This window comes from Dromiciops gliroides, chromosome 2, assembly GCF_019393635.1.
Source record: "Dromiciops gliroides isolate mDroGli1 chromosome 2, mDroGli1.pri, whole genome shotgun sequence".
Taxonomy (NCBI): domain Eukaryota; kingdom Metazoa; phylum Chordata; class Mammalia; order Microbiotheria; family Microbiotheriidae; genus Dromiciops; species Dromiciops gliroides.
In genome coordinates, this window is record NC_057862.1 from 562,755,479 (window position 1) to 562,827,567 (window position 72,089).

The 72,089-nt window shown below is 39.2% G+C and overlaps 2 protein-coding genes across 2 annotated transcripts; both read right to left on the minus strand.

The window, feature by feature from the left end:
* Positions 1–11,470: 11,470 nt before the first annotated feature.
* OTOR (otoraplin) lies at positions 11,471–16,900 on the minus strand. Its single transcript, XM_043990066.1, has 4 exons — positions 16,384–16,900; positions 15,891–16,030; positions 13,912–14,022; positions 11,471–11,494 (listed from the first exon to the last, which is right to left on the minus strand). The coding sequence occupies exons 1-4, from the start codon at positions 16,508–16,510 to the stop codon at positions 11,471–11,473; spliced, it is 402 nt and encodes a 133-aa protein (XP_043846001.1). The 5' UTR covers positions 16,511–16,900.
* A 9,168-nt stretch (positions 16,901–26,068) lies between these two features.
* SNRPB2 (small nuclear ribonucleoprotein polypeptide B2) lies at positions 26,069–40,210 on the minus strand. Its single transcript, XM_043980863.1, has 7 exons — positions 40,075–40,210; positions 38,200–38,288; positions 37,069–37,241; positions 31,321–31,461; positions 29,810–29,860; positions 27,167–27,255; positions 26,069–26,653 (listed from the first exon to the last, which is right to left on the minus strand). The coding sequence occupies exons 2-7, from the start codon at positions 38,261–38,263 to the stop codon at positions 26,494–26,496; spliced, it is 678 nt and encodes a 225-aa protein (XP_043836798.1). The 5' UTR covers positions 38,264–38,288; positions 40,075–40,210; the 3' UTR covers positions 26,069–26,493.
* Between the last annotated feature and the right edge of the window lie 31,879 nt (positions 40,211–72,089).

The window sequence follows — 72,089 nt, forward strand, 5'->3', positions numbered from 1 at the left end:
AATCCATAAAATCAGGTGGTTGGCCCAGATTGCCAAAGGACCTTCCAAATTTAACATTTGATAGGTTTTATGCTGTTTCTACTTTTGGGCTGTTTTTCTTTTCTTTTTTTTGAGGTTTTTCCCTTTTGCTCTGCTGCTTCTTTTACAATATGCCTAATGAAGAAATATGTTTAATGTGATTGTACACATATAACCTATATCAGATTGCTTTCTGTCTTGGGGAGAGGGGAGGGAAGGGAGGGTGGGAGAAAAATTTGGAACTAAAGATCCTATGAAAACAAATGTTGAAAACTATCTTTACATGTAACTGGAAAATAATAAAATACTTTTATGATAAAAAAAAAACAAATTTGATAGGGTTTTTGAGCCCAAAGATCCAATAACTCAGTTCTCTTTCTTACTTTTTATTAGCAGATAGTCAGGCTTTCTTGACCAGCTCTCATTTAGAGAAATGGGATGAGATGTGTGAATGAACTATGAGATTTCTCTGATGTCCAGAACAGGAAACCTGCCTCACAAAAAAACCAAAAAACCAAAAAAAGTAACAAAACAACAACAAAAAAACCATGCACCCAGCTGTTGTACAACATGGGCTTTTAGCAATATGAAGAAATCAGTCTAGTTTTGCACAGAACCATCTGGATACCCATTTGGAGCCCAAAGAACATGCCACATCTTCCATGTGGCCCACCTGATCTCCCCAAGCAGAATTGATCCCCCTTACTTGTGGACTCTGTTAGCTCTTTGTATCTTGCCTCCACTTTTACACTCCATTCTATATTATAGTTATACAAGGTATCCCAAAAGTCTTAGTGCTGTTTTAAACTTTAATTGCTTTAATAACTTTAAGCTGCTCTAAGACTTTGGGGATATCCTATATTTATATATGTTCAAGTCTTATATCTCCCCTAAACAATTTGAGGGCAGGGACCCGTTTCATTTCAATTGTATTCAACAGGATTTTAAGTAGCACCTATTTTATATTTATATATATATATACACATACATATATACATACTGTGCTATGTTTTGAGGATACAAAAAGGCCACAATAAACATTATCTCATGAGGTTTTTAACTGTCTCATATTGCAATGCTTATGAGTATATGCAAAAAGACTGCTATAAAAATACTTGAAGGTGATGAATCAAAAATCAGTTGCAGAGGATGAAGAGATCAAGAAATTCTATAAACTTGGGTTGGATTGCCTTTGGGAAATTACAAAGTTCTTCTAATGACTCCAAGCTTTACCCTGAACAATGGCCCATTTTAAAAAATATCCATATTTTCCTAGTGTCCACATGTGGATTGATGTCAGAGAACACTAGCACCTTCAAAGAACTGAATTTAAAGATTATCCAAAGGACAATAGAAAGGCACATGGGAGACATGAGCAGATGGTAACACATTTCAAGCAAGGAATTATGAAAGAGAAAGAGTGTAAAGGATGTCATCGAAGAAATGTTAAAGCCAAGAAGATGGTCTGGTATTAAGGCAAAAGCAAGAGAAGACTGATGGATAATCTGCCGGCTTCAGTGTTATCCTTACAATGTCAAAAGAAATTGAGGAAGGTAGACCTCTTGTGACAATGTCATGAGAGGACGTGAACAAGAGTGGCACTGGATGAGCAGGCATGAATAGGTTTCAATCTTCATGGTTGGAAGGAATGTCCGCAGAATCATTTGAGCATGTCACTTTCATTATGGGATTATTGATATAATATTAAAATACTAGTCTGTGAAAGAGGAAGCAGTGTTGCACTATAGGCCTATATTTCACGAAATATATATTTTCAAGGATAAGATATGATCTATTATGAGCTTGATAGTATTTTTGCAGAATCTAATAACACCAAGCTGTATTTTGAAGAAATAACAAGATTATATTCAGTCCTAACAATGCATTCTTTTTTTTTTTTTTTTTTTTTTTTTAGTGAGGCAATTGGGGTTAAGTGACTTGCCCAGGGTCACACAGCTAGTAAGTGTTAAGTGTCTGAGGCCAGATTTGAACTCAGGTACTCCTGACTCCAGGGCCGGTGCTCTATCCACTGCGCCATCTAGCTGCCCCACCTAACAATGCATTCTTGTCCCTCCCTACATACATAGCTATAATGATCCAAACTGGAGATATTTTTTCTAGGTGCTACATGAATGAACTTAATATTCCTTTGTATTGGGGGCAGCTAGGCGGCACAGTGGATAAAGCACCGGCCCTGGATTCAGGAGGACCTGAGTTCAAATCTGGCCTCAGACACTTGACATTTACTAGTTGTGTGACCCTGGGCAAGTCACTTAACCCTCATTGCCCTGCCCCCCCCAAAAAAAAGTCCTTTGTATTAAATCTGATTCATGAAGAAGATAACATATATACTCAAAAAGATAGAGTTATTATTGTATCTTCCCTTTCCATCTATTTTTCTATAATCAGTGCCTCCACCACCCTTCCTCACTCTTGTCTTAACTCTCTGCAGTCTGACTTCCTGCTTCATCATTTGACTGAAAGATATTCCTGAATTGCCAAATCTAATGGCATTTTCTCAGTCCTCATCTCTCTTGACCTCTCTGCAGCTTTTAACACTGTCAAGCACCTTCTTCTTGATACTCCTCTCCTGGTTTTACTCTTTCCTGCCTGTTTGCTCCTTCTTAATCTTCTTTGCTGGATCTTCATCCAGCTCATGATCAATAATCACTTAGCGTCCCCCTAAGACTTTGTCCTGAACCCTCTTCTCTTCCTCCTCTATACTATTTCATTTGGTGATCTCATTCATTTCCTTGGACTCAGCTATTGTCTCTCTTCAGATAGTTCTCAGATCTATTTGTCCAGCCCTAATCTCTCTCCTGAGATCTCACATCTCCAACTGCCTATTGGACATCTAGAACTATAGGTTCTACAGACATTTTACAATCAATATATCCAAAACTGAATTAATTATATTTTCCCTCAAACCTTCCCTTCTTCCAAACTTTCCTTTTATTGTGGGGTTTTGTTTTGGTTGTTTTTTTTTTGTGAGTCAATTGGGGTTAAGTTACTTGCCCAGGGTCACATAGCTATTATTGTTAAAGGAGCCACCATCCTCCCAGGTACACAACCCAAGTATCATCCTTGATTCTTCACCTTCCCTCACCCCCCCCATCAATTTCCTAGTCTTTTGTAACATCTCTTATATGTTCCCTTCTCTCTTCTGACACTAATACCATCCTGGGGCACAACTTCATCACCATTCCTTGGATGATTACAATAACTTCTAGTTTGTACCCTCAAATCTTTTCCTAATTCCAGTCCATTCTCCACTGAGCTGTCAAGTTGATATTCCTAAAGCAAATGTCCAACCATTTCATTCCTGTATTCAATCAGCTCCAGTGGCTCTCTAGTCTCCAGGATCAAATACTCTCTTTTAAAGCCATTCATAACCTAGCCCCTTCCTCCTAGTCTTCTTATATTTTCCACCACACTTACTAGCTGTGTGACCCTAGCCAAGTCACTTAGCTCCAATTATAAGAAAGGGAGAGACAGAGAGAGAGGGAGAGACAGAGGGGGGGGGAAGGAAGGAAGGAAGGAAGGAAGAAAGAAAGAAAGAAAGAAAGAAAGAAAGAAAGAAAGAAAGAAAGAAAGAAAGAAAGAAAGAAAGAAAGAAAGAAAGAAAGAAAGAAAGAAAGAAAGAAAGAAACTGAACCCCAAATTATTGCAATGATAAACTTAAGTTTCTGTTAATAGAGCAAACTGAGGACTCTGTCTCCTAACTATTCCTGCCCTCCCTCATCACAGGGGTTTGTGGAATTGATTGAGAACCTACTCCCAAATGTAGAATTAGAAATATGGTGAGGCAAAGAAGGCTTTTTCCCAGGGATTCAAATGTTAAAAAGCGCCTGAGTTTAGAAGGACCTAAAAGCAACTTCAGTCCTTCAACATAAAAACAATGGAACTTAGTACCTAATTAGCAAAAAATAAGTAGTTAAAATAAGAAGCTATAAGATGGCTCCCTTCCCTCCTCTGCATCCTCTGGTACTTCATACCTGAGGCAGTGTCACTAGCAGATGCATTATCTTTGGGTTCTCTGATTCTATATCATAACCTACCCCCTCAACTGAGAGCAGACTTCATGCTGCTTTCCTCAGGTCTGAATATTTCCTGTTTTGGGTATGACCAAATAGTAGATTCTATCACTCCTTTGCATTCTAGAAACTCCATGCAATGCCTAGCCAGACTGCAAAAAGAATAAATGGGTGCAACTGTGCATTTTGATTATATGATTGTCTCTATGCTACAGGATCCCAACCTGTTTTTCCAATGGCTCTATGAATCCATATATTCACCATGCATTGCCATTTTATCATTATATATTTTTTCAATCAACATCTACCAATAATACTATGACTATCATGTGCAGGAGGAGGGGAGCTCTATGAAATTGTTTGACATTTAAATGGGGTTCTTCTGACAAAGGCATATCAGGAGTGATAAAGCTTATAATACTTCTAGCCCAGCCTTTGAAGCCATCATCTAGGGAAGCAACTCCTGCAGAGAAAGGGCCAGCCATTTCCATGAGCTGTCACCTACAGGGCAGAGAGCCAGCCTCACTGAAGCAGCAAGGCACCCTGAAAGAGACATGAGGTAGCACAAGCCAGGAGAGTCAGACCTCTACTATCACCTTCTTTAAGAGATAGCCCAAGACCCTAAACCCAAGTGTCTTGGGAATTAGCAGTGCCTCCCAGATGACTGGCTCAGATTCTATCCCAGTCCCTACTGCCATCATCCCAGGAAGCAACCTCTGTGAAGATGTGACCTGGAAACTGCTTCTAAGGGGAATGTACCCTGCCTCCTCAGAGGCACGGCTACTGAAGACCTAGAAAAGAAAGTTCCTTCCACCAATATCCTTGGCAATGTCAAGTGGTTCAACATCAAAGACAGATGTGATTTTATCAGCAGAAAATGACATTAAAATAATATGCATTACCATCTGTTTTGCTTCTGTAGTCTAAAGACCATGGGATCTTTCTATCTCACTTGCAGTTGTACCTCTTATATGTGTTCTTTCCCTCATTAGAAGCTAAGCTCCTTGGGAGAAAGAACTATTGCTTTTCTATCTATATATCCAGCACTTAGCACAGTTTTTGCATATAATAAGTATTTATTTTTTATTCATTAATATTTTATTCATTCAAGTTTTCAAGGAAATCCAAGATAAAGAGGCAGAGGTTTTTTTTTCAAGATTTCAAGATTGGAGATAGGGGCAGCTAGGTGGCACAGTGGATAAAGCACCAGCTCTGAATTCAGGAGGACTTGAGTTCAAATCCGGCCTCAGACACTTGACACTTACTAGCTGTGTGATCCTGGGCAAGTTACTTAACCCTTATTGCCCCACAAACACAAAAACAAGATATATTGGAGAAAAGGAGGCTCAACATTAAGGCTAGGACCATTGCTCAGGGTGGATGGGATAATGGTAACTAAAAAGGAAGACAGCTACTCAGTCATTTTGTTTCTGTTCTCCCTCCCCAAAAGAATTATCTTTGGGGTGGAAAGGATAGAACAAAAATTGCTGAGAAGACATTCAAGAGCTCCTAGTTAACTATGATGAATTCAAATTATGGGGCCCAGGTGTACTTTTCCTTTGGTAGCCTAAGAACCAGTTGACATGATTCCTGAGGCTCTATCAGTAATGTCCTAGACATGATGGAGAACAAAGGAAGCACTAGTGGGTATGCTGAGGCCAGCTCTACCTAGCTTTCAAGAGCTATTGTTCAGGTTTCAGGGAGAGCAATAACACCTCAGCAATCAGCAAACATTACATATCAGGGCTTGATTTATTGTTTTGTTTATGTTCTAAACTTAATAAAGCATTAAACATATAGATAATTATGCTATTTAAAAAAGCCTTTGGGGATATATATTTTTTCTCACAGAGCCTTGTTGTTAAACATTTACCAAGACATGCCTGTATTGCTCTATAAACCTTGTTTGAGCTCAGGAGGAGGGCAGTAGGAAGCTCAGGGAATTAAGTCATCATCAGACTGGAGGCCTGATAACTATAAGCTAAGAAAGATGACATCTATGGTGAGTGGTGGTGATGGTGATAGTGATGATAACTGGCATTTTATGTAGCTCTTTAAGGTTTGCAACGTTCTTTACATATATTATCTCATTTGAGCCTCATAAAACACCAGAAATACTACAATATTGCAGGTGGGTGAATGCGGCTCCAATTCTTTAAAAATAAAAAAAAGGAAAGAGAATGAAATCAGAAATCTGTACGTCAGTAAGCTGTCTTGGATTCATGGCAAAATCCTATAATATATTATTAAAGAGATGGTTAGTGAATATCTAGAAAACAAGTCATTCCAGACTGAACTTAATCCCTTTTTGGCTATGTTATTCCACTAGCAGAAACAGTAGAATGCTATAGAGTTTACCTGGATTTTATGCTCTTGTTGTGGAGAACATGGAGAGATGAGAACCAGAAAACAACACAAGAATATATTCAGAATTGGTTGAATGGTAGGACCCAAAAAGTATTCATTGATGATTTGATACCAGCTCAAAAGCAGCTATCCAGTGGAATCTCAGATTCTGTGTTTTGTCATGTATTATTCAACATTTTGATCAATGGGTTAGATCAAGGCACAGGTAGCACGTCTATTGAATATCAGATAGATGTCACAAACTGGAAGGGATAAGCAACATATTGAATGACAGAGGCAGAATTTCAAATATTTTTGACAAGATAGAACATTGGGCTGGATGTAGTAGGATAAATTTTAATAGGAATAAATATGAAATCTTACACTTGGATTTTTAAAGAATGCATAGTCAGAAGCTTGAAAAAAAAATCTGGATACTTTGGTGGAGTACAAGCTCACTATGAATCAACAGTATGACTTGGAAGCCAAAAATGCTAAGCATAGTTTTTAGAGACATGGAGGTGATGGTCTCACTGTACTCTGCCCTGATCAGACAACACCTGGTGAATAGTGTTTTCTTTTGGGGAAAGACATGGATAAGGTAGACAATATCCAGTAGAGGATTATCAAAAAGGAGAAGAGCCTCAAGTCCATGTCACATGAAAATTGGCTAAAAGGGCTGGGAATCTAGCTGGGTGAAAAGAAGACTACAGGGCAAGTTGAAGGTAGGGGAATAATAGATGTCTTCAACTAACTGAAAAGTTGTCATGAGGAAGAGAGCATATATTTGCTCTACTTGACCCCAGAGAGCAGAACTCAATGGAAGTTGCAAAAAAAATCACCCCCAAAACAAAAAGACAAATTTAAACTTGATGTAAGATAAAACCTTCTGACAATTAAAGCTACTCAAAAGCTGAATGGGCTGCCTCAGGAGGTAATGAATTTCCCATTTCTAGTGTAACAATTGGAATGATGCCACCTGCTGGAGACTTACTGTAGGAAAGCTCCACCATGATGAGAAGGCCTCTGAGGGCAAGGCCATGCGGCTTTTCTTTGGCATCAGGAAGTGACGTTTGCTGGTGGGAGGAAGAGGGGTTGAGGCAGATGTTCTGGCTCTTGCTTTTTCATCAGGACTGTGGTGGAGAGTAGAGCTAGAAATGAGCTCTCCCTTTAGTAGATAGATGAATCTAGGCCTTCCTCTCTTTCTTCACCAAATTCTTATTCTCCTTAATAAATGTTTAAAAGTCTAACTCTTGCTAAAACTTATAATTTATTGGCGACCATTCATTAGATATTTTAGACCGACTAGCTAGAATTTTAGCCCCTTACACTAGGAGTGTTCAAGCAAAAGCTAGATGACCACTTTTAAGTTGTGATATGGTAGGGATTCTTTTTTAGGTATCAGATGGACTCATTGACCATCAAGTCCCTTTGCAACTCTGAAATTCTGTGATTCCAACCCCAAATGGCTGGGAAACGTTTCTTTATGCCATGATGTTTGGAGGGCTGGCTTCCTAGACTACTTGGGGCCATTCTTGCCTTCACACATTCCTCATGATGCTCTCCTTCCTTAAATGCCCTCTCCCATCTTTTCCACATATCACAAACCTACCATCCTGCAAGGCCAGGTTCAAGGTCCATAAGCTTGACTGATATCCCCTTTCTCCCTTACCACAAATTGTCTTTACTGTCCATTTTGGTGCTGGGATTTATGTTGTCTGTGTATATAAGTCTTGTTTTCCAGGTAAGATAATGGTTTTCTTGACCATAGGGGACCATCTCAACCTTCTATATCTCTAGACAGCATTTACAATAATCCTGGACACATATTAAGTGTTTGCAGTTGAATTGAACTGGCTATCTCACATGACACAAGACATAATAGTGGGTTATTTTTCTTCTTTTTAATGGCATTTAATCAAGGTTCTGTCTTCCAGAATGATCATAGGACCTGCAAGATGCAATACTTGGGTAACCTACAAAGTGGGACTGAAGTCTTTGCCTTGACTTCAACAGGTGGTATTCTCTAGGCATTGTACTGTGCTGTTTCCAAGGCAACAGAGTTCAAACAGACAAAGGAATTGGAAAACCCAGTGTTTTACTGTTAAGGCCTCCTGATACATGCTAGTGCACAGACAGTCTTGGAAAAAGGATGCAAAGATCAGGACTAGAGTTACCAGGGAATTCCAGGCTTTCCTGGTCCTCCCTATTCCTCCCTGCTAGTGACTTCCCTCTGAGATTACCGATTACCATCCATCTATTTGGTGTGTGTGTGTGTGTGTGTGTGTGTGTGTGTATCTTGTATGTACATAGCTGTTTGCATATTGTCTACCCCATTAGAATGTGAAATCCTTGAGAACAGGGACAGTATACATGCTTTTCTTTTGTAGCTTTTTAACCTGACACATAAATAAGTCTTTAATAAATGCTTATTGACTGACTGGTCACTGTGGTCCAGGACTCCTTTAGACTAAAGGTGGACAACATTTCAGTAGTGGTAGCCAAGCTGCTGACACCTCTATGTTCATATTTATCCTCTTTCAGGCAAACTTTAGGGATTGGGGATAGAGGCAGGGGGAGGGAAGGGAGAGAGAAGAACAGAAGAGTAGGATGTTGTTTTAATAACCAAGAAGCATTTTCTGCTTAGAAATAATTTCTGCCACCCCCATTCCTCTCATTAGAGATTCTCTGGATAACAATTTCCTTTTTCAAAGTGCAAATATGCTGAGAGGGTTAAACTTACCAGTCATGTACACTAGAAAGCTGATTGCTTTAATAAGAATTTAATAACAGGTGATAGCCACACAGAGGAAATGAGAATTTTGATTGGGAATTGAATGAGGGAAAGGAAGGAAAGGCTAATTTTGAAATATGATACAGTTTCAAGGGACAACAAGACCAGGATAGCTTGCTGGGGATGGGGAGAGAAGGCAGAGTTTAGGCATTTAGGAAGCCACATAAAGATACTGGATATTTAAGGGATTGAGGGAGAAGGATACCAAAAAGTAGAAGAGAAAGGGGAGAAAAAGGATGCTATAAACAAACTCTTAAGGCTTTGTCCTTTACTTAAAGCCTTGATAGCATCTAGGGGCACCACTAAAAATCATCTCAGCTACTTAGGCATGCTTTAGACTCCAGAAAAATTTAACAGTGCTTCAGTACCTAGAAAAGCAGTGGCAACAACCAGAAAATTATATGATAACAATATACACAGCAGCATGGACCAAATATTCTCCCTTACATGTAGGACACAGAGAAGCAGAAAATTTAACTAAATTTAAGGTTGAACTTGAGGAAGTCCACACAGACAGCATTCAGTAAGAAAAGAGTACTGGACTTGGAGTCCAGAGACCTAACATCAAATCCTGTTTCTGAGACATATTAACTCTCTGACATGCAGTCACAGACTCAATTTCCTCATCTGTGAAATGGGCATAAAAGTACTGGTATGACACTCCTCACAGGATTGTTGTGGAAAAGATCCTTTGAAAACCACAAAGGAACATATATTATTATATTATAACCTTTATTAACTGTTCCATATCTAAAGGTTTAAAAACTGCTTCCAAAGCACAGAAATAATAGAATAAAAAAAACCACAGGCATTTTTTGTTTGTTTGTTTGTTTTTGGTTTTTTTGCAGGGCAATGAGGGTTAAGTGACTTGCCCAGGGTCACACAGCTAGTAAGTGTCAAGTGTCTGAGGCCAGATTTGAACTCAGGTCCTCCTGAATCCAAGGCCAGAGCTCTATCCACTGTGCCACCTAGCTGCCCCGGCATTTTTAATTACATGTAAATAAACAATTAAGTCACAACCATATTATTTAAAAGTTATATTTATGCTACAAGTCAATGAAAGCAACTTAAAAATTCAATATGGAAAGATACGTGTCCTCTACTAGCACCACTGAGGATTTCTGATGTATCATTTTATATTTGTACATGAAAGGGAAATTTCATAAAAATCAAATTACATCAGAATATAAGGCTCTATACATCTAACTCAAGGTAAAGAAATAAAAGTGGAAAGATTGGTGAAAAAAGTTTAACATGCAAAGTGTATGTTCAATAATTCAATTCAATAGGCCGACATGATGACAGAGCATGTTAAGCCCATGCTATGTTCAAAGAAGCCCTGGGTTAGGTGCTGTGAATACAAAGGAAAAAGAGACACAGTTCCCTGCCCTCAAAGAGTTTCCAGTCTAAAGGGGGAAGAGCTATATGACACATATCCAAATAAGTATGATAAAAGGAATAAGACAAAATATTCTAGGGAATTTTGAAGGGAGAAAAAAATACTTCAGCTACATGGGATGAGAGGAAAAATGAAGAGGGCTTCTTAGAAGAGACAAGCTTCTAAGCCTGGTCTTGCTGGAAGAAAAGGATTTCAACAGTCAGAGATGAGGGAATGTTTTCCAGGAATGGGGGAAGGCATGAAAGATTTTGAGCCATTTGAAATAAAACTAATCAGTTAGGTTAGAATTTATATGCTGTGACTTCTTATATAAAGCAGTCTCCTCCAAATTAAGACATCCAATCATAAAATACAACTACAAAATGCTTAAAGGTCTCATTTTCTTAAAAGGACCTACAACTTGGGAGGGAAAAACACAGCAGTTTGAAAGACAGGGCTATTCAAATAAAATTAATTTATAGAAATAGTTTCTAGTCCAAAGAGCAGTTATTAATCATTCTCATTGATGTCAATCCCTTAGCACCTTTAAGAAGAGAGTAGCTACGATATGTTGTCCAACTGAGAGCTTAAAGCTCCATACAGGTATTGTCTTCTTCATCCTCCCACATGACCTCTGAAAGAGCTGAGAGGAGAATATTATTTTATAAACAGAAAAACAAAAATTCAGATCCACCCAAACACAGGAGTCGACAGGAGCTGGGAGCAGAGCCAGGAAGAGTGACCTGGACTTAGAAATAACCATAAATTTACAAACATTTTCACAAATTAATAAGAAATCGAAGATTCTCTGGGTGTGTGGATCTGGTTAATTTTAAGGAGCTTATGGGTGTGTTTTAAATATCCCAGGTTTCCATCAGAAATTTCAATTTCTGTAAATTTCTACTCGCAGAAGAAGTCAATGTCCTGAAAGAGAAAGAGCAAAACTGTAACAGCTAAAAAAAAATAATAAAGTAAAATAAAAAATTAAATTCTTAGAAATTTGTTAAACCAAAAGGAATCATGTCAGGATTCGATCCCTGGTGCCCTGATTCCAGATCTAAAGCATCACAGGTCCCTCTCACATTCAATAATAAAAGTTTTCAAACAAATTTTAAACTCGCTAATAAGTATTAGGTGGTGCAGTGGTTAGAGCCAAGAAGACCTGCATTCAAATAGTTGTGTGACCCTAGGCAAGTCACTTATCCTCTGTTTGCCTCAGTTTCCTTACCTGTAATATGAGGGTAATAAGAGCACCTACCTCCCAGGGTGGTTGTGAGGATCTACAGTGCTTGCACATAGTAAGCATTTAATAAATGTTTGCTTCCTTCCTTCTTATCTATTTGACAGATCTCTGGCACTGGCTCTCTCTCTCTCTCAGCTTAATACCAAAACCAAACAACAGGTGAGAGGGAATCTTGGAATTATTAGAAAATGGTCTTAAGTTACTCTGCCCAGCAAGCAGTAGGCTCCCTCCTGGGGAGCCCATTTCCAGTCTCTGCCTGCAGAATGACTTTCTCCATGTCCAAACAACAACCTTGCTGAGTTAATGAAAAGGATTTTTTATTCCTGCCACCAGGTTACTGGGCTCTGGGACCCTGGAAGGGATACAGCTGTAATTTCATACATAAAGCAGAGTCTGTCTTCTTCAAAATAAGGCATTCACAGATGGTTTCAAAATACTTTAATTTTCTCAAATACAGTATGTGGGTTAATCACTTCTTATTCCTTCACTATCCACATAAATAAACAAATCCAGCTACTGGACCTGTTTCAGAACACATGGTTTATGTAATACTATTTGTGGCTTTTTCATGAAATCAACAAACTATCCTTTTTTTTTCTTTTTTTTTTTTTTTTTGTCTAGACCTGTGATTTTATTGGTGTAGGGAATTCTAGGTATGGAAACCCTCCACAGAAGCAGATCAGCAACCTGTCTACATTTTCATAAGATCATAGATTTAGAGTTCAAAGAGAGCTTGGAGTCCATGTAGTACAACTCCCTTCTTTTACAGATAAGGAAACTGAGGCCCAGAGAGGTGCCATGAATTGCCTTGGGAAACAGAGTTAAGAAGTCCCGGGGGGCGGGGTGGGCAGCTAGGCGGTGCAGTGGATAAAGCACTGGCCCTGGATTCAGGAGGACCTGAGTTCAAATCCAACCTCAGACATTTGACATTTACTAGCTGTGTGACCCTGGGCAAGTCACTTAACCCTCATTGCCTCCCCCCAAAAGAAGTGCCAGAGCATTGTCATTCAAATTCAGCACCATTTGAATCTGGGGGGAGGTGGGGAGGGGGCAGCTAGGGTGTAAGAGCCTTGCCCATGTCATTGCAGGTTTGCCCGGTTTTAAGGCCAGCCTTCATATCCACCATCCCTGGCCAAATCTTTTTCTACCATATATTTTAACACATATACACAAGCATTTATGTATGTGTCTTAAAGGTATGATACTGTTAAGATAGCAATGGAACTGATAACATCATACCTTTGCCTTGTATATACAATATGAAAAAACATTAGAAATAAGTATTAGATTAAAAAAAAAGATTCTTCAAAGTTAAAATATTGTAGCACCTGGTGAAAGGTTTCATGTTTTAGTGGAAATAAATAAGGTTAACATTAAAGACTAGGAAGCCCTGGGTTCAAGTCTTATCTCTGACCCATTCCAATTGTGTGAACACAGGGAAAGGATTCTCTCAGTACCCTCCCCCCACCCTCTAAAACTATAAGTTACCAATCTGCATCAGTGAAGGAGTTTACACACTGGGAGTTCCCTATATTTCTGATAAGGATTTTTATTACCAATTATCAACATTATCATTACTATTATTGTAACTTGTATATAGCACTTTCAAGTTTGCAAAGAATCTTACATAGATTATGTCATCTGAGTCTCACAACAACTTTGCCAGTTCAGTACTACAGTTATTATTATTCCCATTCAGAAGATGAGGAAATTGAGGCTTAGAAAAATTAAGTGACTTGTCCATGATCACATAGCTAATGTGTCAGAGGCAAGATTTGAATCTAAGTCTTCCTAACTCCAGGTCCAGCACCCTAAACACGATACCAAGCTTTCTTGTGCATTGATGAAATCACAGGTCCAGACCACTATATCTATGTATATATGTGCACATGTATGCAGGTATGCACATGTATACATTGTATATACAGGCATATGTGTGTATCTTTGAACATGTACATATGTATATATGGTAAAGTATATACATTTTTGGCAAAACAATGTGAATTAAGAGGAGTTAATATTCTTAATCTAAGGCTTCCTATACCATTACTGTGACCATATTTTCATAGAACTACTTGTGCTTTTAAAAGTTGCTTACCGTTGTAGGAATTTCTTTGGTTGCCTCTTGGTAGACATGTTGCTCTTGGACCAAATTGCTGGGGAAATACCCTACAATTCCCATTTCTTCCTCATAATGCTCACCATATACCTGAATAATGAGGACAGTAACCATTAGACATACTGATTCTATTTGTATCCATGTTTCAATCAATTCATTCCTTTCTGGGTAGATGCAGTGTGAGAAAAACTGAGGAGGGCAATTGGAGTTTATCTAGAGCCCTAAGGCTAATGACAGATTTCCCCAAAGTAGCATGCATGAATTTTTAACAGCATGTAGCCCTGTGTCTATAAAAGTCACACAATTAGAATGATTAACAAGATCTCTTGGCTAAAACTACAGGACTTTTCCTTTTAACATTAATTAACTTGCCTTTTTTTCCTTTAAAAGGCTCTTAGATCCTAGGTGCTTCAAAGCAAATCAATATTTTGGAATCTGATGCTAAAGTAGACAACAATAATAGTATTTGTCTTGACAGAAAAGGATAAGTGTTTGCAAAGGTTTGGTTCAAAACATTAGTTTTCACTTTTGTCTGAACATAGCCTCTTTGGAGACTCTTCACAGAGAATTCCTACTGTTTTAAAAATCTTCAACTAGTACAGGGTGGTGTGGTATAGTGGGCAGCAAGCCCATAACATCAAGGATGGTTAACGTGGAGAGGAGCATCCTTTAGGGGAACATGAGAGCTGTCTGCTGATGTTTCAAGGTCTGTCCTCTGGAAAGGGATTGGTCTTGTGTTCTGCTCAAAGGCAAAACTAGAAGCACTGGGTTCAAGTTGCAAGGAGTCAAATTTAGGGTTTTAGGGGGAAGTTTTATGAGCATTAGAACCACCCCAAAATGGATTGGGCGATCCTAAAAGAAAGTTCCCCTCACTAGAGGTATTCCAAAAAAAGATTAGATGACCATTTACTTGGTTATATGGCACAGGGATATTCTTGTTCCCTTAGAGGACAAACCGAGAGTAGACATGGAATAACAGAATTCCCATTCTATCACTTGCTAGTTGTGTGATGCTGGGCAATGATACACCCTCTCTGAGCCTCAGTTTCCTTTCCTGTAAAATGGCTATGATAATACCAGTAGGAACTATCTCACAAGGCTGCCTGGCTCAGAGGTAAGATAATGACTGCAAAGTGCCTTGCAAGTTTTATATTGCTAGATAAATGCCATTTGTTGTTATTATGTTCTCTGGGATCCTCGAGTGAATTTGTGATTCAAAGTTGATGCTAAAGATATGCTAGGATGGAAACCAAATTTAATTAAGGAGTTGTCCCAAGGACAGAACCAATCCAGAGACACCTGCCTAAAAACCTACCTCAACCTTTTGGAATAAAGCTAAAACCAAGAGTGGCAGAATCATTTCCCATACTGACAACTAATACTCATACCTATATATAGCAGTTTATTATTCCCTGACAAAATATCATCTAGACCCAGAGCTGGTAAAAGACATTTGTGTGTATGCCAGAAAAGGTTTGAAAATTCACTCCCTGGGGGTTACCATCCATCAGACTGTGAGCATTCAGTGTTAAAGCATACAATTTGATTTATCACAAAATAACTACCTACAAAGCAGAGGGGACAGAGTTATCTAGCATTAAAAATGCATGCAATATAAAAATTGTAAGAAGTCTAACTCATTGTACTACTCTCTCAATGTTCTGTCCTAGACAGATGTTACCTTATCCACTCTGGTCCTAGTTCTGTATAGACCTACATTGAGTTTGGTTCTGCATTTGCCTACGCTTTTTATATAGAATAGTAATGAATATACAAACAAAATAAAAAGGTTTTACGCTCCGTGAAATTTTCTTTTTGATACCACTCTACATTAACATTTGCCCTATTATTAGTATAGTTTAAAATAACAATGACTAGTTTTTAATGGAAATTCATCAAAAATAGACAAGTAACAACCTTACATATCCATGATTGTGTATAATAAAATCTCATCTTACACTTCCAGCCCAAAATTCTCCAGCTTCATTTTCCTTCACTAGTTTTGAATAAACATAGATCTGCTGCCCCTTTTTAATGTTAATGAACCTACAGTCGGGGGCATTATAATCATCTTGAGCTTTAGCAAGAGAAATCGTATCTGGGGAAAAAAAGACATGGATACATTTATTGCAAATATTACATTATAATAAATACAAAATAGTATTAAAAATACTACTGAACTTAAGTTGACAAATACCATATATAGGTCAAAATTTGCATTACATATCCTACTTAAATCATATAAAAGTAAAAGAAAAAAAAGCTTCACTTGGCAGAAAACTTAGCAAAATATATTCCCTAAAAGAGAGAAACTATTTAAAAGATCAGAAAAAATGCTAATCAAGCATACATTGGACATTTTTCATTAGAAAATACAATTAGATTTTATGCAAATACATCCACATTCAATTATGTAGTGCAATAATTTGAAAGGCACAAAATAATCCTTACAGACACATTCTTCATCAGCACAGAGCTTCTTGGTAGCAAGTTTGTCCATAAAAATTCCATGCACAACACAAGTTGCTAGAAGACTCAAAAGAAAAAGAAAAAATATCCTTGTCATGATCCTTTCCATTGTCTTTGCTAGTACCTCTCACCATCAAATGGGGACCAGCTTCTGTAGCTCCTTTCTTTTATGCAAAATCTAAACATCTGGATAAATACTCTCAACCAATGGGATGTGAGGTTAACATTCCACTACTTCTCAGCTTACACTATACTCTGTGGACTTATTTACAAAGCACCATCTCCTCTACTTTTTCTTTACATAGAGATATTTTTTAAAAAGTTTTAAATGGCCATGGGAAGTTAGAGTATTATTTGTGTTTGAATTTTTAAAAACATTCATTAAAGTAAGAATTTTGCCCTAAATTCTTTACAACTCACCCATGAAGATGTGCTACTTACATACAAATTAATTTATTGGAAATACACACCTGGACTTACTTTTCTTAAAATAAATTAAAGGAGGGGGCAGCTAGGTGGTGCAGTGGATAAAGCACTGGCCCTGGATTCAGGAGGACCTGAGTTCAAATCTAGCCTTAGACACTTATTAGCTGTGTGACCCTGGGCAAGTCACTTAACCCTTGTTGCCCTGAAAATTTAATTAATTAATTAATTAATTAAAGGATAGTTATGCATCATACAAAAATGTTTAGCCTTATTATTAACTTATTTATATCATACTTTAAGGTCATCAGTTTAGCTAGGTGGTGCAGGGGATAAAACACTGGGCTTGGAATCAAGAAGACTCATCTTCCTGAGTTCAAATACCGCCTCAGACACTTACTAGCTGGGTGACCCTACACAAGTCACTTAACCCTGTTCGCCTCAGGTTTCTCATATGTAAAATGAGCTGGAGAAGGAAATGGCAAGCCACAACAGTAACTTACTTTGCCAAGAAACCCCAAATTGGGGTAAAAAAGAATTGGGCATGACTGAAAGGGCCAAAAGAATTAAGGTCATCAAGTCAAATCAACAAGCATTTATTAATCACCTACTATATGCCAGCCACTGTGCAAGCACCGAGGACATAAAGAAAGCCAAAAAATAATAGTCCTTGCCCTCAAGGAGCTCACAGTCTAATAGATGAGACAAAATATAAACAACTATGTACAAGGCAGATAAATACAGGTGAAACTATAAACAACCTCAGAAAGGAGGTATCAGCATTAGGAGGGATCAAGAAAGATATGCAACTTTCTGAAATAAGCAAAATGTATTTCAAACTGGATTTCCTGGACACCTTTCCAACTCAAGATGTCCAAAACTGAGCATCACCCTGTTGCAAGTCACTTAAGGTCCTGGTCTCCACCCCACCCCCCAAGTAACTAAGACTAACTTATAGAATAGCTGCTAATCTTTCCCCTCAAACCTTCCCTTCCTCCAAACTTCTCTGGTTTTGGTCACCACCAATCTTCATCAGGTTCATAGCCTCAGCATTATCCCCATATACACACAATCAGTTGTCCAATCTTGTCATTTCTGCCTTCACATCTCTCAATTTGCCAATTTTACAAAGGCAGAAACTGAGGTCCAGAGAGATTGACTTATCCATGGTCACAAAAGTGCAAGAGCTTTCAAATTCAGATTGTTTTATTTTAAATTCTGTGCTCTTTCCATCACGCTATGATGTGACAAGTCCCCAGCCAAAACAAGAATTTCCAGGTGGCCAATTGTAACTCACAAGTCCATCCAGAACCCTAACCGGATCGAACCCCATGCCCCAGTCTTTGGCCTTATTTCTGGAGGCGTTTGAAATACCAGCTTGGAACGTCCTAGGCCACAAGCAGGGGGTTGAGGTCCTAGAGCCAGCTGGCATTCCAATACAACCCATGCTAAAGGGAAGGAACATGGCTAGAGGCATGACCCTCTCCCTTTATCTAGTTCATCCTTCTCCTGGCTGCCTGGATTTCCTATTGTTGTCCTTCTGTTCCTAGTGGATGACAAAGTTTCAAATGAAGGGCATAGATACACACACACACACACATGTTGAGGGCCCTCATCCTAGGGCAGTTAAAATAACTTCAAACCTTTCCTTAGATAGAGGAACTGTATAAAACAGGATATTTGTAATGTAGCATATTTTATAGTTCTTTAGGCTATAATAAGGAATAGAATTATAAATCAAACTGTAATGTATCTGGACAAATAATAGCTATAATAGCTAACGTGTATATAATAATTACTATGTACCAGCAGGGATACACATTTTACAATTATTATCTCATTTGATCCTCACAACAACCCTGGGAGACAGGTGCTATTTTTGCCCCCATTTAACTGATAAAGAAACTGAGGCAAACAGAGATCAAGTGACTTGCCTAGGATCACACAGCTAATAAACGTCAAAGGCTAGATTTGAATTCAAGTCTCTGACTCTAGACCACTGTATCACCTAGCTGCTCCACAAATCAATGTGCATTTATTTACACGTTACACATTTCATTTCATACAATAATGTATCAGAAGTCATTATCCATGAAGGAAAATTGTTTACTTCCATTTCTCTCAGTTGGTTGTCCACAAAGATCTAAATCATTGTGAAACCTAAAGTCAACAAGCATTTTTAAAGCACTTACTATGGGCCAGGCACTGTGCTAAGCACTAGGCATATACTTTAAGCAAGGTAGTCCTTTCCCTCAAAAGATGTACCTTCGAATAGGGGAGGAACAAATGGTGTTAGTGTCCCAAGTCAGCAACAATAAAGAATGGCTAGGCAGCTTGGGGCTTTCCTCCAAGTGGAAGTTCTGGAGGAACTCACAAATGGGAGAAGGTTGTAGGGAGAAAGGAATGCTTCAGGGTGCCAAAGCTGCCGAGAAAAGAGGCAACTTCCAGGGTAACAAGGCAACTCAGGCTTGGTGATTCTAGAGGGTCAGAAGCAGAGCCAGGAGAGGAATGAAAGGATGATTTGTCCTATTCAGCTCATATTTTCAGGCAAGACTGTAGGAGGGCAAATGCAAGATTGTTGCTTTGAGAGATGCTTTTAGAAATGATAGGATGTAGGTCACAAATGGGCAGTGGAATTGCTGAGCAAAACGATATCTGAGGATATTTTAGTTAATAAAAAAAAAGTGTTTTTTTTTAAAGTTTGAAAGCCAAGGGTAAAAGAATAAAAAATGTTAATGGTTTAGTTGTAGGTATGGTTTATCCACATGCCTCTTCCCCCAGCAACCCAAGAAAAGAGCAAAATACAGAGTTTGGGTATTAGCAGGCTAGACGGAGACCCTTTCATAAAGTTTTGCTTTATTTATTATACTGGTTTGAGTTATAAACAGGAAGACTAGAAGGTCTGGTATCCCCCACCCATAGATATTGAAGGCAATCTGACAAATGAGATGTATCCCCCCCAACAGACAGAGAAGCCTGAAGAAACCTCTTTATTTGCATATTGACTTTCTCCCTTCTTCCTCTGAAGCACCCAGATTTCCTCTCATATCCTCCAACTCTAAGCACAGACATTTTCTCCCACACTTCAGGAATCAGCTTCTATACCAAATGCTGTCTGCCACAGTCTCCTGGACCAAATTCAGCAAAGAATTGGTGTCTGCGATTTTGGTATTCTTCACATTGGATGTTCTTTGGTAGAATGTGGGCAGAGAGCCTGGCTGTAATCTATTAGATTCCAGAGTAAACAGTTTAAAAAAACCCAAAAGCTAAGACTTAAAAAATGGAAAAATAGTGAGACTTACAGAAACTTCCAATTTCACGCCTCCTTGCCCTTAAACTCCAGTCATTAACCTTACTCCTGGAAAAAATCCTTATGACCAAAACATTGCAATGGCCTAATCTTTTCAGTATTTCATAGGAGGTGGTTTGGCTGAATGTATATCCAAGTCTTTCTGTCTAGTCTCACCCCACCCAGGGAAATTAACTACTCCCAGAAGTCGACTATAGACTATTAGGACCCATATGGGTATTGGCAATCCGCTGCAACTCACAAAACTCCAGTGACAAAGCAAAGGTTCCCATTTGAATAGTATTTTCCTTAAAATTTAGGGGGTGGAAATTTCCTTCATTATAGGAAAGAAACCTATGAAAAGGAGTAAAAAAATAAATGTTTGATGTTATATCAAGATGTAATTTGGTGGCACAGTGAATAGAGTTACTGGGCTTTTATCAAGAAGACCTGAATTCAATTCTAGCATCAGATACATTCAGGCTGTGTGAGACCCTTAAAGCTGTCTCCCTCAGTTTCTTCATCTGTAAAATGGGGATAATAGTTCCTACCTTCCAGGGTTTAGGGAGAGGAGGACAAAATGAGATATTTATGAATTGCTTTGCAAACCTTAAAGCTCTCTATAAACATGTTTATTATAATCGTGATTTGCCTTACAGCAAGGTTACCCTACCTCTGTGTAGTTCCTATAATAGATGTATCAATAGATTGCTTACCTTTTAAAACTCAGATGCACTGCCAACCCCTTTCTAGCTATTTGGATATGGTGGTGGTCATTCATAGCCAACTAGCATTTATTAATAATATCTACCAAGTACTGGGGATACAAAGAAAGGAAGGGGGGAAAAAACAGCCCCTGCTCTCAAAAAGCTCAGTTTAATGGGAGAAACAACATACAGATAACCACGTAAAACCAAGATATAGATAGGATAAACTGAGGATAGTCTCAAAGGGCAGGCACCAAAATTTAGGACCGGGAAGGGCTTCTTGCAGATGGGGGGACTGCAGTTGAGACTTGAAGTCAGAGAAAGTAGGAGGTAAAAATGAGAAAGGAGACCAAGCAAAGGGGTGTGGCAATAGTCTAGGCATGAGGTGATGAAGGCCTGGACCAGGCTGGTGGGAAGGTCAGAGGAAAGAAAGGGTCATACATGAGAGATGTTAAAATGACAAAATTGTCAGGATTTTACAATAGATTGGGCACAGGGGATGGGAATGAGGAATCGAGGATGACACCTAGGTTTTGAGCCTGGGTGACTAGGAAGATGGTAGTACCTTCAACAGTAATTAGGAAATTAAGAAGGGAAGGTTGGGATGAGAAGAACATAGAATTTATTTTGGGACATATTGAATTTAGGATGTCTATGTGATATCCAATTCAATTATAAGATAGCTGGAGATGCAAGACTAGGGGTCAGGAGAGAGGTTAGAAGTACACAAGTAGGGGACACCTAGATGGTGCAGTGGATAAAGCATGGGCCCTGGATTCAGGAGGACCTGAGTTCAAATCCGAAGTCACTTAACCCTCCATTGCCCTGCAAAAACAAAAACAAAAACAAAACTACTCTAGAAGTACACAAGTAGATCTGAGAGTCATCTGTATGGAGAAGATAATTAAATCCACAGGAGCTGAGATCTCCAAGTGAAATAGTATAGAAGTATCACATTCCACAGGAAAGAACCTTGGGGGACTCCCAAGGTTAGGACTTAATCTGGATGAAGATCCAGCAAACAGGCAGAAGGAGAACCATGATAGAGCAATATCTTGCAAATCTTAAGGAAGAGATTTATCAATGAAAAGAGGGTGGATTGCCTGTCAAAGGCTACAGGACAGTCAAGAAGAATGAGGATTCAGGAAAGGTCACTAGATTTAGCAATTTAAGTGATCATTAATAACTTTAAAGAGAGAGCAGTATCAGTTAAATGATGAGGATCAAAGCCAGATTGTAAAGTGAGAGGAGGTGGAGGTATCTAATATCAATGTCCATCTCAAGGAGTTTAGACAAAAAAGAGAGGAGAGATAGACAACAACTAACAGGGATGAATGGTTAAAAGAAGGATTTTTTGAGAGAGAGAAACGGACACTGCAGATGGTAAGAAAGTGGCCAGTAAACAAGAAAAGATTAAAAGACTAGAGATGATAAACTCTGCTGAAGAAGGCAGAATGACAGCACTTTTGCACACGTAGGGGTTTACCTTGGCAAGAAGAGTCACCTCTTCATGTGAAACAAGAGTGAAGGAAACAGTGGCAGAAGGTATGAGTTATGTGAGATACAGAGAGAGAAGAGGGAGAACTCTGAGAAGGGCCTCAACTTTTTCAAATATAAGGAATGGTTCTCAGCTGAGAGTGGTAGAGGGAGCTAGGGGAGGTTTGAGGAAGGAAAAAAGTCTAAAAAAGCCACTGTGGTAAATAGAATAGTGAATTGATTAGGAAGTGTAAAAGGATTGTCTTCCTGCACTGAAGACCCGGTTGAGATCCACCTCTAATGGTCAGTTAATATGGTTTCAGGACTTTCTTCAGCTTTATTTAGCAGAATGTAAGAGGCTGGGATTTGGAAAGATAAGATCATTGATGTGTGAGAATTGGAATTGCATCCCCTACGGGAGAGATACTGTAGGGAAGCTCCACCATGAGAAGGCATGTGATTTGGGCGTCCAGGAACTTGCATCTGTAGAGCCACCTGGTAGACTTGTCAAAGTTGCCAGCCAATTAGCTTGGGGCTGTGTGTGTGGATGGCCCTGTTCCTGGTTTCCAGGGGGGGTTCAGGAAGAAGCCTGAGAGGAGAACTCTTTCGCCCAGGACCTCGTGTGGAGAACTCTTTCGCCCAGGACCTCGTGTGGAGTGGAGCAGAGATGCTGACTCCCTTAGATAGATGAAGGAATCTTGGACTCTTTCTCTCTGATCACTATATTCTAATGCACCTTAATAAAATGCTTAAAAGCCTAAACTCTTACTAAAGCTTCTAATTTAAGATGACCACTCATTAGATTTTCGACATTCTAGCTAGAATTTTAGCCCCTTACAGATGGCATAAAGGGGAAAGGGACTTGAGAGAACAGTGTAAAGTTAACTGGTTCACTACACCCAAAGGGCCATGGGGCTATGCACACTACCCTTTGACCCAGTAATACCACTACTAGGTCTGTATCCCAAAGTGATCATAAAAAAGGGAAAAGGACCCACATGTACAAAAATATTTATAGCAGTTCTCTTTGTGGTGGCAAAGAATTGGAAATTGAGGGGATGCCCATCAACTGGGGAATGGCTGAACAAGTTGTGCTATATGAAGGTAATGGAATACTATTGTGCTGTAAGAAATGAGCACATTTCAGAAAAACCCAGAACTGATAAGTGAAGTGAGCAGAACCAGAACATTGTACACAGTAACAGCAACACTGTGCCATGACCAACTGTGATAGACTTTGCTCTTTTACAATGATCCAAGACAATTCCAAAGGACTCATGATGGAAAATGCCCTCCACATCCAGAAAAAGAACTGTGGGATCTGAATGTAGATTGAACCATACTTTTTCAACTTTTTTTGTTGTTGTTGTTGAGATTTTTCCCTTTTGTTCTGATTCTTCTTTCACAATGACTAATGCAGAAATACGTTTAATGTGATTGTACTTACATAACCTGTATCAGACTGCTTTCAGTTTTGGGGAGGGGAGAGGGAAGGGAGGGAGGTAGATTTGGAATTCAAAATCTTATAAAAACAAATCTTGAAAACTATGTTTAGATGTAACTGGAAAATAATAAAATACTTTTAAGATTAAAAGTTAACTGGCTTGGGGCAGCTAGGTGGCGCAGTGGATAGAGCACCGGCCCTGGAGTCAGGAATACCTGAGTTCAAATCCGGCCTCAGACACTTAACACTAACTGGCTGTGTGACCCTGGGCAAGTCACTTAACCCCAATTGCCTTACTAAAAAAAAAAAAAAAAAAGTTAACTGGCTCACCAAAGGGTTAAGATGGGAAAGGGAGGAGAGTGTACCTAGTGTACTGGGAAAGAATTAAAGGTTGGAAGGATCGGACATCATGGTAAGGATGAACAGGGTTTGGAGTTGTAAGAAGTGGTGGAATGAAAAGAGATCATGATCAGATAAAGGAATTTTAGAGTTCATGAACATGGATGTGGAACACGTGGGTGATGGTAAGATCAAAGGTATGACTATCTATGTATGTAGCTTCAGTTAGGTGAAATAAGTCATGGGAAATGAGTACACTGAAAAACTGGGGAGTAGAAGTGTGTGTGCGGGAGGGCAGAGATATTAACACATGCTGAAGTCCCCTAGAAGGGCAGAAGTTGGAGGAGAAAAACTGATCCAAAACCTGAACTCATTGAGGGGGAAAGTGTCAGTAGATAAGAGCTAATAGAATCTTTGTTGGATGATAAATAGGGATTGACTGTCAATGTGAGACTACCATGGTGGTGGAAGGAGGGTCTGAATTGGCAAAGGTGTGCAGGGGGTAATCAAAATTCCCTGCTGAGATTAAGGAGTTGGGTGTCTAAGTGCAAGTGCAATCAGTACCGTAATGGTCATTCAGAGAAACTGTGTCATTGAGGTCTCAGTGAGTGCTAGATGGAAGGAGAAAGAAAGGAAAAAAACTAGGATGAAATCTAGCTTGTTACCTACAGAGCACACTCCAGAGAAGGGGCAGAAGGAAGTGTTGGGAATGAGAATAATCAGTGAGGGAACTGGATTTGAACAATGACCTTCTGCGATTTCATAACCACTGGGTTGGGATGGGTTGTTATTGTCTTTTGTTCCCAAAGAGGACCATGACATTAGGGTGATGTCATGACTTGCACTGAATTGGATTTAAGTGAGGGAAGGCTGTGGAAAATCACCAACCTCACTCTCTCCTCCAGTCATCTGGGTTCAGTAAAAAAGTATATATTGGGGCAGCTAGGTGGTGCAGTGGATAGAGAACCAGCCCTGGATTCAGGAGGACCTGAGTTCAAATCTAGATTCAGACACTTAACACTTACTAGCTGTGTGACCCTGGGCAAGTCACTTAACCCCAACTGCCTCACCAAAAAAAAAAAAAAAAGTAAAGATATATATCAGAACTGGAGAGGGCCCCAGATGTTTTAAGGCTATTGGAGTTAAGTGACTTGCACGGGGTCAGACAGCTAGTGACTGAGATGAGATCTGAACTCAGTGCCACCTAACTGCCCCTATAGGGTGGGTATGACCAGTTCTAAGTAGGTTAATGATTGAGGAGTGAATCTGGGGAGGTTATGATTGTCCATAATTTTGGCCATGAATATAACTGTCAAAGGGCATCAGGCAGCTGTGTGTGACTGGAAAGCGGTATGGCTAGAGTGCCCAGACAGGGCAAGACAAGCCTTGTGGAGTCACGGATGGCCAGAGGGGGTACCTGGAGCACAGTGGAAAGGGAAAGATATCTGATTATGCTTGAAAGGAAAATGTTATTTTCTTTCCTAAAGGCATTTTTTTTACTGTTGTTTCTTTTTTTTTAAAATCAATCAATCAATTAATTAATTAATTAAAGTTTGCAATTTTTGTTTAGATGAGATTTCCAATTTCAAATTTTTTCTCCCTCCCTCCCCTCCTCCCCTAGAGAGTAGGTAATCTGATATATAACATTAAACATACTTCTGCATCCTAAAGGCATTTTAATATTAGGCTTAAAAATAAAATTCCTCAGTGATGGAGTAGGGTGGGAACTGAAGGTAATTTGAAAAACATATGGTATTAATTTTTTAAAGTTTAAATAAAGTTTGAAGAAATCTATACTCAGTTTTTCGGTGTAACCCTCTCTAAAGGCTACCATCAGATGACATTGAGGTCCCTCTTAGTCTTGAGAGTCCAAGAACTTCAAAGTCGGCACACTCTTTGCATCCATCCTCCCAAAAGGAAGGAAATGGTTACTTTCTAAGTACCCTTTTCTTTGACTTTCTATGATAATCATTTTCTATCACCATGAAAAAAAATTAGCTGTTTACTAATTTCCTCTCTCAAATACATCTTTAGTTCTTTAACAGTATTTCAAAGCTTCTACTGGTCATTCCAAAATAAATGTGATTAGGAAAACACAATTAAAATGTGGCCATAGAAAAAATTATAATATAGAACAGATAAAGGGAGAAATGGGTCCCCCCGCAAAAGGCATAACATTACATATTGAATATGAGTAAATTTTAATTGCACAAAATGTCTCTGGCACGTTGCAGTACTCCAAATTTGTAAGGGACACTGGAGAATCTCAGCTTAAAAAAAAGTTTACACAAAATGTTTTGCTACTTTCACTGCTGCCCTCAGAAAGCTCTTCAAAATTTCTGAATTGTAGAATTCAAAAAACGAAGAACAGAAGCCATCAATAAAACCAAGTCATTTAAAGAATGTCCATAGAGCTATTTCTTGGCATATGTAATCTTCATGGCATGGGACGGTGTGATCTTAAATCCTTGTAAGGCATCTCTGGCAGCGCCAGCCTGGCCATCATTTTCAAACTCCACAAAAGCAATGTCATGCCTTCCGGGTACCAACCGCACTTCTTTGAAACCAGGAAACCTTTAAATAATAAAAAAAAGGGGTAGGGGTGGGGGGAAGGGGGGATGAGCATCAAGTATCTGATATCAATTATGAAATCAATTTATTACAACCCCCCCACACACACACAATGATAAAGGGCTCTGTGTATCTGCCCCTGAAACACTACTCCAAACCAAAAATGAGTTGTATTAGGATGTAAAAAAATCTATCTTTACACACACACACACACACACACACACACACACACACGTGTGTGTGTGTGTGTGTGTGTGTGTGTGTGTGTGTATATTTGTATAGATATAGATAGATACACACACATTACGTTCTATCAAGGCTTTGTCTCATGTTTTACTCATGTGTATTGTTCAAGTGACAATCCTAGACCAAATCAGTAAACCAGCAGAAAATTGTTATTCTTGAAATGAACAGATAGATTAAAATCACGAAACTATAATTTGTTCTATCAGGGGGCTTTCATTCGAAGCAAAGAATCATTTATTTAAAAAAACAACAACAACAAAACAAACTTACTGATTAAACAGCATAGATAACATCATTTCATTAGTCTCCTCTGGCAAGTTATTTAGGAATAAAATATAATTTGGTGGGTAGTCAGGCACCTGCAAAAATGCAAAATAAATTTAGGTCGCAAAGAAAGGAACTAATTGTAATGTTCTTTGCTCTTATCTTAAACCAACAATTTCAGAGTCTAACAGACCAAAAATGCCAGTAGAGTTCATAGAAGAAAAAAATATATAATATAAACAGTTCAGGAATTCATTTTTACTGGCATAAAGGCAACAGATTTGGTTGTACATAAAACCCTTCTGATTCCCAAAACTGTCCTCATTAACAAAGAGAAAAAGAATGTCCTTCCAATATAATCAATATATTTAATATTAATATCATCCAATATAATCAAAAGAACTGAGAGTCCTGAAGAAAGGGAGAACTTTGGAGAGAACGTGGACAGCTTCTTGAATCATTATATATTTGAAGAAGAGGGTAGAGGTGGGAAAGAAGGATAAAGAATTCCCTCTAATAAAGAGAAATCTATAGAAACTATTTCCTATAAGTATAGTACATAGCCCACAGAGCATCAAAGAATCAGAAGGGACCTTAAGAAGTTATCTAGTCCAAACTCTGCCTGAACAAGACTCTTCCCTTCACAGCATTTCTCCATCGATCTTTTGCTTAGAAATGTTTTAGTGATGGAGAATCTATTTCCCAAAGCTGTTCATTTCTTAGAGGATTAATAACTGTTACAAGTTTTTCTTTATATTATATATATATATATATATATAAAATATTTCACCCATTACTCTTAGTTCTCAGTCAGTCAATAAGCATTTATTAATCGCCTAATATGTGCCAGACACTGCTAAGTGCTTACGATAAGAAGCAAAACATAATCCTTGCAAGGAACTCACAATCTAATGGGGGAAACATGCAAAAATACACACAAATAATCTATCTACAGAATAAATAGGAAATAATAGAAAGAAGGCACTGGAATTGAGAGGTTGGTTGGGGAAGGTTTCCTGTAGAAGTTGAGATATTATTTAGGACTTAAAGGAAGCCAGGGAGATCAGTAATTGGAATAGAGGAGGGAGAAGAGCATTCCAGGCATGGGGGACAGCCAGAGAAAATGCCCAGAGCCAAGAGGATGGAGTATTTTTTGTTGTGGAACAGCCAGGAGGCCAGCATCACAGGACTGTAGAGTATATGGCAGAGGGAAAGGTGTAAGAAGACTGAAAAGGTGAGTGGGGCAGGGAGGAGGGAGAGATCATAAAGGGCTTTGAATACCAAACAGAGGATTTTGTATTTGATCTTGAAATTGAACAAGAGCCACTGGAGTTTTTTCGGTTTGGTCTTTCTTTTTTTTTTTTTTTTTTTGGGGGGGGGGAGGATCTGATATGATTAAACCTGTGCTTTAGGAAAATCTGGTGCCAAGCACAAGAAGCCAGACCTTCAAATGAATATATATAGCAATCAAAAAAAAAATTATTAGGGGACTGTTTATAGGTAGAAACTGGCAGTGTCAGATTCCATTTTCATCATTCAACAGATCTAAGTGCCTACTGCATGCAAAGCACCATAGGGGAAACAAAGATGACAATGACTACACACATTTAGATAACACTTTCCATGTAGTATCATCTCAATTGATTCTTCACATCTCTGTGAAGCAGGTAGGGCAGATATTACCTTCATTTTACAGATGAACTGATGTTAAGTCACTTATCAAAGGTCATAAAACTTACAAGTTAGTGGTGAACCAGGTCCCAAAGCCAGGTTTTTAAACTCTAAGCCTAGTGTACTTCCCACTATGCCACATTGTCTGTCCAATAACCAGTGTACCTCAAAGATGAATAAGGCTCAAATCATAGGAGCTGGATTCAAATTCCACCCCTCATGCTTACTACCTGTTTGACACTGGGCAAGTCACCCTCAGTGGGCCTCAGTTTTCTTATTTGTAAAACGAGGCGAATGTACTAAAAAACTTCTGAAGTCCCTTTCTAGCTCTAGACCAGAGGCGGCAAACAGAGAGTGCAGCGGAACCAGATTAAAATGTAACTGAGAAATATTTAACAAAATATAAAACAGAACACAGATAATGTTAATATGTAGTTCTCTAAGTCAATATGCAGCCCACAATGATATTATATACAGTTTAGCAGCCCCCTTTTCTTTCTTTCTTTTTTTTTTTTTGCGGGACTATGGGGGTTAAGTGACTTGCCCAAGGTCACACAGCTAGTACATGTCAAGTGTCTGAGGCCAGATTTGAACTCAGGTACTCCTGAATCCAGGGCCGGTGCTTTATCCACTGCGCCACCTAGCTGCCCCAAGCAGCCCCCTTTTCTATCTGAGTTTGATACCACTGCTCTAGACCACAGACTTATGACCCCAAGGTGCTTCTAATCTAACACTCTTGACTCTGACATTAACTTGACCTGTGAGATGAGGATAATATAAACTCTACACCTTAGTTTTCTTCCCCTTTAAAAGGAAAAGTATTATTTTTCCTTTTAGAAATGTCTTTCTTCTGGGGTAACTTGCTATGTTTGAAAAATGTTTGCTACTCATGATGTGGTATCTCCTATATTCATAGAATTTATCTTTGGTTAGTTCTTTTTTTAAAAGAAAATAAGGATTCTATAAAGAAAAAGTTACCTGAGGATTTGGGGTTGAATTTCCTTGGGTGTTAGCTGAATTTGGTGTGGCCTAACAAGAGAAACATAAAACAAGGTTACAATATCTCGACATTACAAACAGCAGGAGTTCAGATTTATAATCGCTGAAGTACTGTAATAACTTCAGGAAGCTATTATATTTTGTGTTCCATTAAGAATAACTTTCAATGCTAGATCTAAAACACATAGAGATAATTTCTTTTTTTAATGAACATAAAAAGTATGGTCCCTATTTTGAAAAGCCCAGGCCTGACCTTTACAAATATTACAAAAATGAAGCTTGTACAGTTTTAAATTTTCCGACCAAAAGTTTCAATTTTATCTTCTATTAGAAGAACAACTTTGAAATAAAAGACAGACACTTCCATAAATAGCCAACTGGATGTGATCAAAGAAAAAAAACAACCTCCATCCAATGAAATCTGTTTCTAAAAACATTCACTAGTTGTTTTCAGGGTGATATCTAAGTTATGCTGTATAATTTACATTAAATCTCTCACTAAAGTTACTCAAAACATTCACAGACAAGGGCCTTTTAACTGTAGTATTTTTTCTTTTTTTGTTTGTTTGTTTGGTTTTTTGCAGGCAATGAGGGTTAAGTGACTTGCCCAGGGTCACACAGCTAGTAAGTGTCAAGTGTCTGAGGCCGGATTTCAACTCAGGTACTCCTGAATCCAGGGCCGGTGCTTTAACTACTGCTCCATCTAGCTGCCCCAGTAGTATTTTTCTTAGCAGAAAGACCAGAATTTAAGAATTCCTCAAAGGACAAAGCTGCTTGACAAAGTAAATTTGTTTTTTTTGTTTTGGTTTTTTTTTTTTTTTTGCGGGGCAGAGGGGGTTAAGTGATTTGCCCAAGGTCACACAGCTAGTAAGTGTCAAATGTCTGAGGCCGGATTTGAACTCAGGTACTACTGAATCCAGGGTCAGTGCTTTATCCACTGTGCCACCTAGCTGCCCCTGTTTTTTTTTTTAAATCTAGAAAGCCAAAAAAACAACCAAAAAAAGATAGGCTGAAAATTTTTTGTTTCAAATTAAAATTATAATATATTTTTAGGTGAATTTATGTGCCTGGTCTTTCTAGTGTTAAAAATGTCAATATGTCAATGATTTCTTTATATACATCATAACATAATGGGAATCTGAAGACCTAAAGACTTCAGCAACTCAGCATTTGAGTTGGCAAATATACATGTAAAACCAATGAAATCAAATGTTATGTAAATAATTTGGCTGACACATTTTCACATTCAATATTTATGCAGGTGATTAGCATACCTATTTTTGAATCTTTTACCTGCTATGACACAAATTTTATTGAATTTTCAGAATTCCAATACTTCAACATTAACAATAAACCTGAAAAAAACCTCCTCAAACACACAATAATATATAAATCTTCTGTGGCAAAAGTGTTAACAAAAAAACCCATGCAATCTTTACATGAAAGATGATTACTTTTACAAAGTTTTTACTGCATTTTTCTCAGCTTACCTGACCAGGCTTTTTGTTTGCAGCATTAGCAGTTTGCTCCAAAGATTTAGCCTTTTTCTTTTCTTTTTTCTTTTCCTTATCAGCAAAAGTGCCCCGCATTTTAGAGATTACATCTGAGTCTGTTTTTGCATATTGAATTCGCTGTTTTAATTTTTGAAAAAGATTGAGTTTGTTATTCTAAATGTCATAAATATTTCAGACTTCTTTACTAAAATAAAGTATTAAATGCTCATTTAAACACATTTCTAAGAAAACATATATCACAATTAGAAAATTTTTTCTTGTCAAATGTGTCGTTGTTCACCACTTAAAAAGTATGTTTTATGTTTGTATCAAATCAGGTTTACTTAAAAGTAAAACTATAGTATAATCTATCAACAAGCATTTGTTAAATGCTAATAAGATGATCTTGGATTATCTGTACAACTTCCCTTTAGGCACAAATAGCTTTTAACGATGTCTTTAGACAACAGCTCACAAAAGGTTAGAAATCTATTTTTACCTTAGCCCAATTAGTTCACATAAGCAAGTTCTGTTTCCTTTAAAGCATTTAAGTGTACTTAAGTAAAATAAAATTCATTATCTTTTCCCTAAACCCTCTCTACTTTCTCATTACTAGAGAGGGCACCACCTTCTCAGTCACCTATGTTCACAATCTCAGTATCATTTCAATTCTTCACTAGTATTCACTTCACATATCAAATACTTTGCTAAATCTTATAGCTACCTTCACAGCATCCCTTACACAAATCCCCTATTCTCCACATGTAGCCACAACCCTAGTTCAAGCTTCCATCACCTTGTGTGGACTACTACAGTCTTCTTATTCCTCTCCCTGCCTTAAGTCTCTCCCCTCTCCAACCTGTCTCCTACTCAGCAGCCAAGGTGATTTTTATAAAGCAAGGTTTACTCATCTCTCCTTTGCTCAAAGAGTTTCGCTGGTTCCCTGCTACCCCCAGGGTCAAATATAAACTCCTCTTTCTGGCATTTAAAGCTCTTCATATTCTGGGCCCTTCCTGCCTTGCAAGGCTTTCTAAGCCAGTACATCCATCCATTCTTTCTGTGTTCCAGCTATACTGACCTAATTAAAGTTCCTGGAAAATGACATGTGACATCCCATGTCCATGCCTTTGCATTGGCCATCCCCATGCTGTCACCTCTCCTCTTAGGATTCCTGGCTTCTTTCAGATTGAATTCAAATGCCACCAGCCAGAAGTTTGTCCTTGTCCTACTGGCTGCTAAAATCTTCCCCTTTTTGGATTACCTTTATTTATTCTGTATGTATCTTGCATGTACCTATGTATTAGTATGCTGTTTTCCTTATTAACATGGATGCTCCTTGAGAGCAAGGACTATTTTTTGCCTTCTTTATCTCCAGTAAGCACTTAATGCTTGTTGACTGTTGACATTAACAAGATTTAATCACATTATTTAGGTGCACAGAGAATACAGGTACTTGCTTGTTGTTGGATTGTTTCAGTTCAGTCTTTGTGACATTATTTTGGGGTTTTCTTGGTAAAGATATTGGAGTGGTTTGCCATTTCCTTCTCCAGCTCATTTTATAGGTGAGGAAACGAGACAAATAGGGTTAAGTGACTTGCCCAGGGTCACAGAGCTAGTAAGTGTCTGAGGCTGTATTTGAACTCATGAAGATGAGTCTTCCTGACTTTCAGGCTCAGCACTCTATCCACCATGCCACCTAGCTGCCCCCAAGCTGCCCACCTTATTTATTTACAAACTAATGTTACTCCCATTCCAAACTGGCACAATTTCTAGTTAATAGCTATCTTTCTTGCTTATAAATTACTACCTGCCTATTTAAAAGCCAAGAAAATTCTGTCCTGCTGAGAGCTGATGAGAAATTTAAAGTAGAGGCAGTGCTGTAGAAATGGAGAAGGCAAAGACGATGTCACCAATAATAGAAATTCTCTTTTTCACACCAGCATTAATTATCTTTAAAGGGACAACCTAAAAATTTGGTAAGAAGGTCTTAGGAAGAGCCTAAGACTGTCACTAAATTTTGTCATTAGAGATTCTCTTAGACTTCAGTCTGAATCTGTGTCCCTAAATTACTTTTTTTATGTGAGGGTTTCATATGTATTTATCCTTCATCCTCCCCAAATATCTAATAATAACAGCAGCTAACATTTATACAGTATATACTATGTGCCAGACATTTTACAAATATAATCTCATTTCATCCTCAAAACAACCCTGGGAGGTAGGCACTAGGTATTATTCCCATTTTACAGATAATGAAACTGACGCAAACAGAGGTTAAGTGCCTTACTTGCCCAAGGTCACATAGCTACTGTATGAGACAACATTTGAACTCAGGACTTCTAACTCCAAGCCTGATGCTCTCTCCATTGTACCACCTATCTGCCCTCAAAGCTTCAATATCATATATATCCCTACCTTCCAGAAGAGTGTGATTAAGTATTCTAGGAACTATTACTTTATTTAAATGTTTACATTAGGAAAATGTAACACAGACAAATTAGCCTACTGTTACTCCTTATATAAGATTGTTGATTGACATTGTGAATCATAAAATATCAGAGCTGGAAGGAATATCAAATCATTTAGCTCCATCTTCGTTTTACAAATTGATAAACTGAGGCCCAAAGACCCACCCATGGCCATGGAGCTGGTTAGGAGTCAGTCATGCCTGGAACCCATGTCTCCTATTCTACACAAGGCATGGCTGGTGGGAGGTGTTGGGATAAATGCTTCACAGAAAATACTTTAAGAGTCTCAGCTGAAGGACTGGGGAAAATTAGCCTAGAGAAGGGAGACTAGGGACAGGAGCAGGGATAATGGAAGAATATAACCAAGAGAAGGAATGAACTCAAAGGCATGTCATATGGAAGAGATGACACTTATTTTCCTTGGCTCTAGCACAGAGTTAGGAATAACGGGGGAAAGTTGCTAAGAGGCAGGACAAACAACCTAACAATGGGAGATTTTCAAGAGTAGAATGGGTTGCTTCAGAAGGTAGTGGCTCTCCCCTCACAAGAGGAAAAGCAAAGCTAGATGCCTGTCGGTTATGTTGTGGAAGAGATTTCTGTTCAGGTGTAGTTTGGCTTCTGAGATCCCTCCTCATTCTGAGATTCTGGGCTAAGTATAATACAGGTTGGATAGTAAGTTATGAAGGAGAAAAAGCAAAGACTTGGAAAAATTTGGGAAAAAAAGGAGATATGGGGGGGGCAGCTAGGTGGTGCAGTGGATAAGGCACCGGCCCTGGATTCAGGAGGATCTGAGTTCAAATCCAGCCTCAGACCCTTGACACTTACTAGCTGTGTGACCCTGGGCAAGTCACTTAACCCCAACTGCCTCACCAAAAAAAAAAAAAAAAAAAGGAGATATGGGCAAGCAGAGATGACCAGGAGAAGCTCTCCATGGCCTGTAGTGAAAAAACATTGATAAATAGTATAAATAACGTACTTGTTTTACTCAATTTCCAGGAAACCCACAGAGGGGATGGTTTTGGTAGGAATGGATTAGAATCATTAACCATTCTGTCAGACACAGATTTAGAGCTGGGCTGATAGGGGTCTTGCTCATCTAAATCCAACTGTCATTTTACAGATTGGAAAAAACAAAGTAAAGAAGAGGTTCAGTGACTTGCCCAAGGTTACCCAGGCATCTTGGGGCAGAACTAGTATGTGAACTCTGGCCTTCCGCCACCAGAGCCAATACACCTCCTTCACCCTGCTCACGCTCACTCACCCACACAGCCCATTCATTGCCTAATCTTCCTCAACATCATCTCTCTGACCCACCCCTTTCTTTCTATTCCCACAGATACCATCTTCCTCAGAATCTCACCCCCTCTTGCCCAGGGGACTGCAATAGCCTCCTCCTCGTCTCCCTGCCCCCCTGTGTCTCCTCCAAGGCTCCAGGTCTGGCCATTGTCATCTCCTCCCCTACGCAAACTCTATTGGCTCCCTGTGTAAGTTCCTCTGGTTTCTTCCTATCTGATAATTACTCCCTTCCATGCAGTAAATGGTCCAGTCATTCTGGTCTCCTTGTTGATCCCCACCAGCCATGAGGCTCCCTCTACTATCTTTGTACCTCTGCAATTGCTCTTCCTTATATACAGAATGTTCTTCCTTTTAACCTCCACCTCTTAGAACCCCCAATTCCTTCAAAATTCAGTTCAAATACTATCTTCTACAGGCCATTCTTTGTCCCCAAGCTGCCAGTGCTTTCTCCTCTAAGATCATCTTGAAACTACTCTGTATATATACTATATACCGCATATCTTCCTATTTACCAAATGATACACCACTGTGTGTTCTCCATAGAATGTCAGCTCCTTGAAAGCAAGGGCAGTACATCATGTTTTCTTTGTATTCCCAGAGCTCAATAGAGCCTGGCACTCAGTAAGCACTTAATAAATGCTTGTTGATTGATTTTACTCAAGCTAAAGACACTTGGTTCCAGAAGCCAAACTACTACCATGCCTGATCCTAAACAATGATAGGATTCCCTTTGAAGATAACAATACAGTTCTAGGCCTCTGCCTCCTTCTCCTTCTCTGCCAAAGGTACAGGTTTGTTGTTTTTAAAATATTCTGATAATTTTAATTTAATTATAATCCATTCCTTTTGTAATTCTTTTTTTATTTTATGCATTTAAAGGGAGCTAAAAGGCTTCACCAAAGAGCCAAAGTTATCCAGGACAAGATAAGAACCCCTGGAATAGGTGATTTTTAGTTAAAAAATCTTATGATCTGCTGGGAAATGCTCTCCACATCCAGAGAAGGAACTTGGGAGGCTGAATGCAGATAAAAGCATACTATTTTCACTTCTTTGGTTTGTTTTTCCCTTTTGTTCTGTTTCTTCTTTCACAACATGACTAATGTAGAAGTAAGTTTAACATGACTGCATATGTATAACCCATATCAGATTGCCATCTTGGAGAAGGAGGAAGGGAGAAAGATTTAGAACTCAAAATCTTATAAAAAATGAATGTTGAAAACTATCTTTACATGTAATTGGAAAAAATAGAATACGATTTATAAATAAACAGATAAATGAAAATCTTATGATGCTATGATTCTCTCACCTACAAGGAAACCATTAGAAAGTGACTATCTAAGATGACAAGAGTCCAGTGGGAAGACCCTCAGACAATTCTATTAGAACAGACATTTTGGTGATGATTAAAAGTATGAGACATAAAAAGAAAGACACTTTGGGCATTATCTCCTTTTCTCTGAAAGGGAATGATTTATCTAGGTGTAATATTACTTTATATAACATACTAACTTCTGCTCTTAAAGCAACCTGAAGAGCCCAATTCTTTTCCATATTTACTTAACTAAATTCATTTCAGGAAAAACAACAACTATTAATAACCATTTTCTTCAGGGAATGTGAAATCACAAACTAGCACTCAAAACCAGGTCTTGAGCATAAGTTTCAATCTCAAATAACAATAATTTCAAGTATATGTAGTCTATATTAACAATTTTAAGATCAGAGGATAGTAGATTTATCTAGAGCTGAAACAGACCTTGGAGGTCAGCCACCTAGTCCCACACCTCATTCTGAAGACGAGGAAAGGAGGCAACAAAGAAAAGTGACTTGCCTAATTGCACAGCTAACACGTGTGTGGAGGTGGCATTCAGTCCCAGGTCTACCTGACTCTAGCACATTTATCTGGTATATTAAGCTGCCTCTTCAAAAAATAAAAATAAAAAAGACACAAAATATAGGATACTAGCTGAAAAAAACTTACCATTGGTTTACCATAAAATGGAAAGCCTTGTAACTGTCTCAAAGCATTTGTGGATGAGCCAAGTTCTTTAAATATAACAAATGCTTGCCCTCTCATCTTCATGGTCTTTAAAGCCACAATATCTACTACATGGCCAAACTGAGAAAAGAGTGCGTACAACGATCTCTTCAGTTCTATGCAAAATCAGAAGAGAAACAAGTTAACTATAAATGAAAAAAGTATGTTGCAAAAAGCTAAGAACATTACACACCCCTTGTGCTGCTCCCATCCTCTATTCCAGGCAAAGGAAGAATTTAAGCTGTGACGGTTTAAATTTGCTTTTGAGCCTTTGCTTGTTTTTTTGCTACACTGTCAATTAAGACTCTCCCACTGAGAAAAGAGCCATTACAATTGACTAGACAGTATAAAGATTTTGTAAGATAAAATAAATTCAGTCTCTCCACTTATAAGCTTCAAATAGCAACAGCAGGAGGCAAGCTCGCCTTGAAATTCAATCTATAGTTAGTTCCAAATCGTTGAAATTAGATTTGATGTACCTCCTACCTCTCTTTGCAGAGGTGGGATTCTATGGGTGTGGAATACTCCATATATTGTCAAGTATCACTGAAGTGTTTTTTTCTGAACTGTTTTTCCCCTCTTTCTTTTATAATCTGTTACTTCACAGTGGTTCACTGGATAGGTGAAAGACGTAACCATATATTCATAAATGAAAGTGATCGAAAATAGACAAATGACCTAAACTAATACTTTAAGCACAGAAATAAGCAATTGGGGTGAATGAGGGAAAAGAGAGTTCAAGGAAACCTTTTGTAGTGTTTATTGTCTACATACAAGATCAGTGCTATTTAAAATGTTTAATTATATGGAAAAAGTTTGAGAAAACACAGCTAATTTTGCTCATACTAAAATATTGCCATTAAGGAGTAACAAGAAAAATGCAAAAGGAGTATTAGTGAACTTTGCTAACATAAACTCCAAGACAGAAAACACTTTGAAATGAGGTCATTTTCCTTGGTACCTATGAAAGACTAAACATTTATTCAATGCAGAGTTTATATTCCATAATCAATTTCACTACCATAAATATACAGCCTAAAGCTAGGAGAGCCAAACAGATACACCAAAACTTACCTTCTTTTTTTATTTTATCATTCATATTGTTGATATAAATTGTATGATTTGGTCTGATATCCATGTTTTGGATTAAATTTCAGTGAAGCCTAGAAAGAAAAAAAATTCATTAAAAAAATTATTTTATCACCTGTTTAAAAAGGCGAGGCATTTGTCTATATTTCTTTCTAACACATTTTACCTCAGTTGGTTTGCTAAATCAAGGAATCAACTAGCATTTACTAAGCTCCTATTATACAGGAGGCAATTGTGCTAGATATTTAGGTTGGTTGGTGGTTGTCCTTTGATCAAGGAGGACCAAAATGACACCACTATATGAGTATCAAATTACAGTGTGTCCAACTGTGGCTGATCAAACCAATACCAGCTCAGAATGCTCTACACAGGTCTGGAACACATAGTCCATGTGAGCATCTGGGGTGGATTCTCTAAATTTACACATCTTGAGTTTCTTTTGAGTTACTTCAGTTCTGCTTCACTCATAGAACAACGCTTCCTTTGAGGCTGGTACACCTGGGCAGTCCTTGGCCAGTGTTTCCCATGTCATGCAATCAATTCCAAAGTTCTTCAGAGACCTTGTAGACTGAAGATGAAAGTGGAAGAATCTTCCACCTCTAGGCCTTAAGTAAATTAGTGTTGTTTCTTCCCATGCCTAGAATCCCTGAATTCAAAACTCAGCTTCTGAAGAGTAGAGATCATAGTTATTTTTTTTTCCTAATAACTCTCTCCTCAGCCAAAGGACACCCTACCCCACAACACACAAGACTGGATACCCAGAGTTTGTGAGCACTAAATAAATGGCTCCCAACAAGAAGCCTCCTCTAGTTCTCACAGCTCAGGTCCCCGATCCCCAAGTGACCTGAGCTGGGTTGTCATATGCAAGAAGTTGGTTTACCTGTCCCCCATGCCTAGAGAACTCCTTCCCTCTTCATCTCACCTACCTCTCATAATTCCAACGCCCTCCCTCTATTAATGATTTCCTATTTATTCTATATATAGCCTGCATTGTAAATATTTATTTGCAGCTGGTCGGCTCCTCTACTGGAGTGTAAGCTCCCTGAAGCCAGGGGCTGTTTTGTGTTTTTTTGAATCCTCAGAGCTTAGCACACTGCCTGGCACATAGTAGGCATCATATAAATATTAGCTATTACTCACTCTAGTGTCTGCTGTTCTTTCCTATTTATCCTGCATATAGCCTACTTTGAATATATTTGTTTACATGATTGTTTCCCGTTAGAGTGCAAGCTCCTGGAGAGCAAGCACTGTCTTCTGCCTTTTTGTATCCCCAACACGTAGCACGCTGTCCAGCACACAGTAGGTGCTTAATAGTTACTGATTAATGGATCCTCTCTCCCTCCGGGCTGCCCTGAAGTCCCAGCTTAAATATCATCTTCTACAGGTGGCCTTTCCTGATGCCCCTAAATTCTAGCGTTCAGAACAGATGGTGGCTGATTATCTCCCGAGTATCCCATCTATAGCTCGTTTGCACGCCGGTGGGCGGGGCCTTTCTTCAGCCCCCTTTTTTGATAACCCCACGGCTTAGTTTATTTAGCACAGTGCCAGGCACACAGGAGACGCATGCGTATGGACTGGGGGACTAAACCGGTGGCGGCCGGAGTGAGGAGGCCCCTGCCTAGGCTCACGAAAAGAGGCTCGTCTCCCTTCTGCGGTCGGGGACCTCCGCCTCGTAGGAAGCTTCGGCCCCGGTCTCCGAAGCCGGCCTCCCCGGGCTCGCGGATCCCCGAGGCCGGGCTGGGAGGAAGGAGGGGAGAACGGCCCCGGCTTCGTCCCCCAGGGAAACAGCGGCCGTGCCGGGAGTGAGAGAGAAAGGGCAGAAGAAAGGAGGGTCTTCGCCACCGCAGCCCCAGGTCATACCTTATAGGCTTCGGTTGCCTCTCGCAGTGCTCACTCCGCGCCGAAACACCGGAAGAGAAATGGGAGCCGCCGGAAATGGACTACATGGAGAGCCAGGAAGCTCAATCGAGCGCCGAGTCGGCTCGGGGTGTAGTCTGCGCAGGCGCAAGCAGGCGCTCGCTGTCTGGGTGTAATGGTAAGAGAAGTGTTCCAGGAACTAGGCACGGACAGGTTGGGTTAGAGGTTTGGGGGAGTGTGGGCAGGGAAAAAAGGGAACTTAAGAGAGAAAATGGGGCAGCTAGACGGCGCAGTGGACAGACCTTAGACACTTACAAACTGTGTGACCCTGAGCAAGTCATTTAATCCTCTTGGCCTCAGTTTCCTCATCCGTAAAATGAGCTGGAGAGGGAAATGGCAAATCACTCCAGTATCTCTGCCAAGAAAACCCCAAGTGAAAACAACTAAAAAAGGAGAAAATGAAAGGCTCTTTGACATGCTGCTAGACCTTGTCAATGTTGTTACCCTCCCCTCTCTGTGCTTTCTAGGTATTCGAGTTCTCCCCATCCTTCAAGGCTCTGCTCAAGCCTGTCTCTGCCCAAAAGCACCTCACTTCACTCCTGGTGCCTTCCCTCTGAGCTCACCTCCCGTGTACCCTGTATTTTTCTTGTGAGCACATGATTGCACCTCCCACCTACACCCGTGAAACTGAGCGTCTTGAAGGCTACAGTAACCTTGTATTTGACCTTTTGTTCGTATCCCCAGCAAATAACAAAGTTCCTGGCATATAGTAAGCACGTAAGAGCTTATTCTGTTTCTATCTTGTTTAAACCTAGCTGCTTCTGGTCTTCCTCATTAGACTAAGTTTCTTAAGAGCAAAAGTAACTGTTACCTTTTCCAAAAATAGCTCCAGCGCTTAGCACAGTGCATGGCATATAGTAGGCACTTCATGAATGTTTAGTGATTGATTCACTGACTGCTACCCTTGATTTGACAGGGCAATGAATAAACATTTAAGTGTCCCAAAGTGAAACAGGCAACTCAGGGAAGTTGTGGTTTCCCGGTAAGAGAGATCTTCAAACAGAAACTGGATAACAGCCAGTTTGATAGCTGATAGTGAGGATTCTCTTTGGGCTATGAGTTGGTCTAGAGGGCTGATGAGGTCCCTGTATCTTATTCCAATACTTTCCAAACTTGAAATTCTGTGAGTCTGATTTAAAAAAAAAAAATCTGTCCAGCTTCCCTCAATCTCTCTCTTTTTTTTTTGGGCGGGGCAATGGGGGTTAAGTGACTTGCCCAAGGTCACACAGCTAGTAAGTGTCAAATGTCTGAGACCGGATTTGAACTCAGGAACTCCTGAATCCAGGGCTGGTGCTTTATCCACTGTGCCACCTAGCCACCCCCCTTCAATCTCTTTTAAAACCACAAAGCATAAGGAGTGTATACCTGGCTCCTGGTTTGGGGAGTGTCAGCTATAAGCAATCTGGACTCAACCTTCCTTTATTACAATTAGTTATTTGGACACCGGATTTGATCCAGAGGAGAGTTGCCTATGTATTATAACTTAGATCATAGCCTCTGCTTCTCAAAATCTCAAAAGTGCCAATTATATTCACCTTCCAGGGAGTCCCAGTCCTCCAAATAGTATCATCAGACTGAATTGCATGAGTCTCTCTCATCTGAACATTTGGCTGTTGCTTGTCTAAGCAACCTTTTCTTTGAGTTCCTTCCTGTAGGAGTCCAAACTGATGGAGGAGGCAAAAAGGGGTTAACAGACAAACCTAAGACCTGAGCTCTAATTTAGATCTGAGCTCCAAGAGGGGCTATAACTTACAGACCCCAGTTTTGAAAGGGATTAATGGATAACTTAAGACTTGGACCCTCATCAATCCTAGGTCCTTATTAATTGTTACCTGGAGGTCTGGCTCCTATTAATTACCCCATTAATCACCACCCACAACAAAAACATAAAGAGACAGGTCACAGAGACCCTAACTGGTAAATGTTAATATCCTGAAACCAGGCCTAAAAAAGAGAGAGATCAAAAACACAAAGACACTATAACCTTGGCAAGTTGAGGTATGCTTTTTATGAAAAGGCCAAATTTGACCCCAGATTCATGTTATGACATGTAAACCCCCAAAACACACCTCCACGGAAAAAGGTACCCACCTCGGGGGTTAGCTTAGGACCCGAGGAAGTCCATATTAGGATATGAACCCCCATGTACCTCCCTAAGGTGGAGATTATTATAATGAGACTGATAGTCAATTTACCCATACTATAAATATAACTGTCTTTTCTTTCCCTATTTGTGAGACACTTCCATGGTGCCCTCCCTGTGGTCACTCACAGTATTGCAATAAAACTTGGGAAACTGAGTCATTCTTTTGGGACTCCTCACAATCAATTTGATCACCTTAATTCCATCCCACATCACAAACCATGGGGAACCTCTGAGTCTGGAGGATTTTAGGATCCAACGAGGACGACGTGGGACCTATCAGAGGCTAATTATCTGAACTGTTTATGGGTTATTGTGATTCCTATTTGTATTTTCTACAGTATTTATGGGCTAATGAGAGTCCTTTATGTCTTTTCTCAATCACTTATGAATACCTTCGGGTACTTTGCATTTTCTGTGTTTTCTGTGGGGTCTTTCCTGTATTAAGTATTATCAATCAATTAATAAGCATTTATTAAGACACAGGGGATACAAAAAGAGGCAAATGACATTCTCTGCCCTCAAGGAGCTAATAGTCTAATGGGGGAGATGACATGAAAACAAATGTTTACAAAGCAACCCATGTATAGGAAATAACTAATAGAGAGAAGGCATTAGAATTAAGAGAGGTTGGGACACCTAGGTGCAGAGCACCACCCTGGAGTCAGGAGGACCTGAGTTCAAATCTGATCTCAGACACTTAACACTTACTAGCTGTGTGACCCTGGGCAAGTCACAACCCCAAGTACCTCACTAAAAAAAAAAAAGGGAATTAAGAGAGGTTGAGGAAGACTTCCTATAGAAGGTGGGATTTTAGCTGGGACTTCTGAAAAAATAATTATTAATAATGAATTTCTTGGGCACCCAGAGACCCAGTTTTATGCTTTCTTTTTCTGAAAACCTAGAGCTTGAGGAAGTTCTCATCTCTTTCAGGGCTTAATCCTGTTCAGGGCAGATTCAAGGAATGGAGATAGGCTCAGTGAACTGATGGGATTAAACCACACCTATCTGAATGAGCCTTTGAGCTCAGGGGGTCTCTCCCATTAGGCCCTGATGTCATCATGGTACAGCTCATTTAATATGGACCACCCTCAAGTTATGTCAACCAATGGAATTGAATGATGCTAGCCAATTAGCTTTGATCACCTGCCTCTCTCAAAAGAGGATAAAAGCCATGACTCCTGACCAGTGCCATCTTAGGCACCTGCTCTGGACCTGGGCCTGCTGTCTCTTGGTGCTTGCTCTCCTCTTAGGCCAGATTGGTGATCAGGTAATCTAAATGACACAGATTTAAAGGAAGTTTGATTCACAGTTTAGTAAGAACATTAACAGAGGCAGCTAGGTAGTTCAGTGGATACAATCACTGGATTTGGAGTCAGAAAGGCTTGAGTTCAAGTCCTACCTCAGACACTTACTACCTGGGAGGCAGTAATGGGTAAAGTATTGGCCTTGAAGTTGAAAAGACCTGATTTCCACTATCACTGGATGGTTTTGTGATGAAATAATGGGATTTAGCAGATACTCAAAGACCCACCTGGAGATTAATCTATACTGATTGAATCAAGTGAGAGGGATTGACTGCTGATTAAGCCTACTCCAAGTTAATTGGATTGTAATCATACCTGGCTATCCCTTAAGAAGGTATTGTTCTCAGAAGCTAGACTGTGAACTCAACTTGAGAACACCTTCAAAACCAATGGATTTGGATGACACCAACCAATCAGCTTGAAGCAGTGTGTAAGGACTGCCTCTGTTCCAGACCTATAAAAAACTTCCACAATCAGCTTGCTGGAGAGATCGTGATTGAAGCAGGCTTGTGGCAGAGGACTTGAGGAAGAACCAGACCAGGCTGGAACTCTAGGCTAAATAGGCTTTTTTCTTAACTTTCTGAACTCCATGGGAATATCTGTATGCCTTAATAAATGTTTAATGCCCAAGGACTGGTGCTAAAGCTTCTAATTTAAGGCAACCACAATTTAGATTTTAAACATCACGGTTTTAAGGATCAAATGAGATAATATATATAAAATACTTCAGAAATTTTAAGACTCTGCATAAAATTTAGCCATTATTATTGTACAGGACCTGGAGGATCTTTTCCACTCATTTTTTATGGTTATCTAGACAAGAATTATATTGAGACTCTGGTTGGGGGCAATATAAGCTAAAGAGTCAGTGATATTTCTTGAATAGACCCAAGATTGGCCCCAGTCTGTAAGAAACCTAGGACTTGGGAGTTCTGGGCCACAGTTCTGATTCTAGGGTACTCACTTTACCAAAATCAGCACCCATTGGGAAATCTCAAATTCAGCCTAGGAGTTATATACTCTATCTAGCACAAGGAACTCTGGAAAACTGCCAGGCTTTCTATGGTTTTTAAAGAGCAACCTTCTGTTCTCCAGCTTTGTGTCTTCCTGGCTCCTCTTGTTAGGCTAATGGGTGGAACAGCAGAAGGAGTGATCTGTCTGGAATGCTGAGTTCTAATCCCAACTCTGCCAACTGACTTCCCTTGTGACGTTGGCCAAATCATTTCATTTAGCAGGGTCTCAGATCCTTATTAGTAAAATTAATGAGTAGAACTAGATGACCTCTAACATCCCCTCTATCTCCAAATTTTTTATCCCATGAGCCTCTGATCCCAGTAGGAGACCCCAATTCTCTCTTGGAACCTGTCATATATTTCAAAAAAGAACCTTAATTATGTGAACACAGGAAAATGCTGTAACCTGAAGCTCAAACCTGGTGCATTTACAGAAGCTGGTCAATCAACAAGCATTAAGTAATTACTATATTCCAGAGACTGCGCTAAAACCTGTGCATATAAAGAAAGGCAAAGACTCTATCCTTGTCCTCAAGGACCACATATACTTTTTTTGTGTGTGTGATGCAATTGGGGTTAAGTGACTTGCCCAGGGTCACGAAGCTAGTAAATGTTAAGTGTCTGAGACCAGATTTGAACTTAGGTACTCCTGATTCCAGGGCCAGTACTCTATCCACTGCGCCACCTAGCTGCCTCAAGGACTACATATTCTAATGGTGGGATCATAGCTCACATTTAGAAAGAATTTTGAGATTTGTAAAGGACTTTACAGACCTCCACAGTGAAGTTCCTCCATACTTTGGACTCAGCCAATGATTCCTCTGCATTTCCAATTTGGGCACTATTTAAGTCCTGATAGCTCATGGAGTAGAGAAATGGAGTTGAGGCCAATGACTGGATGCCATTTCCTTCCTTTCTTATCTCTCTACCCTTGAACTTTCAACATCTACCTCTGGCACTAACCCATCCTTTTTGCTGCTACAGTCTCTTTCTTCCTCCCCCTCATATTCCCCAGCTCTGGCTCTTTCCAAAAAGAATCCATGCTTTCTCAACTATATGGGTGAAGTTCTCAGTTCATCAAGTGAGGCATAGCTAAGCTATAACCCCTGTTGCAATTCTAATTGGATTACTTAATGTTCATAGGCTCTCAAGATTTAGGGCTAAAAGGGATGTTAGGGATAATAGAATCCAACTCCTTATTTGACAAGGAAACTGAGGCCCATAGAAGAGAAGTGGCTTAATGCAGGGCTGCCTCCAAACCTTCCCGCATCTGTGAGGAATAAGGTTTTATACTTGGATTCAAAGAGTCAGCTTCACAAGTATAAAATGGAGGAAGCCTGGCTACATAGCAGTTCATCTGAAAAAAATCTGGGAATTTTAGTAGACGACAAACTCAAGATGAGTCAGCAATGTGATATAGGAGCCAAGTAAGATGATACCATCTTAAGCTACATTGAGAGGCATAGTATCTAGGGCTAGGGAAGTGATCATCCCATTCTACTCTGCTTTGGTCAAACCACACATGGGTTCAGTTCTGAACTCAACTGGAGAACATCCAGAGGGGGAGCAAATGGTACAGTAAAGGTCCTTGAAATCATGTCATGTGAACATCAATTCAAGAAACTAGGAATGCTTAGTCCAAAGAAGAGAAAACATGAAGGGGATATGATAGCCACCTTTGGGTATTTGAAAGACCTTTCAAATCTGTGGAAGATACACAAATTAGACTTTTCCACTTTGACATCAGAGAACAGAATTAGAAGCAGTAATGTTTTTTGTGGTCACCAAATTGTGTTTGCTAAATTATTGGGGGGCTAGATAGGGTTTTCTAAATTATTTGCTACTTATATCTTAATGGCTATTTATATAATAATGGCTATTGTACTAGTTTGGGCAGTCATCATTTATTATTCATTAATATTAAATATTAGAAAAGAATTGACCATGTGGCATTTAACACAAACAGAAAAAACTCCAGTACCATATTGTCTTTGAGAGAGGAGAGCACACGCCCTTCCAGTCTATCCTATCCTAAGAGGAGAGTACTGGATAACCTGCCAGCATTCTGAGCCTAGAGTGCAAGCCTAAGATAGAGACAGTGTGTGGTCTCAGATTTATCCTCTTTTGATAGAGGCAGGTCATTACACACTGATCAAAGCTAATTAGCTAGCATCATTCAATTCCATTGGTTGACATGACTTGAGGGTGGTCCATATTAAAATGAGCTATACCCTGATGACATCAGGGAGAGACCACCTGAGGAGCAAAGACACATTCATATAGGTGTGGTATAATCAGTTCACTGAAATAGACAAAAGAGTCTTGCCCAGAACAGGATTAGGCCCTAAAAGAGATTAGAACTTTCTCAAGAACTGGGCTTTCTGAAGTGGGGGGTGAGGGGGAGCTAAAACTGATCTGGGTCCCATCACAGTGCATGGAAGTGGCAAGAAAGATGAAGGCCTAACGTAAGGGAAAACTTCCTAATTAAAGCTAGACAAAAGTGAAGTAGGCAACCTCAGGAGGTAGTGAGTTCCCTTTCTTTGGAGGTCTTCAAGCAACAGCTGAGTGATCATTCATTGGTTTATTTTGGAGAAAGCATTCTTATTTATATATGAGTTGGACTAAATGGAATCTGGAGACTCTCCTATGTTTAAGCTCTGTCCTTAGGACAGGAGCACACTTTAACTCACCATCAACCAAATTATTTTCAAAGTGTCTCTCTCTTCAGGTTCATATCTCTCATGTAGACTCCCCAGTTTAATGAGCTTATAGTCCAATCGTTTGTACTTATTCATGATTTTCACAGGGTTGAAGAAGCTAGGACCTGTGTCCTATCTGGGGAGAAGAAAAATTGAGTCAGTAAGTAGGATGAACTGAACATCTACTGTATGTCCATTTAGTTCTAAGTTCATCTTTAGTCAGCTTGGGAAGCTCCCATAATCCACTGACCTAGATGATTACAGTAGCTTATATCAGTAAAATTACAGGGCTAGTCCCCATTCCTAGGTCCAGTGTTACATAGTTCTAATCTTCTTCAAAGAAATCTTTTAACTCAATATACAAGCAGAAAAAACAGTACACTACACTTATTTCTAGCATTTCTCCTATTTAACAAAGAATGCCCTCCAATGAGGATTGCATTGGTAGTTTTACTAAATAATAAGTAATAAATAGATCTAGGCCCATGCTGGGCCCTTGTCTATCACCTAATCTTACTTTCACAGACTGACGTATCTCACGTATTAGTTGCACCTTGAAAAATGAAGGGGGCCCCAGTGCCACAGAAGGCAATTAAAAGGTCACCCAGAACAGTAGCACAGTAAATGATTTTGTTGTTTTTCTGCCATCCAGTTGCATCTGACTCTTTAGGCCCTTCTGTCCTCCACTATAGTCCATAGGTTTTTCTTGGCAAAGATAATAAAATAGTTTGCCATTTCCTTCTCCAGTGTATCCCCTTTTGTCAGAGCTCTCCACTATGACCTGCCCATCTCTGGTAACCCTGCATGGCATAGCTCATAGTTTCACTGATCCACTGCCAAGACAAGGCAGTGATCTTTTAGGGGAAATTGGTTTAAAGTACTGTTCTGGTTGCTGGTGCTAATATCTTTCAAATAGTATTAGCCAAATGCATGCTCTAAAAGCTATCTCAAAGGCTCCTCCCTACCCCTACCCTGGAGAAATGCTGGACAAGTATTTACTAGGTATGTTCTAGGAGGAGACTCTTGTTCATAGCCTTATAAGTGGCCTCTGAAGTCTCTTCCAATCTTGGTTTCTTTTATTTCAGTTAAGAAGGTATGATTTACCTTCCTTTGACAGGTTGTTGGGTTTTTGTTATTGTTGTTGTTGTTGTTTTTCTTTAGCCAAATCTAAAGGCAGCATTATTATATTCTAGCCCAGCCAAGCTTCACGTAGTTGATCACGATAAAGCTTGCTTCTTTTGGGGGTGACAGAAATATTACTACAAACAGTTGGGAATGAAACTCTGCTATGGTACTTGAATTATAAAGGGGAGAACTGATGAAGATCTCTGTGACTCCCAGACCCACATACATTTTCTGGCTTATCTGCACTTGCTTTATTGGCCTTATTAAATATTTCCAATATCTTGTTGTGGTAGTTTGGAGGAAGGGGAATGTTTAAAAGGGGAATGCATCATAAAGCAGAGGTAGATAAATATCTTGGTTTATTTATATAACATAAAGCAACAAAATGTACAACATGCAGTTTGTTTATGCCTCCTTCCCCCCAAGTGGCGATTACAATAAGAAATTTATGTACAGTGAAATTATTTTTTACAACAAACATTAAACAAATCAAAGCATGATTGTTGGGCACCAAATCACCATATAAAACAAAGTTTTATCTTTTCATGAATTGTTGGAATTACATTGGCTAAAGACTCAATAAAACCTAGAAAAAAAAACTTTGAAAGCAAAAATGCTGCAATTGTTCCCATCCATTTCACAAAGATCTATCTGTTTTTCTCTCTGTGGTTAAATGCTGAGAAGAATAAAAGAGGTAAAGACAGATTTTGCTTCTGATGTGTGAAATATATACAATCCTGGCCCAACCTTCATATACACCAGGATACACTTCTTCAAGAAACCTATAGTCTGAGACAGCCTGGAATAATCTATGTTCCATTAAGGTGGGCAGCAGTATTGTCTGGTTTGGGGAAACTGATTGCTTATCTAAAGCAGTGCGAAAGGTGTGAAAAGAACTGAAATTGGGATTGTTCGATACTGTCATGCAGTTTAGATTAAGTGCTCTGTATTGTATTGCTTGTCTGCTACTGAAGTCCGCCAAAGTAACATCATAGAAATACCATCCCCTCAGGAGACTCAGAAAAATAAGATGCCAATCTCTTGAGAGAATCTAGGGAGCAAAATATCATGGAGAAAATTGATAGATATAGCAGTCTTTGCTCTTCCTGGGAGAACTCACTACAGATTCTTTCTGACCTTGAGCCCTAGGGCTGATGTGAATGGACAAAGAACCAAGTGATTTTTCTGATGACCTATTATGGTATCTGATCATTGTTATAAAGGTCAATACTCTGACTCCCTAATGGGTTACTTTTTATGTTTTGAGCATTGAACTATTCTAAATAATCTTCAGAAAATTAAATAAAGAGATTGTAACAAATTTAGATGAGGGTCACCAGATTAGCAGAATTAAAATGGTACAAATAATGCCAAACAAGAATTTGAAGGGCATAGGGCAAAAGACCTCAAAGGCTGGGGAATCATTAAAAATTATATACTTGCTCAGACCTTAACAGTGCAGTATAGAAGGGAAAAAGTACTGAATCAGAAGATGTAGGTTAAAATCCAAGCTCTGGTTATACTGCCTATGTGACCTTGGGCCAACCATTTAACCTCTCAATCCCTCAGTTTCCCCATCAGTAAAATGAGAGGAGTTGAACCATAAGGTCCCATCTATGCTAAATTTATGTCCCTATGATCCTATGGAAGCCCCCCAAAATCACACAAAATCTGAGTTAGAAAGGACCCCAAAAGGGGGCAGCTATGTGGCACAGTGGATAAAGCACCTGCCCTGGATTCAGGAGTACCTGAGTTCAAATCCTGCCTTGGACACTTGACACTTACTAGCAGTGTGACTCCGGGCAAGTCATTTAATCCCCATTGCCCTGGAAAAAAAAAGAAAGGACCCCCAAAGCCACATTTTCTAACCTCTCCTCAATCAAGAATTCACTTTATAACATTCCCAACAAGTGGTCCTTCAGTATCTGTTTGAAATCCTTCAATGAAAGAGAATCCACTGTTTCCTAAGGCAGCTCATTCTACTTTGGGCTAACTCTACTTGTTAGGAAATTTTTTCTTCTGTCGAACCTAAATCTGTCTCACTGAAATGTCTAGCCTTCAAGTCTAGTTCTCACCCTCTAAGGCAGAGCAAAAACCTAATCTCTATTCTCTATGACAACCCTTCAAATATTTGAATGCAACTATCTTTTCTCTTCTCCCTCTTTCCTTCTTTATAGACATTTCTGGTACCTCCATCTGATTTTTATATGGCATATTCTCCTGTCCTCTCACCATTCTAGTTGCTCTCTTCTGGTTGAGCACCAGCTTCTGTCTTTTCCAATGATGGTGTCCAAGTTTCAGAGGAAACTGGAAAGACCATTATGAACAGATACTAGGCCAAAAAAGCAGAACTGGGAGAACAAATGGCAACAACATTATAAAGAAAAACACTTTGAAAGACTTTAGAATTAAAGTGACAAACCAAGATTTCAGAGGACCAATCAAACACCCACCTCTTGGCAGAGAGGTGATGGAATGAAAATGCAGAATGAGACATGCATTTTTAGACATGGCTAATGTGGAAATTTATTATGCTTGACTATGCATATGTGTTATGATTTTATCTTTTTCTTTTCAATTGATGGGGGGAAGTAGAAGGGAGAGATAAATAGCGTATCTTTCTTAGTATACCTAGGATATGTCACATTTTTTACTCATTGAACTTATAGTTCATCAAAACTGCCAGAAATTATTGTATAGCTATTTCTCCTTCATGCTGTGAAATTGATTTTTTAAAACCCCTATAGAACTTGACATTTATTCCTATTCAAGAAATTGCTGGAGTCAGTTCAAGACAGTTCAAATTTTCAGGGCGGGGCACTTAAACTTCAAAAATGAGCAAATACTACAACCAGGGCTTGATTTATTACATTTTTGATTGTCTACACATAAAAAAGTAATGGGGGAAATATTAGTAATGCAAATTAAACTTTAAAGTGTGTCACATATCATTTTCCATGCTGGAGAACTGGTTGTTAAACATTTAACAGCACATCTCTGGCCCATTTATATTTTGTGTTATTTGATCTGACCTGTTCTAGCTTACTGAGATCTTTTTAGACTGTGTCACTAAATCTGTTACCTTGCCCTTCTAATATTGAGTCACTTGCAAACTTGATGAGCCTTCTATCCTTCATATAAAAAACTAATCTAATGTTAAACAGCAAAAGGCCCATTATAGCTCTTTGAGTTACTCCATAAGCATCTTCTTAAAAAGCTGGCACTGACCAATTAATGACAATGCTTTGGGTTCATTCAACTGATTGCAAATCCATCTAACCACTATTATCTAGTCCATATTTCTTTATCATAAGCATACTGTGAGAATCTTTGTCAAAAGAGAAACTTAGAAGAAAGGTGGGAATCTAATAGGCATAACAAGTTTCACCAAAGACAGGGATGACCCTGGGCTCTTGAAAGTCACACTAGCTGATCACAGACTATCAGACTATTGAACTAGAAAGACTTTGAATATGGTCAGGCTGGGCAGTAGATCGTCTCTGCTTTTCAAAGACTAAGATAGCTAAGTATTAAGTGGCTTGTGACCCAGCATGTTAGTGAACAGATGATGACTATTTTTGCTATAAGAAAAAGATACAAATAGAACCAGAAAACAGTCCCTGGCTTCTTATACTTCCAGACTATTAGAACTCAATTTAAGGAGAGAACAATCCCTCATAGGCAATGGCTTATCATCCTTCTTCAGTTTCATGATAGCTAAAATTATAGACTTCCATGAAACCACAGTATCTCAGAAGGGGAAAAGTTTTTAAAGGCCGAATCCAACATCCTCAACAAGTGGTCGTAACGGTAATTGTCATTTAAATAGATCTTTAAAGTTTGCAAAATACTGCATATATATGTATGTATGTATGTGTGTCTATGTATATAGACACATATACATTCACATCCAAAAATCTTAGTGCAGTTTTAAGTTATTAAAGATTAAACATACACTAAGACTTTGGGGAGACTGTGTGTGTGTATAGACATACACATATAAAACATATATATATAATATACTATATGTGTATATGTGCTACACACATGTAGGATATATATGATGTAATATGTATATTATACATAATATGTATATTATATACTTGTATACCCAAAGTCTTAGTGCACGTTTAAGCTTTGATAGCTTAAAACTGCACTAAGATTTGTAGACATTCTATATTCTTTCCTTTGAGTCTCAGAATAGTCCAGTGACATAGGCACTATAGATATTATTATCTCCATTTTACATATAAAGAAAATGTGATTCAGAGAGCCTGTGACTTTCTCATAGTTAGAAGCAGCTAGGTTGGATGGTGGATAGAGCTCTGGAACTTAAGTCAAGAAGACAGAAGTTCAAGTCCAGCCTTGGACATTTTTTTCCCCATGTGACCTTGGGCAAGTCATTTAACCTGTTTGCCTCAGTTTCTTCAACTGTAAAGTAGGTACAATAATAGAACCTGCCTTCCAAAGTTGTCGTGAGGACCAAATGGGATGATATTTGTCAAGTGTCTAGCATGCTATAGTCACTATATAAATCCTAGCTATTACTGTTATCATTATTATTCCCAATCACCTTTTTCTCAAGTCCTGTCTCACAGTCTTCCACCCCAACATGTGCCGTTGTACTTGGTGACTTCAATTTATATGTTGATGTCCCCTCAAATGTCTTTGGTTTCCAGTTCATCAATGTCCTCAACCCATGTGATCTTCACTGCATCTCAGTCATACATAGAGATTTAACTCATCATCACCCACAACTATTCTACTCCTATAATCCATAACTCCGAAGTCAGATTATGTGATCATGACCTCCCATGTTTCTAGCTCTTCCTGTGCCTCATCAACATTCAGCTGGTAAATGTTTAACAACCAGTTCTCTGAAAAAAAATGTACATGGGAAACACTTAAGTTTAATTTGCATTATTAACATTTTCTCTATAACTTAAACCTGGATGATCAATAAGACAATAAATCAAGCCTAGATTTGCAGCATTTGCCAATTTTCAAGGTGTAAATTTTCACACTGAAAACTTAACAGAGATTCTAATGATCAGGTATCCTTCCTAAAATTATTCATCCTTACTGCAACCCACAATTACTCCATCCCTCCCTCCTTTCCCAGACCATCATCCCTGCTCTGGCCTCACTTTCCTTTCCTTTAAATCCTGATCCTTTAATTAACCAGTCCAACCTTCCACTGCCTTCTACTCTTTATTCCTTGACCCCTTTATTATAAAGACTCATCCCTTTCCAAACACCATCCCTGGATTATTCCCACCATCTTCCTTCCCTTCTCCTGCTTCTATCCTGCTGAATGCTTGAGAAAATTACACAAAGTATACTGACTAGGTCCACTCCAGATTTATTATTCAGTCTTAATTAGGCCCTCACTTTTATACACTAATCCTTTTTTGTCTTTTCCAACTGACTATGTAACAGTTGTTCCAAACCTCTTTCCTTCCCTCTCCACCCCCTTTTCTTCTCTTGTCCCTTCTTCCATACTCTCTTTTTCTCTCTTCTTTCACTCTCTAATTCTCTTACCACTTAAACTAATACCTTTTCCCTTAACAAAAGACCTCATTTCATACTTAACTGAAAAAAAAATATGCCATTGATCCTGATTTCTTTCTTTTCCTCAATTCCACACTTCATATCAACTCATCATTTCCCATCCTGTCTTCCTTTCTTCAGCCTTGGAAGATGAAGTAACTATTCTCCTTGTCAATGCCAGCCCCTCTTTTTGTTTCCTGGATCCGTTCCCCACTTGTGTTATCCAATAAGTTAACCTCTTCAACAATTCCCATTTTTCATCCCTCTTCAAACCTCCCATAGCTCCTATTCCCCATCCCCTCAGCTGAGAACTATGTCTCCTATTTCATTCAAAAAATTGAGGCCAATCTCTAACAGTTCCCTCTTCTTACCTCATCTCACATGACTCAGATGCCTTCCCCCCCATATCCTCTTTCATTCTAGTCTCACATAAATAGTTAGCTCTTCTTACTAAAGGAGTCCCTTCTACATGTATGTTATCCTGTTCCATCCCCTCTCTTCCAGCAAAATAGCCCCATCTAATCTCCATTCTTACTAATCTCCAATCTTTCTTTGTCTACTGTCTACTCCCCTACTACCTACAAGCATGCCCATTTCCCCTTTATCCCCCCCCCCCCATTCACTCACTTGATCCAGCCATTCCTGCTAACTTTTATCCTTTATATCTCCTTCATTTCATGGCTAAATACTTTGAGAAGGCTAACAACAATTGGTGTTTCTGCCTCATTTCCTCTAACTTCTTAAAACTCTGAAGTTTGGTTTTCAACTTCATTATTGAACTGCAGCCACTCTTCCCAAAACTATCAGTGTTCTTGTAATTGCCAAATCTAATGGCCTTTTCTCAATCCATATTCTTCTTGATCTCTCTGTTCCCTTCAACACTTGTCTATGAATCTCTTCTTTCCTCTCTGAGCTCCCCTTTTGACACTCCTACCTTTCTCTACTATGCCATGGTTGGCTTCTCCATCATGGAAGTTCACTGCAGCCCCTTCCTCTGACTGGTTAGTTCCTCCTAGAACATTCATTTTACGTAAATTTCCCAAGCCAGCCACAGCTCTTTTCTTCTCCAGGCTCCTGACCCTCTGAACTTTTTCCACTGTCCTCCCCTTCCCTGCTCTCTTTCCCAACCCTCTTGCTTTTCAGCTCTCTTTTATGTGTTGTCTTCCCCTATTAGAATGTAAACTCTTAGAGGTCAAAGACTAACTTTCCTTTTGCTTGTATTTATATTAATCAATATAATAATAAATGCCTACTGACTTGACTTTAAGTCTCATTGATTCTTTCTAGACACTGCTCTAGTCTGGTTTTCTTCTATGTCCACTCTTTCTCAGTCCCCTTTGCTGTATCTTCGTCCAGGAAGTGCCCACTAATCATGAGTATACTCCAAAGCTCTGTCCTGGGCCCTCTCCTCTTCTTCCTCTATATTGTTTTGCTTAGTAATAACATCACTTCCCTTGGATCTAATGATCATCTCTAAGCTTCACATCTGCAGTTGCCATCTGGACCTCTCAAATTGGATGTCCTGTACACATCTTAAACTCAAAATGTCCAAAATCAAACTCATTATCTTTCTCCCCAAATCCTCCCCTCTTCCTAACATTAGCAATGTTTTTCCTTCAAACAATTCAGCTTCTCAGAACAGATGAAAAGCCTAGCTTTTGCTATTTGGCACATGAAAAGGACAATGAATGCTCTAGGTCCTTCAATCAAATCTCAGCTTTCTGTTCAGCTATTTTTCTAAAAGCTCAACTGGACTTGACTAGGCTCAGCTTCTTTCAAGCAGTACAAGGTCATCTCACTTTTGAACCCTTTGCTTAGCTGTAGATACCCAAGCTCTGCTATCTTCAAGGAGGAAGGGATAATCCCTGCTGTTTCTCTCTTTGCTGCTTCTGTTTTCTTTCTTTCCTTCTTCAGCTTCTTCTATCTCTCCTACATCAGAGCAAAGTCTTATATATATAATTATATAAAATTACTCATTTCTACCTTAGGATGAGAAACCAAAATTCACATTTAAATCAGACTTGCCACAAATAGGCAAAATACAAATTGCCCCATAGTAAAAAATTAAAATTTAAAAACTCTACTCATCAAGATTTACCAAATATCAACTCAAAATTTTTATAATAATCATATATAAATTAGCTGCTAGATACTTTTTCCATCTTTTGTTAGTACTTTTGTCTAAGGGATATTTTCTTCCTGATCTTCCCAGAACTGTCATATTTCTGGCCCTTTCTACAATTAAAATTGTCCAAATACTAAAAGAGCAGTACCTTACATAAACATTCTCATTTTCCTCCTAATTGATTTTGCTTTGGCATGAACACCAGTTCCTTCACCATCACAATTGTTTTCCTCTGGGCATACACTTAGTATTCAATGTCCTTCCTTAAATGTGGCACACAGAAATAAACATAGTATTCCAGTTATTGTCTGACAAAGGCAGGGCCCTGTGATCTGCATTTCCTGCATTGTGGTCCATGCACCTATCTTTTTATACCCTAAGATTATACCACCTTCTTGATTGCTATATTACACTGTGTTAGGAATTATTTGGATCATAACTATGCTATCCAGTGCATTAGATATGCCTGAGGTTGAACTCTCCCCTGAACATTTTTCATTCCTTCAGCTGTTTTTACCGTGTTCTTGGGTCTTTCTTTAGAGAAGAAGGTAGGTGGAGGGCAGGCTAATACTCTTACCCTTCCCTGGCACGCGTCTCCTAGTCTTTTGCCTCTTAACTGAAACAAGCCCTAAGTACTCTTTTATTTGTAAGATAGGAAGAGTTACAAAGACTATAGTAATGAGACTGTAGCCTACTTTAAAAAGGCCTGGTGGGACACAACCGTAGGTGCCCTGGGTACTTTTAGAGACTAAGTGAAAGTGACCAATTTGTAAGCAACTTGTGGTATCTCCTCCTCTTGAGAGACATTTATCTAATAATCAGTTGAAAAGCAAATAAAATCACCTCTCTATGTTTACTTTAAATGGAAAATATTTTAGGGCCCAGCTGAAAGAAAGATTAATGTTAGGCAAACATTTCAAATTCCTTCAGTGAGGAAATTTCTGAAGCCAATAAAACAGAGAAGATTACTTCAACTGCTTAAAAGTTTGAGATGGTTAGAATAATGGGTTAGGAGAATGCCTGGGTTTGTATAGAGCCCTTTTCAGACAGGATTTGACAACAGGAGACAGGAGAGTTTAACTTGGTTCCTTATCAAAAGGAATTTGAAGGGAAAAATTCAGAAGGCCATAGTTTGAATTGCAGATTTTGTTTGGACAGGACAACCCTGAATTCATCTCTGTCTTGGGATCCAGGGCAATTATGTAAATGAGACTAGTACTTCCTGTTCTGTTTGTTCAAGGTGAATGTGGGTTACTTCAATCACAGTAGCTTTCCAAAGCTTGCTTTGGCAAAAACATTTGGAATAGATTCATTGAGTTTATTCAAGTTGATGATAGGAAACTAAGGAAGATGGCTGGTCTCTTATTGTTGTTGGAAAGGTACCCTCTGATTGTAGACTGCTTTCAGCTTTAAATTGGGTAGCCATCCAATTTTGTCCTCCAGGCTGAATGAACAAAATTCAAAATGAAATTGTGTTTTGAGCACATGGAAGACATCAGTGTGGCTTATAATTTGCCTTGTCACTTGAATGGAAACTTTGGAAGGAGTTTAGAATACTGGATATTAGGGCTACAAAAGACCTAGAACATCAACCTAGTCCTACCCCTGATTTTACAGATGAATAAACTGAGTCTCAGAGAAGATCATAGAATCAATGATTTAGAGTTGGAAGGGACCTTAAAATCATATGGTCCAACTAGGGAAGAATGTATGAAGTAAAGACAGGTAGGTAGCTTCGAGGAGAAGGTCAAAGCCTATAAGGAATAAGGTTAGAAGGTTAGAGTCCAAAGGAACTTTAACAACCACCTACCAAATCCCTTCTTTTGCTCACATTATTCTTTCACAAAGAGTATTTTCCTTCCCCCTCAGGATGAATTTCTAGTCATCTCTTCTATCGTACCCATTCAGACAGTTTAAAACAATTCAAATGCCAACTTTTCTGTGAGGTATTCACTGAATCTATCCCCAGCACACCCCCCTGGTCATGATGTTTCTTTCATCAGACCTCACATAATAACATTGTTATGCACCTGTCTAATGCATGTATCATTAATTATTGTGGTTTTGGGCTATCAGTACATGTGTCTTAGTCCCCACTAGTTTATAAGGTCCATTAAGGGCAGGGATCCTGTTTCATTTAAAATTTATACATTTTCATCACCTAGCCCAGAGATCTGCACATACTACAAATTTGAGTTTGTTACAATAAGTGCCCCCATTCTTTTGGGGAGATATTATTTTTATTTTCCCTGAGGTCCCGAGTTCACTTGGGAGGGCAAGACTGATGGTGAATAAAGTAACTACAGAGAACAAAAATGGGCTAGGTGCCTTTCTTTATTCCCCTTTCCACTGAAGAGTCTGCCTGTATACTTACCAGGATCTAGGAGATCTACTCTCCTGATAAACGAATGCCAGCTTCCTGTCTAGAGATGCCTCACATACAGGCTGATGATTTAAGCAGGGTAAAAAAAACCCTACAAGAAATGCTGTCATCTTATGTTTCCTTATGATCCATAATTATGGTGACGTCCCTTTTATCTGGCTTCTTAGAATGAACAAAAAGAGTTACCTTCCTTGTTGCAAAATCTATGATGAGTATAGTTCAGTAGAGTTCACTTTTCTCCTCTAAATGGTTCACTAAACCATACCAATCATGTTTTTAAACCTCTCAGTAATTCCAGAATGTGCCCCCTCTCCTATCTCGGTTTCAGTGGCAGAAGCCAGAGCTGTAGCAAGATAGAAGACAACACTTGGAAGCTAAAAGAGAGGCACTAACTCTTTGAAATAGGCAGCGAGCTAGGACAACATTTGGAAAAAGGTGATAGCCTGTGCTTTCTTTTGGCAGCTGTGTAGTTAATTGTTAGATAACAAACATTTGTTTAGGTTGCATTCTCACTACAATGCCTGAATGCCCTCCTCCCTCTTCTCAATTTACACAATTCTGAAACACCTTTTATGGCTAATTAGCTCAGGACCCACCTCCTCCATGAAGCCTTCTTAATGACTCTGACTCCCTCCCTGTGGAGAGGTGGCAATGTGCACTGGATATTGGGCTTGGAGACAGGAAGCCCTGGATTCAAATCCTGATCAGACATTTGGTATTTTTATAATCCTATACAAGTCACTTCTCTCGGACTCATTTTCTGCATCTGTAAAATAAGGGAGTTGGACTCTGTCAATTACTCCCTGTATGACTTTGGTCGAGTCAGTTGCCTCATCTGTATCAAGAGGCAGTTGGACTATACACCTTTTCAAGCTCTAAGTCTATGATCCTGTCATCTGCATCAATCAACTGTATCATTTAAAAACAATTCTCAGAGGCAGCTAGGTGGCGCAGTGGATAGAGCCCTGGAGTCAGGAGGACCTGAGTTCAAATCCGACCTCAGACACTTAACACACACTTACTAGCTGTGTGACCCTGGGCAATCACTTAACCCCAATTGCCTCACTAAAAATAAATAAATAAATAAAAATTCTCATCATAGCTTTGCTAGACCATAAGTTCTTGTTTATGTCCTTCACACTGTAGACACTCAGAACATTCCTTTTGGTTGATATGTATATGCACACATATCTAATTCAAAAGACCAACAGAGATCATGGCCTCTTCAAAACTTAATAGATGGTGTTTATGAGGCAGGGCTACAGAAATTCATGGCATGGAGCCCGGATTTCTGGTAATGCACCTCTCCACATTTAACTAGCATGGTTCTTAGGCAACAGAAGCACAGTTAATCAGAGGTAAGGAGTGGGGTGTGGGATGTGGGGAGGGAGGCCGTATTCAAAGTCTTTCCAATTTGGGATGACCTGCCAATGCTTGTGATCTGCTGACATAGCCTTTGAAAATCCAGGGTCACCTCCAAACTGTAATGAGGCATCACAGTAGGACTTTAATGGGTGATAAATTTGAAGGAAAATAAAATCATTTAACTTCTTGTCTGACAAACAAAATGCAGTCATTAACCAGCTGTGTGACAATGAGCAAGTCACTTAAGGAGAACATAAGCTGGAAGGGACCTTGGAGATGATCCAGCCCAAATCCTTCATTTGCCTGATGAAAGCTCAGAGAGGTTGTGACTTACCCAAAGTCACATTGACAGTCACAGAGTCAACTCTCTATGTCCCTGTTTCTGCCTCTGTAAAGTGAAGGATTAGATTACAAACTGCGATCAAGGATTGGTCTAGAAGGGAAAGTTCTAAATCTGGAGTCAGGACACCTAAGTTCTGACACCTCCTCCTCTAACTGAATGCTTTTTTCTACTATGCCCCTGGGCTGAAGGCCCATTCATTCAGATCCCCACCCCTTTCAGCTTCCTTCTATGTGTCATTTTCCCCAGTTAGAATTTAATCTACTTGAGGGCAGGAACTATCTTTCTTTTCTGTATTTCTGTATTTCCAGTGCTTAGCACAGTGAGAGGCACTTTGTAATTGCTTAATAAATGCTTATTGACTGACCGAAGGTTCAAATCTTCCCTCTGCTATTTACCACACATATGATCTTGAGCAAATCATTTAGCTACTCTGAATCTAAGTTTTCTCATCTATAAAATGAGGGGTTTGGACTGGACGGCATTTAGGGTCCCCTAGCTCTAGAATTCTATGATTCAGTAGGTGCCTCAGCTTTCACAGAAGACATTTCATTTGCTGGCAGAGTGAGATGTGATTCCTTATTGTGGAGAGAAGGCTGAGTGTGACACTGAGGACTTATGTAAGGGACTCACTGGGTAGGTTCCAGAAACATTCTTAGGAGACACCTATGGACAGAAGATGCTCCAGGGAGATGGTGGCAAGAGATCTATACTTTGAAATAGATGACATGCATGAAAAGTTGGCCCCATTATGTTCCTAGACTCCACTGAAATTCTAAAGTTTGATGAAAATGGACTGCTGCTGGGTGAGGTTCTCTCCTAATTTGAACTGAAAGACCTTTTCTTGCTCCCAGCTAAAGATCTCATTCACTCTTGTGTGTTCTTTGGTATATGCTAATCTGTATATCATCCTAGATTTCTGTTTGCTGTTTTCCCTGGCTAAAGAGGTTTACTTGGTATTTATTTGTCATGGTCTTTTGTGTAACCAGCATGAGTAGGAGCTAGGCTTAGAGTCTAAATTAATGACTTCCCTTCCTCTTAAGAGTGATTAGGGAAACAGCTTTTGTTCAGAACCCATCATCCCTTAGACCAGTGGTACAGAACTGAAGTAGAAACATAGGCCACTAAACTGTGCATAAGGATTACTGTAGACCACATACTGACTTAGTTTTAAAATGTAATATCATCTATGTTTTATTATATTTTATTTATTTTGTTAAATAATTCCCAATTACATTTTAATCTGGTTTAGGCTATACTTGGGTACGTGTTGTGAGCTGCATGCAATCCACAGGCTGTGTGTTTGGACACCTCTGCTTTAGAATATGGGTATTTGATGGGGAATGGGAGCAGAATAGATAGAATTCTATCTTGTTATCCCTTTTGGAGAATGGAAAAAAGAGCACCCAGCCTTAGTGGTGCTCTTGGTGCCTGTCTGCTCCTTCCCCCACCTAGCATGGCACTTGGCTTTAATTTTTTTATGGAGAAATTAGCCAGACTTTAGATTGTCTCAACCCTTGCCACCTCCTAGCTGCATCTTCATATTTAGATAATATATGTGGGTACATATATTATAAAAAAATCTATAAAAAGTTCATTATAAGGTTGAAAGACATAATTTCTTGAAGCTACAGAGAACTATTCCCCAGTGAGGAGCTCTCATTATCTAACTTCCATCATCCAGACCGTGTAGTGAGCAGCACGGTACATCGGTGCTGAGCCCCCTTTAGAGAATGAAAGTGAGGCACCAGGGAGAAGTAAGGGGATATGGAAGCACCTTCCATCCTCCTCCCTCACTGGCTTTCATCGTCTTGCTACCTCCCTCATCCGTGTCAGGAGATTTCAGTATCTTTCACTTCTCCAGAGGACTGACAATTGCCAGGAGACGCTGTCCTCCTTACTCTTTCCTGGCTGCCAGCCCTGTCTTCACCTACTTTGTTTAGGACACGCATATAGGGCTAAGCATCTCATATGCAGTATGTGCTGGGCTTGTCCTACTTACTCTTACTGGCAGCAAAGAGGATTTTAAAATAAAAAATTTAAAGCAATCTCTTTCTCCCTCTCTCTCAATGGGATGCTTGTCAATTTCAATAAACTGCACCATGCTGACTGCTCAAACAGAGAGAGAGAAAAATAAAGAGCAGAGGAGTTACAGATGGCCAGATTGATGAAAGGTGGGAAGGGAGCTGAGACCATGACCATCCTACTGCCTTATTTATTAAGTACCCACTGCCCACAGCTCCTTGTCCTGGGCATTGGGGAAGTTATAAAAAGGTAGGAGGTATGCTTTGAAAAAGGATGGTTATCTAAAGGGGAGAGAAAGCACAGAAAAAGTTAAATGCTCCTCATAATGAGAAACCTTCAGCTGCAAAATACTATAGTAATGAAATGGAAATGAAAGAGGGAGGACAATAGTTCTACAGGGCCCTCTAGGCCAGTGCCCTGTGGTATAATCTGAATGGTGTGAAAGGCAGATAGGCTTAAATTGGTGGGGCTCTCTGGGCTGCCAAAGTCTATGCCTGCATTGCACGATTAACAGTGCATGCAGTAAGCTAGCTCTGCCCTAATGAAATAGAAAGAAAAGAAGGCTCCCTTAGACATTCCTTGGCTGCTTATACTTGTTAAAACTGATTTCTCAGGGGTGGGAGTGAGGTGCAGTAGCTAGAAATGAAACCATGAATTTAAATGCACATTCATGCAAATGAACATTAGAGAAATAAAATGTCATCGATGGCCTAATCTATTAAAAAGGATGAAAACCCCAATCACCTAATACTGCCAAAAGGAGATATCTCCATCCTGGAGTAGTACTGGTGAGCTTTTCAGACTTGGACATTTGCAGGGTTTTGTCCTTCAGTCAATTCAGTACTTCAATGAAATAGACATTTAATTATAATAGCTAACATTTATATAACCTTTTAAGGTTTATAAGGCATTTTACATATGTTACCTCATTTGATCATCACAACAACCCCAGGAGGTAGGTGCTTGTCATTATCCCCATTTTACTCATGATAAAATTGGGGGTCAGTTAAGTGAGGTATCTTGTCCAGGATCACACAGTTGGTAAGTATCTGAGGCAGGATTTGAACTGAGATTTTCCTGACTACATTTATATGTACTGTGCCACACAGCTGCCTACAGGCTCATGATGTGCAAGGTGCTACTTTATTATTTATTAAGGGCCTGCTAAGTACAGGACACTAGTAAGAACCGGAGATACAAAGACAAAAATAAGAAAACCGTTCAGGAGCCTCAATTGCACCAGAGGAATGTGACCTGTATACAGGTAAGTAAATAAAAGATAATGTGTGGAAAGAGAGATCACTAATGACAAGCAGAATCAAAAGACATCTTGTAGGGTCAGCATTTTTTCAATTTCCTCATTTCCCCAGCCTATTTCTTGACTTTTAACTCCTTCTTAAAGTGGGGCACTGCTTCCAGGGTGGAGGGCACACTGTCCCAAGCTTCAGGGAGTTTGAGCAGCTGTTCTCTGAGATACTTCTAGGAATTTGTTAAGTCCCTACCTCTTCCAAAGTGGTACAATTCAAGGAGAGGCATGTTTACCACTCCCCTGTCCTGTGCTCTCATCTAGAAGCAACCCTTGCCACCTCCTAGCTGCATCTTCATATTTAGATAATATATGTGGGTACAGGCCCGTTTCTTGGCTCTGCAACCCGAAAGCCATCTTGTAGGAAATGGAACCTGAGCTGAGTCTTGGAGGAAATGAAGGATTCTAAGAAGTGGAGATTTAAAAGGGATCTGTGGATTCTAGGACCCATGCAAAAGCATGGAGGTGAGAAATGAGCTTCTGAGTTTGGGGAAGAACAAGTAGGCCATTTTTGTCTAGAACTTGAAATGTGTGGAGGGGAATAATATAGAATGTATAAAAATACAGGCTAATGACAGACTATAAAACTCTGAAGTCAGAATTCAGGATAAAAAGATGGGATAGTGATAGTATTAGCTATGTGAACTCAGGGTAACCTATCTGAGTCTTTGTTTTCCTCATCTGTAAAATGGGAATAATAATGTTTATGCTGATTTCTTCTCATCCTTCTTGTGAAAGAGAAATGAGTTCATGTGCAAGAAAACATTGTGAAGTTCTGTGTAAGCTATGTACTAGTAGCAGTAACGGTAACGGTAGTAGGCCATTAATTAAGTCCTTTTCTGATGCCTCCTGTGGCATGGCAACACGAAGGATGTTCCAATGGAGTTGCAAGTTTTGGCAGATCCTACCAAACTAGAAAAACTTTGAATAAAGGCCAGCAACATACTGTGTGCCCATCATTTGAGGACAAGCCTGGCTAAATTTGGAAAAGGACCAGAAGGGTAGCCACCAGGAAAGATGATTTTTTTTTTTGGTAGCAGCAAGTCATGAAGACCATCTGCTAAGGCATGAAGAGACTCTGATGTGCAGTGGCAGAGAGAGGGAAGGGAGAAACATTTAGTTCATTCTAATAAAAATCACAACCTTTTGACATACTGAAGCTTTTCATGAGCTTTCTTTTTTCCCTTTTTCTTTTCTAATAAGAAAAAAATATGTAGCAGCCACAAAACAATTTTTAAAAAACAAACATGTTTCTACTAGGGGCAGCTAGGTAGTACAGTGCATAGAGCACCAGCCCTGGATTTAGGAAGACCTGAGTTCAAATGCAGCCTCAGATACTTGACACTTACTAGCTGTGTGACCCTGGGCAAGTCACTTAACACTCATTGCCCTGCCAAAAACAACCCCCCCCCCCAAAAAAAAGATATCCAATGAGAAACTATAGTAAATGATGCCTTACAGACCAGAACTGCACAAAAAGTTAGCCAGAGGCCTGAGGGTAAGACAGAAGGGGGCCATTAGAAAAGTCAGTATAATGGAAAGGTCATATTCCAGTAGAACCAGAGGTGGTCTAGGAACAAATATATTCTTCAAGGCTCTGTGTCTATAGGGAGCAACAACAGAGAACTGATCTGAGAAGATCCTAAGGTGGTCAGAAACCATAGAAACTCTAGGTGGGACAGGGTAGTAAGTAGCAACCAGTAAATGATAAGATAGCAGCTCTCATGCTAGGACATCCCAGGCCAAGGGCTATGAGGTCCCTAGTACTCTGTTCTGATATACCATAAATAACTTCAAAGATCCATCACACAACTTCAAAGATCCCAGGGGGGCTAGCACCAGAAGTTGGAGGTCAGCACAAGAACCCAAGTAACACAGAATATGACCAAACAGAGCCAACCACCCTACTTTGAAGTTCAACAAGAGATTCAAACTGGTCCTAGCACAAAGCTCTAATACAGGAGCAAAAGTTGGAGAGATAAGTAAATCAAATAAAACAATGGCTGGTATGAACAATCATCGCAAATCTAGAGATACCCCAAAAGAAGAAACAAGTAACTCTGTAATAACTGCAAACAGATACATGGGAAAAATTGATTTTTCTACAAGGATCACGGATAATAGAAGCTCTGGAGGAAAGAGGTAGGAGGAGAATAAATAGTTTAGAAAAGAAAATAATAAACCTTACCCAAGATATCGAGTAGAAGCCAGAATGGATAAAACATAAATCTATGCCTCCATGAGATAGCAAGAAATATTAGAACAAAACCAAAAGATTGGAAAAATGGAAGAAAATGTAAACTATTTGATATCAGAAAACTGATTTAGAAATCTTGTCAGGGAGATATCATTTAAGAATTACTGAACTTCATAAAAGTCATGATTTTTTAAAAAACCTAGACTATATTAAAAAAAAAAAAACCCTGGACTATATTCAACCTGGACTATATTAAAACTTTCCAGAACCAGAAAAGTTAAGATGGAAAGAATGTGTCAGTCATCTCCTAAGAGGAATTCCTAAGTGGAACCCCCAAAGGAATAGTCCCAGAAATATAAAAATTCAGAGCACTTACCTCAAAGAAAAAGTAATGCAAGCATCTAGAAACAGTTCGAGTACTAATAATCAGTCAGTATTGCATAAGACCTGGCAGCTTCAACTAAAAATGAGAGGATATTTTGTCTTACCTCCAAAAAATAATTTACCCTGCAAAGCTTGAATATAATACTACAATGGGCAAAAATAAACCTTTAATGAAAGAGAGAACTTTCAAGCATTTCTAACAATAATACCATATCTGAGTTTGAACTCTGAAATATAAACATGAGTCCAAAAAAACTCCACAAAGATAAATGTATTTGATGAATTTGAAGGACCTGCATGATGATATAGTGTTACTTTTCTAATGAGGGAGAAGAAACAAGTGCCACTTTAGAACCATATGTCTTTAAAAGGTATTGAGGGAGTTAACTAGTTTCTGGGGGCTGGATTGGTTATGTTCTGAGGGTTTAAAGAGAGGAGAGGTAAAAAGAATACACTAGTGTAGAAAGGAAGCAGAAGTGGGGGAAACTATTTCTCATAATTGGAGTACAGTTATGAGAATATATAAATATGGAGGAAGGGATAGGAAAAGAGAACAACTGATGAAGCTCACTCTTAGGGATAAAGAGAACTGAACATACACACATGCACACAAATAATTTGGTGTAGATATGCATTTGACAAGAAAACAGGTGGCCATTTGTACTCATTGCATAGGTTCATTTTGTCAGGATGCCGGATGCAGAACAACCACAAAATGGAGGAATAATGAAGCTCTTTGTCAGGTTTGTGACTGTGTGAGGCAATGGTGACATCCAGGCACCAGGACTGAAGATTACCTGAGCATCCCCAAAGGCTCATGGAATGTGCTAACTACAAAAGCTGGCACACTATAAAAACAACAGGGGGCAGCAAATAATGCCTAAGACAGACCAAGCCAGGTAGTACTTTGGAGACAGCAGAAATCATTAAATACATGATTGATTAGGCATATACTTAGCCCTTTTGCTGTGATCTTCAATCTGGGAACCAATGAGGAGATACATCCATGTTGCTGAGACTTTGACTACTTACTCTGGTTTACCCAAAAGTTCTGACTGTAGCTTGAGTTCTGAACTACATTGGGGAAAAATAAAATTGCTCATTCTGTGAAATGGCTGAGTTTGTCTTTGGTGGCTTTACTCTTCATTTGTATTACCATTCTGCTTCTTGATTAGATCTATTAATAAGGTGAGAGACTGATTACTTAAATTCATTTCAAAAATTCCCAGTTTCCTAAATGGGTCCAAGCAAAATGAATTATATAGATAAATCACCATTTCAAAAATTCCTATGATTTGCTCCCCAATCCATGAGGGTCTAGAGCCAGTTGGAGAATTTGTTATAGACATACCAGAGATAAATCCAATACAAATTAAAATATAATAAATGCTTAAGATAAATTAGAATATGATGAATGCTTATGATAAAATACTATGATATTGGGTTTAAAAAACCTTCTTGCTTGAAAGATCAGAGAATATTTTATGAATGGGAACCTTTTAACTCTGTATGGAAAGACTTCAGTGGGCTAGAATGGGCAGAGTGTATTTCAAATACAGAGCATTGTGTCCATATTAGCTAGATCTTAAAGTACATGATGAAGAGTGATGTGAAATAAGAATAAAAGGTAGGCTGAAGTCAGATTTTGGAGGGCCCCAGAATTCTGGGCCCAGGTGTTTCCATAACATTCAACTTCTTTAGCAGGGTCTGTCAATGCTCAAAGAAAGGAATTCCAGCCCCAAACTGTGAAATCCTAAGCCATTCTGTGAAACTTAGTTAACACAATCTTGTGCTAGAGCCAACTTGAACCAGCTCCCAAGAGCCACTTGTAAAATTTTCATTGTTAGCAATTTCTACCTTAGAAATTTATAAGAGCTACAAATAAGGGGTTGGCTTATTGTTTTGTTGATTTTAGATTTAAGAAAGTGATGGAGAAAATGTGGATAATACAGATTAAATTTTAAAGTATATTGGGGGGCAGCTAGGTGGCGCAGTGGATAGAGCACCGGCCCTGAAGTCAGAAGGACCTGTGTTCAAATCCGGCCTCAGACACTTAACACTTACTAGCTGTGTGACCCTGGGGAAGTCACTTAACCCCAATTGCCTCACCCCCCCCCCAAAAAAAAAGTATATTGGGAGTACATTTCCCCCAACAGAGTCAGTTGTTAAACATTTACCAGCACACTCCTGAGTTTACATATGGATCAGTTATGCTGTAGATTGACTAAAATGCTGAAAGTTGTTTTGTGAAGAGGGTCTGAACATTTCTACCAACACTTGCCATAGTAGTTAAAAGTAAAACTGTCCCAGACAAACCTTAGTTCTCTAAGTGATGCCCCAGTTTTCCAAGAATCTATAGACAAGTTGTTATATAAGAACCCACAAATCTACAACAGGCCAGCAACTTGCACTAGATATAAGGCACAATTATGTTCAATCACTGGTGATATTTGTTATAAATGTGCTAAAAATGGGAACACCTGCTTATACTTTTTCCTCTATATGGTTCAAAAGTTAATAAACTGAATTTTGGTAAACCCAGCATACAAAGCTGAATTCTTCCCTCCAATAATTCCTCCAGTGCCTGTCACATTCATATTTGTTCCAAGAAACTTCAAACATCGTTGGTTTATTCTTCCATGAATTTGAATGAAGATAAAGCGACTAAGCTGTGTTTTTTGAGCACTTCAGATGGGATTTCATGGTCTATCTGCCAACTCATTAGGAACATTGCTCATACCTTAGTTTCTGGATTTATTCTGATTATTTTTCAGTTTTCTTAATCCTGAAATAAAGAGCTATTATACTCTAGCAGAATGTTCATCTCCACCAGAACATTCACTCAATGCAGTCCCTGAACGTTCCAAACATTGTAAACGCATTTTCAGGGGAGTATTTAGGAAAAAAATATTTAAAGAAAATGTTTGTAAAAATGCGTACAACGGTAATAATGCATCACCTACATGGGGCTTTGAAAATATGTTTGCAACTTTGAACTCTGGGATAGCTTTGTGAGAGACTGGGAGATAAATAGCTCAAGAGCAGCTAGTCAGCAGATAAAGATCCGTGTATATTTTCTACTGAATCATTATTCTCTGTCCTCTTGGTGCCCTTTGTAAATATTCAAGACTTTCAGAAGGCAGGGATTGTATGCAGTTACATCTGCTTGTTCTGAAAATTCATTGTGATAGTAACTTTCTCACTTCATGTTAAGTTGAAGAACTTCTTCTGGGGTAGAACATAGTCCATCCCAGCAATGAAGGGCTGCCCAAGTCCAGGACAAGACTGAATTCTTGAATTATGTCCTTGCTCCTAGGAAAGGCAGTGTGGGTGAGTGGAAATAGCTCTGAATTTGGAGTCAGAGGATCTGGATTTGAATCCTGGCCCTATCATTTGTCTGACCTTGGATAAGCATGGTAAAGGAGAAAGAGACTCTGAAGTCAGAGGACCTGGATTCAAATCCTACCTCTGGTGCTTTACTACCAATATAATATTGGGCAAATCACCTGATCCCTGTGGGCCTCAGTTTCTTTACCTGTAACATGAAGGGGATTGGCTCCTAAGATGATCTCTAAGGTTACTTCCCTCATTAAACTGTGACTTGAAGCACATCTTTAGTTTCCCACTGCCATCTTTTCCTTCTTGCTCATCTTGTCAGCAGTTAGTACAGTGTAAGCACACAGTAGGTGATTAATAAATACTTGTAGACTTGACTCATTAGGGATAGGGCTTAGACTTGTTACCTCATTGATATAGATAACTCCCCCCTGAAGAAAATCCTTTTTACTAATGCAGGTTAAGAACTGCTTTTCAACTTCCAGTCTCAGAGAGCTGCGTAGAGCACACTGTGACCCAGGGTCACATGGCCAGTATGTGACAGACTTGAACTCAAGTCTTCCTGGTTTCAAGGTCAGCTATCCGACCATTACCTGGATTCTCCATGTGTCCTCTCTCTTCCTTTTCATGAGCATGACAATGCTGATACTTGGATGGCATACTGGATAAATATCTGACCTTGGAGTCAGGAAGACCTGCGTTCAGGTACCACCTCTGACACATTCTGCCTTGTATGGGCCCAGGCAAGTCACTTACCCTCTCAATGCCCCAGGCCAAATTTCTAAAATTATAAGTTGTAGAATAAGTGACAATCTGTATTCCTCAAGGGAGTTTCCTCATTGGAAATTTCCTATACCAATGTAATTACAGGTCTTATGCAGAAATCAATAATTACATCTCACAGGTCTATCATATGGCCCAATTAATTAATAATTAATTAATTAGTGAATCTCCATGTAAGGTATCACTATGAAGATTAATTCGCTGTAGTTCAGTTTCACTGTTTGATTCTCCCTACTGCCTTAGATTCAAGGTAGTTTTTTCCCTAAATCAGTCTCAATCAGAAACTAAGGACCCCAATTTTCATCACTAGTCACACTCAGAATTTAGGATTAAAATAAACCTCTTGATATATTTATTTTTTCCATTTCTGATGTTGTTTCTCCTGCAGTGCTGATTTATATCATGCTTCCCTCCGTGGTTTAATCAGGTATCTCAAGTTTAATTTGATAGAATTTTTTTTTCAGTTCAGAGAAAAGTAACATGAAACATTTTTCCTATTCATATTCAGTGGGCTCATGCTTTTACATTCAAGTTAAATGTAAATAGTCCAGCTGCTCCGCAAATACATCCATTAATTTAGTCAGTTCAATTTTAAATCAACAAAGACAAGGACAGGCATCTAGAGACCCAGAAGGAGAGAACAAGCAAGGTTCTTTGAATGTCAGCAGCTATTTGATCTATGGTCAACTCTCCGTGATTTAAAACCATCTAGTTCCTAGTATATCAAGGCATTGTGCTTCTTGTCATCCTCCTGGTTCTCATTTAGATTCTTTGTTGGTACTATCACCAGAAGATGGGTGAGGAGGCCAGTGTTGGACCACCCTCAGAGGATCAATGACTCTGTACTAGGGATCCTAGAAGATTTGGGGATGCTATAGGTTCTTCTGTTGTCGTTAGAATGTAAGCTCTTTGAAGGTAGACCCTGTTTGATTTTTATATCTCCACTACATAGCACAGTGGTTGGCACATAGTAGCTGCTTAATAGGTACTTATTTATTGATTGGTTGCTGACTGAATGTTGTATAGTCAGGAGGAAGGCTGCAGTAGCACTAGAATTCCATATTACTAATGTCAAGTGAATGAAGTAACTTTGACAAAGATAGGAAATAAAGTAGAGGAGGAACCAGACAAAGAACTCTTAACCTAGAATGTTCCAAAGCTCAGGGGCTGGAGAGGAGCCAGGATCAGGGCCCTCTGTTGTCAATGCCCCTGTATCCCTGTCAAAATTTAAGTCATTTTTATGAATTACATATAATTTGGACTGGCACAGCAGATGAACAAAAAATATCCAGAACTGATTAAGAGGAAAAGAGTCAGTTGGATTGCATTTGAGGAATTTCACAGGGCTTACAATGATCTCAAGCTGCTCCCTGAAACAAACCTTCCAATTCCAATATTCTCCCAGGGATATTATAGTAACTTAGTTCTCTATATCTATTGAGAGCACCATCATCTGTCCCAGTCACGCAGGTTCTCAACATCAGTATCAACCTCGCCTTCCCATTCTCCCTAATAATGCATAGCCGACATCTGCTAAATCTTGTCCTTTCTACCTCAACAACATCTCTCATACACATCCTCTTCTCTCCATTCACACACCCACCACCCTAATTCAGTCCCTCATTATCTTTCTCCTAGACTATGACAATAGTCTCCTAATTATTTTCCCTGTAGCATCTCTCCCCTCTCCAATCCATCTTTCACACAGCTGCCAATCAAACACACACACACACACACACACACACACAGAGGCAACATCAACCCTCTTCTCAGTAAACTGCTATGGATCCCCATTCTTTTGAGGCTCAAATACGAATTCCTCTTTGGCATTTAAAACTCTTCACAATCTAGGCCCATCCTACCCTACCACCTTTAGC

Bases quoted from the DNA above. Each gene is read 5' to 3' on its own strand.
- OTOR (XM_043990066.1), bottom strand. From the start codon at position 16,510: ATGGAAAGGATCATGACAAGGATATTTTTTCTTTTTCTTTTGAGTCTT. The intron at 14,023-15,890 runs GTAAGATGAGAT...CTCATTATTCAG, and splicing joins GAGAATTTTGGGCTGGAAGT to GTATATGGTGAGCATTATGA. The intron at 11,495-13,911 runs GTAAGCAACTTT...TTTCTCTTTCAG, and splicing joins CCAAAGAAATTCCTACAACG to GACATTGACTTCTTCTGCGA.
- SNRPB2 (XM_043980863.1), bottom strand. From the start codon at position 38,263: ATGGATATCAGACCAAATCATACAATTTATATCAACAATATGAATGAT. The intron at 31,462-37,068 runs GTAAGTTTTTTT...AAATTAAAACAG, and splicing joins CATTTTATGGTAAACCAATG to CGAATTCAATATGCAAAAAC. The intron at 27,256-29,809 runs GTAACTTTTTCT...GCATTTTTGCAG, and splicing joins ATTCAACCCCAAATCCTCAG to GTGCCTGACTACCCACCAAA.